Source organism: Ambystoma mexicanum, chromosome 7p (genome assembly GCF_040938575.1).
Source record: "Ambystoma mexicanum isolate Mex_15411 chromosome 7p, UKY_AmexF1_1, whole genome shotgun sequence".
NCBI classification, from domain to species: domain Eukaryota; kingdom Metazoa; phylum Chordata; class Amphibia; order Caudata; family Ambystomatidae; genus Ambystoma; species Ambystoma mexicanum.
Window position 1 is genome coordinate 956,494,896 of NC_090939.1, and position 72,089 is coordinate 956,566,984.

The window sequence follows — 72,089 nt, forward strand, 5'->3', positions numbered from 1 at the left end:
TCAACCCTCAATGCTGGAGGCAATGTGGCCAAATAGGCTCCTTCTTCCACATGTGGTGGTCCTGACCCAAGGCTCAAGCCTTTTGGAAACAATGCCTAGCGACGATAGCAGACATCACTCAGGTGCGACTGCCCTTGGCCCCCGTACCTATCCTCCTTGGAGCACCGATCCCCGGGATCTACCCAAGGTCTGGTCCCAAGGCCAAACTATTATCGCAATGCCTACTTGCAGGCAGGAACGTGATAGCCCGCACCTGGAAAACGACGGAAGGCCCTCTCATGCCTTTCTGGTGGATGAAAGTCTGGGACATCCTGATCGCCGAGAAGGTGACGGCTGCCGGGGCAGGCACTTTACATCACTTTTGCAACATCTGGGGTCCGGTATTGGATTTCGACCAAAGGTTCCCGGCCCTGACTTTCAAGCCCCAACTGGCCAAGAGAACTATTATTCAGGATGGAGATCCCCTGCAGGGATGTGAAGACGGAACTTGAGACTGAAGGGTGGGGCGGGAGGAGCATCAAATGGTATTACTGTATGGACATGTCGCAAGTGATTAAGCTTTGTATTGCCATAACCTGCCTGTTTAAAATAAACACGTTTAAAAAAAAATGGTATGCCAATGGTGATGTCATATCTTGATTTTTTAGATAGCGCCTATGTTCTGCTACTCTGATTTTGAGTTGTCTGATGGTACTTCCTATGTACAGTTTTTGACAAGAGTATGTGATTCCATAGATTATGTATTTCGTGTTACAATTAATGAAGTCTCGAATTGTAAATTCTCTGCTGTTAGGCATTTTCTATGTTTTTTTGACATCCTCCGAGTATGGGCAGACATTTCAGGTCCCACATTTGTAGTTGCCTTGTAATCTTTCATCGTTCTATAATTGTGGAAGTCCTTGTGTGTTGGTTTTCAGTTGAAAATGCGAGGGGCAAAGTATATTCTTAAGGTTTTTTGCTTTCCTGAAGGTTAAGTCTGGTTTTTCCAATGTTGCATGAGAATTTTCCTTAGTTTCTGTGTTTCTCAATTGTAGGTAGTTATGAATCTTGGTATAGCTGCCTCTTGATTGCGCATGGTAGTTTTGTTCTGAAGAAGTTCTTGTCTTGTTCTTAGCTCAGTTTTAAGTCATGCTTTTTTCATCAATTGATCTTTATATCCTCTGATTTTGAATTTCTTTTCTGCCTCTGTTACATGCTTGTCAAATCCAGATTCTTGTGTGCAGTTTCTCTTTATTCGTAGATATTCACCAAATGGGATATTCGTAATTATGTGCAGAGGGTGGTTGCTGTTGGCATGCAGGATACCGTTGCCTGCTGTGGGTTTTACATACAATGTTGATTGGATAGTATTGTCTTCAATACATAGTTCAAGGTCTAGAAATTGTATTCTGTTGCTACTCTCTTGTATTGTTAGTTTGAGGTTATAGTTGTTACTATTGAGGTGATGATGAAATTCTTCTAATTGGTTTTTAGTGCTGTTCCAGATTACTAAAATGTCATCAATATAACGTCCCCAATACACAAAGCAGTTGTGGTTTGTGAATAGGGGTGTTTCCATGCATGCTAAAGTTTGAAATGGCCCATGTAGATGTTTGCATAGCCTGGGGTGAATTTAGCGCCCATGGCTGTCCCTTGTTTTTGTCTAAAAACGTAATTGTCAAATATGAAGATATTATTGTTGAGTGTGAACTTGAGCATTTCCAATATCATAAGATTCTGCTGATTATACAAGACAGATCTGTTTTTCAGAAATGGATTTATGATTTCCAGTCCTTTGTTGTGAAGTATGCTTGTATACAGTGACGTGACATTGAAGGTGACAAGATGGAAATTGTGTTCCCAGTTCACTGCTGTTAATTGTTGAATCACATGTTTGGTGTCCTGTATGAAAGATGCCATGCTTTTGGCTAGTGGCTGTAGATGTTTGTCTATACATTCTGAGAATGGTTCGGTGAGAGAACCTATTCCATTGATTTATGGGTCTTGTCGGTGGCAGCTGTTTATGTATCTTGGGGATAAAGTAAATTGTAAAGTAACATTAAGGATTCAATTTAACTGGACAACCACTCATGTAATCATCCTTGTATGAAGTAATATGAAGGACTAATAATTGAACAATGAATTGCATCCAAAACATTGTGAAGACTATCTGAAAATACTAATACCATCAATGTGATGCAAACAATAAATGACAACTAATGATACATTGTCCATCTGTTTTTCCATACATACTACTTCAGATCTGAAGGCGCAAAATAACAGGTAATTTATTCACGTTTATATCCCAGGCAACCCCTTATTCTGAAACTGCAAACGGGAACTCTTTTGTGAAGTTCTAGGGGAGAGGGGCAGTTATTTGTTCAATACAATCTAAAACATGACTCTAAATTGGTTGGAGGAACTGAAAATGATTTGCATTTTGAATTGACGTGTAACTTGAAAAGCACACACGTAGTAGCTCACAGCAAAGTATTTATATGATTAGTAGGAAATAGAGGAAGAGTAATGCAAAGAAAGATTGCATAATGTACAGTGCTCTGGACCCACAGATGCTGGCTTATTAGGCACTAGGTTGCACAAAATACGCTCATACCTCACAATTTACATACAAACATACATATATACATTGCCCTTCCCCTATTCACCAAACTCAAAAAGCTCATGGCACATTGGGCCTCCTACGACTGTTGTGGTAAGGCAACAACAGCGCTGGTAGTGCTACCGGCGCCGTTGTTGCCATGCCACAACATTATGAGTTTGCTTGCGGGTGCTTCTGGTCAGACCAGGCGTGCAGAGTGGCACCCGTGTGCAGACCAGGATGGTAGCAACGGTACTGTTATGAACGGGGCTCAAATGGGAATGGGGGCGTACTGTCTCTGGCTCCCGCGAAAGGGAATTACAGGGCCCTCCAAGGTCGGAATGGCCCCGTAAGTCCCATTTGTGGGACCCGGAGCTGGACCAGAGTTTGGGGGTAGCCATGCCCTTATTAGTAATGAGGCCAATTACTAGTGACAGTATAGTGAATGGCATATTTATGTATCTGTTATGGCAAATAGAACAGCCCTTTGTAGCCACAGTCTTAAAACTAGTGCTTAAGAATGGTACCTGGCGCTCCCATCTCTTTTAAATTACTTGAATTCCAAAGTGACTACAGCTGGTCAAACACATCAACAGCACTGACTGGGTCGTACACAATTTGCAAGGCAATATTGTCAGATGTCTAACGATGATGAAGCTGGAGCCCACATTTGTTTCAATTTGAGTTAAATGCATGTTGAGTTTTGAGAAATACACTATTTTATAGCCCAAAATAGTAGCGTGGGATGTTATATCAGTGTATTGCACTAATGGGAACCTATAATTTAAACATATTAAAAAAAAATGCAGCATAAATGGGGGCCTCATCGAGCCTGGACATTTGGTTGATAACATCCCTGGTGCTCACGCACTCATGCATTGAGTAACACAAAATGCGCACAAGAGCACATATGTGCGCAATTACATTAGTGTGTGAAATTCAATTATCACTGCTCTGTAGTATCATTTATAGGCAGTGTTTGTGAATTGTTAATTATAGAATTGACTGCTCAAAAATAGCAGATTTTGAAACCTAAAAATATATTTCAAGTGGATTTATGATGTGATTGTAGGTTGGTAAATCTAATATATTGATTGATCTGATTTGTAGCCAGAATATAATACAGCTATGAAGTCGCAAGACATCAATGTAGATTTGGATGTGGCTCTGGATCATGCAATAACCCGATACTTGTTGCAATGGAATGCGCAGGACTTGGAAAACTGGCATTAAGAAATGAAGCATATGATTGAAGGCATAGGCCTGGATATTTGAGTGCCACAAGGCCCACTAGATGAAGCGCTACATAAATTATATCTGACCTCAACAAAAGCTTACGAGAAACTGACCTGTGTGAGTTATTTGTCTTGCTTCTTATATCAACTTCACATAATGGAGAATAGGTTAGCAGAAAGCTCACATGAAGTTCAGCGTTTATAAGTCACCAAGTGGAATCTCCGGAATTGGTACTTGTGCAAGTAGCCAAAACGTGCCTTCATACTAAATTCACAGATCTTAATGATATTCATATTCAATGGCCCTCATTATAAGGTTGCCGGTCTGGTAACAACGGTACCGGTAAGCTTGCCAGTACCGTTGTTACCGGCCCGGCAAACTACAAGGTCTGCTTATGGATGCCACAGGTGCTTTTTCGCCCGTCAGAGCGGACCAGCACCAGCGAGCAGACCATGTTGGATGCACCGGCACCATTCACGAATGGTGCTGGTGCATCCGGTCTCCCCATTCCCATTGAGCCCTATGGGGCTCGAATGGGGAGCATTATTTCCGACGCCTGGGAATGGGCAATTACTGGGTCCGCCGGGGCTGTGATGCACCAGTAATTGCCCATTCCTGGGTGCCGGAAAAGAAATGACTCTGGCGGCATCCGTGATGGTTTTGCCAGCACGGCTACCGCCGAAGTCATATTGAGGCCCAATGTCTACAAGCACATGATGACATGAAGGCCAAAATAACTAACCAATCCATGTATACTAATGGCCTACTAGATGACATTGTGAATATAAAAACCCAACTGAAATAGAGTCAAGATGAAAATGCAAAATTAGTAATGAAGCAGAATGACTCACAGAGATAATTTGATCAGCTGTTTAATGATATGAAAAAAATCATGAAAGACAAATGTGGCCTTCATTACAAGTTTACCGGTCTGGAAATAACGTGCTGGCAATTCTGTTTACCGGCACGTTTCTGGACCAGTATACTACAAGTCTGGTGGTGGGGTGGCTGGATTTACTCACACCATCAAAAGAAGCCAGTATTACCGGTGCCGGTAATATCGCCATTTCCCTCCATTGAGTCCTGGAATGGGGAATTACCACAGTTGCTGGCACTTGGAATATGCCGGTAATTCTGGCATTCCATACGCCGGCTGGGGAATTGCCATTTGACAGTATCCCGCCAGATTTACGGGCGACATACTGGCAAACACATAATGAGGTCCAAAGAGCTCAGTTAGCTTGTGAGAAAGATACTGCAATTCAGCAAATGCATCAGCTGACCTCAAAAACTGACACACGCCTAGATGAAGGGTGACCAGAGTAAGGTGGCTGTGCAAGATTTAATGCAGAGAATAGAGGAAAATGTCACTTTGAGTTGTAAAATTGATACACTAGGGAACAGTCCTGATTACACAAAGTCAGAGATTGAAACCTGAAGAAATAATTAAATAGCTGATAGACTATCAATCAGGAATCAGCTGAAGAAACACAGATTTACAAGAAAGAGAGACTCATTACAGAAGGAATTGCAAAATATGAAATAAACAGAGGCTTCCAACACTAGGGCATTTAATGCTAGCTAGGCTGGTCTGAATGAGTCTAGGGAACTACTACTGTGAACTAAACAGTAATTAATAATAAAAATGGATCAAAATGCTACATTGAGACAAGAAATTAAAGCTGCTCAGGAGAATTTGGTCTCAGTCTAAAACTCACTGGCAGAACAGTTTCATGGAAGAGGAGAGATTGTCCCCAATCCCTGAGGCTACCTCTCCACTGCCATTGTCATGTAAGTGGTTTCGGTGCACCTAGCCATATGTCGGATATAGGTGCTATGAGACACACCATCTATTCTTCCCAAACTCACCCAGATAACCAGGAAGACCTGATCTCCCGGTATGGTACAGAGGAATAGAAAGAAATCCAGTTGAGAGGGGAGTGGCACACCTAGAATATCAGGAGTGGACAGAAAGGAAGTGAGAGCAGACACAAATAGAGAATTAGTGATTCAGGATACAAAAAAGATTTACAGCATACGATTCAACAGAGAGACCATTGGCTGACATTGAAAGACAAAAAATGAAACCTAAAAAGGGCATTTTAAAAGCACCTATCTATGCATGTATCTATGGTTATGCTCCAGAGCCACTGGGTAGATGGGAAAAAACTGAGCCTGAGTGACGATATGAAGACATGCCACAGAATCCAGCTCCTCAGAAAAAGAGTTTAAGGCCTAATACCCAGGGAACGAGAGAAAGTCCCCAGCACCAGGCGAGTTGGAAATCTGAAATTCACAAGAAGGGAAGGGGTAGGAGTAGCATCTCCGATTCTAATGAGGGTAGCTGGATCCAGGTTAAAAGACCTACACAAGAAAGTCACATTCACAATTTATGAAAGACCCAATCAAACAGATTAAGGCTATAAATAGCTTTATGATACCTTACCATAAAAATGCTAAATATACTGTTTGGAAATATCTAGAAATGTACGAACAAATGATGGTATCATTTGGATTGAAAAAGGATCCAAATAACATTAATTTTGCCTAATAAAGTGAAACCAACAGCATTACTTTTGGGAAGAGGTACAACCAAATCACAGGTGAGTAATCCACCCTTACATCTACTTTCTGTTAGAAAGGCGAAACAGTTTCTAAGGAAAGAAAGATGTTACATATACTTTTCAGAATAGTGCAACACACATTCAAGGAAAGTAAGACCTTTTGTAACTGTTCACTCTCAGAGTTACAGTTACCAACCAACTATTTTACAAGTAAGTAACTTTTAAACGCATACTCTCTTTTCTAGGCAAAAGGCCCAATCCCTTAAAAGTCTTTGCCATGTGTGTTCTCAGTGGCAGAAAGGGGGTCACTAGGGTCTAGTGTCCAACAGGCATTGTCAGAATAGGTTCTTAAGTAGCAAAAGTCAAAGTTCATTAGGAAGACTGTTTGAACAGGTATTTTACTTGAGAGTTAGTTGAGGGTGCAGGTGCTTCACAGAAGACAACCTAGGAGGATTCCAGCAGTGGTACTGGGTGAACTACGACGAGAGGCCTCCCAATCACAGAAAACACCCCACAACTACACAGGGATCACAAGAGACTTAAGGTAAGTAAATAGCCAAGCCAGCACAGTACCTCAGCAGAGAAGAAGATTTTGCAGCAGGAGGACATCATGATCCGCAGCCAAAAACCCAGTCGGTGGATTCCTTGTCGTAATGACTGAAAACAGGATCTTGGAAGGGATTTTCCAGCAGGGAACAACGGGGAAGGCTCTAGGCAAGGTTTTCCTCATGGCTGGATGCATCTCTGTGGATTTGGCGCCTTTTACAGGAGCACAGAAGAAGACAGAGGGCCTCATTAAGAGTCTGGCGGTAACTGCGCCAGAAATTCCAGCAGGTTACTGCCTGACTCGTATTACCTTTACGCCTCTGTGATTCCCGGAATCACCGGGGCATTACAACCCCGGTGACCCGGTAATTCTGGAGGCAGAATTCAGTAAATCCCCATTCCCATGGAGTCCTGTAGGACTCCATGGGAATCGGGAAGTGGAAACACCGGCACCATGCTGTAATGGTGCCGGTGTTTCCACGTCCACCTGCAGGCGGGTGGTGTTAAACCCGCCAGGTCAGACCTGGCAGGAGTGATACCTCCCGCCTGCAGAACTCGAGATCAGCCAGTCCGGAAACAACGGTGGCGGCGGGTTTACCGCCACCGTTATTTCCAGACCGGCTGACTCGTAATGAGGCCCAGAGTATCACTGACAGGATTCTCATTGTTACAAAGGTCCAGCACTCTGATGAGAGGACTTTTTGGACTTAATTTGTGTCTCTGGAGATCCAGAAGGATGCCCAAGAGGTTTCAGCGAGATTCAAAATTCGAAAGACAGTGCACCACACAATGGCTTGTGGTCCCTGGGTTTTGGGGTATGGCAGCCCCGTAAGGTCACAGCACAGCGTGGGATGGCTCAAAATGCAGGCCCTATTGAGCCTAGTGGGTCTCACAAGGCTCTGGGTAGGGGTCATTGTTTTTGGAGGAGTCCCCAGGTTGATTGGAGGGAAGGGCTACAGCAGGCTCAGGTTACACAGCAAGTTCTCTGGTTGCTCGAAATCATCTCAGCATCTTTTACTTCATTATCCTCCTGGGTTTTGGTTGCAGTGGTCTACTTGTCTTCAGCTTGGAGTATTTAACAGGAACTACAGCACAACTTCTGCATTCTCTCCCCGCATTTTACAAGGGGCATTCTGCTTGTTCAGTCAGGACAGCCATCCCCCCACTGGGATTTGCCTTCATTCAGGCAAGGAGGAAGACAAAGGGCTGTGGAGTTTTGGACTCCTCCCTCGCTTCCTGCCTTCACTGACAGACTGGAGCCTGGGCGGAGAGTCCAGGGGACTCCTGCCAAAGATAAAAATCATACAAAGGAATTTCCCACCCTGAATGTCAAGACAAGAAACACTAAAATGGCAAAAAAAACAGGACAGGGGCCATTTTGGTAAAATGAGCACCCTTGGGTGCCTTTACTGCAGCTGTAAACACAGCCCGCGGTAAAGGTGCTCCTAATTAGTAAAAGGTATCACTGCCACCAGCCATTAAAGGTAAGCTTGTCCCTGTAACAGAATTGTTACAGTTTTAGTGTGAACGGGAATACATTGTATCTCCCCAGCACTCCACATAAGGTGGAGTGTGCTGGTTTCACCAAATAAAATGTAAAATGAATCCAAAAATCCTTTCTATCCGTGTGAACTGTATTTCTCTCAAGGTTAGCCCGAGAAAGTTGAAAGGGGAGCCCCTAGAGCAACCCAGCACAACAGGCACTTATTGGCAGAAAGTTCTCAAAGAGGATAACTTATGGAGAGTCTAAAAAATGACACCCATAAAAAGAGTAAAACATTCTGTGTGAGTGGAAAAAGGTTCCCACTCACAGAGGTTTAAGGAAAAATAATTCACCAGTAAAGCAAAAAAGTTCTGGGGTTGACACAGGTTAGGAAGATTAACAAATACTATTAAAATCTTACCTAACAAACTTCCATAGTCAAAATCTTTAATCAAGGGAGAATGGGTTAATTCCTGATGTTTGTCTTAAGGGGGGGGGGGATTTGAGGATACACCAATAGCCTCCTTTTTAAATGTGTGCATTTTGTTCGCTCACTTTTTGTCTAAATTAATTCAACCCATTCTTTTTAATGAGGCTTCCCCCATGCCTCCCTTCTACCCCCCCCCCCCGCCACAACACCTCACTGTTCCAACATCTCTACCGCCACATAGACATACATATATTACGGTTTCATACAAAAGTGCATGAAAAAAGTGCACAATTTTAAAAGGATTTTAAATATGTATTACAGCACCAATCCTTGCTTTTGCATTTTGTACGTGACAATTGGTTCTAGGAAATTAAAATAAGTCAACTGTACATTTCAATCAAGAAACATATTTCTGAAAAAGAGGGAATGTTCACCTCAGAGCTGCAGAAGAATTTGAAGGTCACCTACTGAAGATCTGCAATTTATAACATGGCACCTTTTGGCCAACCTTCAGAGACTGTCCAGGGCCATCATGATGTTTCTCTGGGCCTTGCTGCATGAGTGTAAGGTCAACAGTTCAAATATGCAACCCTACGACAGTATCATTCTATTTTTTCCGATTTTTCCTGCTTCCTTCACACCTTTATCCTGGCAAGCTCGGATACCAGACCACAACTGTGATGCATATCTGGATGTGTTCCTTTGAGAGCCATAACATCTTGAAAGAAAAAAACACACTATGGGCCTCATTACGAGGTCGGCGGTAAGGGGTTAACAGCAACGGTAAGGGTGCTGTTGCTGTTAACCCCTTACCGCCACATTACGAGGTCCCTTAGCGGGTCCCACTAAGGGCGCCTGGTTCTACCAGGTGCCCTTACTGGGAGCCGCTAAGGGACCAGGGAGCTAATAACGGGCCTGCTATTAGCAGGCCCGTTATTAGCTCCTTCCCCATTCCCATTGAGCCCTATGGGGGCTCGAATGGGAATGGTTCTCAGAATGGGGACTTACCGGGTCCTCCAAGGTTGGAATGACCTGGTAATTACCCATTCCGAGAACCCGGCCCCGGAATGCGGTAAGGGGTAGCACCATGGCTACCTCCTACCTCGTAATGAGGCCCTATGTATCTCTAACCTCCAATGTGAGTTTCGTCGCTTGACCAATTTTGACAAGTCGCCCTCTGGTTGGTGGCAGCCTTTTTGTTGAATTTCAGGAAGAACAACATGGCTGTACTCTACAACAGCACCAACACACACCTCTCGTTCTAAAATCCATAGCATTATCCTGCAGAAATATAGACAGTATTCCAACATGGTGTGTGCTATATATGTATGCAAAAAGAAAATGAAGGGTGATGGCTGGAAGGGTTTGAATTAAACCACTGGCATTACTTTCAGAAACCCTCTCCACCGTCATTCTTCAGGAAGACATGCCATGATAGAACGGAAAAGATCATATGTATGAGTCAGGCATACTAGCCCAAATGTCTTGGTCACACCCCTTCAGCACGAGACTGCAAGCAACCCCAGACATTTTTCAGCCTCATTTGGCATCACCAGCGACGGATAACCTATGTCTCTAGGCACAGAAATGCCAGGTCTCGGCCTAGACATACCAGGCATACTCTGTGTGACTATTGATCAACTGAAAAGTAATAGCTGTAAGGTTTTGAATGAATCATAACCCCTGGCATTACTCGAAAATACCATCCAGACCACTTGTCAATAGTGGAAAGACCACATGAAAATCAGACTTACTCCCACACCAAAAAGGTAATTTCAACCCAGACTGCCAGGTCACATACCTTCTGCATAAGACCACGAGAAACCTCAGGCAAATTTCGGCCACATAGTGTGTCATTGGTGAGGTGTAGCTTGGATCTGTAGGCACAGCAAGATCAGATCCCATATCTGGGCATACCCATCCCCACTTGGAGGGACTATTGTAAGTGATGATTGGAAGTTTCTGAATGAATCATTACCATTGGTATTGCTCTGAGTAATTAACCAAACAATTGTTGGTCAGCCTGCAGTGCATTACAGAAAGGGCAATACCACTTTCAATTTAGGATTTAAACCATCCCAAAAGAGGAAGTCTTGCCAGAAAGGCTTGTTTGCATCCCTTCTGCATGAGACCTCAAACATCCTCAGATATGTTTTATCCTCATTTGGCATCACCAGTGAGGTCTAAGTTATGTCTCTAGGCACAGCAGGTCCAGACTTAAATCTAGGCATATATGTCCCTTCTTGGGTTACCACTGATAAACTGAAGTGTGATGGCTGGAAAGGCATGAACCAATTATGACCACTAGCTTTGCACTGGGCAACTCTCCAGACAATAATGTTTCAGCATGCCATTCCAATTCAGAAGGGGAAAGATCATATGTAAATCAGCCTTGTTTGTATCTCGAAAGAGGCAAGCCAGCCTGTGTTGCAGGCTCACATCTCTTCTGCATGAGACTGCAAGCAACCCCAGAGGGGTTTTGCCCTAATAGGGCATCATCAGTACGGTATATTATGGGTCTCTACTAATTGGAGTGTGTATTGCAAAACCGAAACGTGGTGGCTGGAACGTTTTGAATGGATCATAGCCAGCAGCATTGCTCTGGTTAACCTTCCAAAGAATAGTTCTTCAGCCTATGATGCCATTGCCCCATGGTAAGATCATATGCAAATCAAGCTTGTCCCCATGTCAATCCGGGCAGTCCAGCCTGAATATAGGTCATATCCCTTCTGCAGGAGACCGCAAGCAAAACCAGACATTATTTGACCTCATTGGGCATCAACATCAATGAGGTGTAGGTTCGATTTCTAGGCATAGATCAGAAGGCACAGGGAGCCAAGAGCAGTGTTGGTCAGTGTGAATAGGATGGCTGAATGGAACCTACATTATGATTTTTTCTGATTGAGACGCCTTGAAAAAGTTGAACATGGCAAAAAATGGGACGCCCAAGAGTTGGTTCTGGGGGTAAACACAAGCTCTTGAATGATTCAAGTGAAATACGGATAGTTGCAAAGCTGCTGTATTATTATTTTAGAATCTAATCCTCCTTATTCTAGTACGTGTATCCAAAGAAAGAGCACATATTACTTCAAAGTTATCCAATGAAAGGTTTGAATGTAAACATCCGTTTTATCCAAAAATAATAATTTATTTTTTTGGAGTTAAATTGCAAGACATGAAAGTATATAATGGTTACAAAACATTATATTCCAAAGAAACAAAAACAAGGCTGTTGTGAAAAATACAAAATAAACAAATTATAGTATATTCCAAAGAAGCAAGAACAAAGTTGTCAAAAATACAAATAAACAAATTTCAATAGAAAAACACACAGAATGTGCTCAAAGCTTTTGAAAGGAGTATCCAACTTATTTTGGTAATTTTACTTGTTTATTTTTCTCTTAGCAGGTCTGCCTACGTATGCAAAGACATCATGATCATTATTGTTTTTTTGTTATAATCGTGTCTTAATCAAATCTATAAACACCCATATACGTTTCGCAAGCAAGCCACCTGCTGGGCCAATGTCAGCAGCCCCCCTCAGGGTGAATTTACCACAAAACCCCAGGGGGGAAGCAAAAGTAAAAAAGTAAAAATAAAAAAATGTTTACATTTTGGACACGGGAGTGCCTTGTGAATTGCAAATTATTAGAACTGACTGTCCTTAGTCCTTTGTCCTAAAGAAACTTAGCCATTCATGTTGTGGGTAATCAAAAAGTGAGACAGGCTGGTAATGACCCTTGTAGGTGCGACGCGTGCAGCGCAGAGGTTGGGGAGATCCGGTCACTTGTCAATTTTTCAATCTGCAAGCAAATACAAATTCTCATTTTAATTCACGTGAAGCCGTGTAGACTTTTTCGGCCAATCATGGTATTATAACAGTTAGGTTGTAATCAGGACCTATATATATATATATATATTTATTCAATGTTGTTTAATCATACCTGGTAGGTTTTAGATTTAAGATGCCCATATTTAATCCAAGTGCATCAGAGTCACATGTTTCAATGTAGTTCAGCCGGAATTCATGGACCGCAGAATTGTTATTGTGCATTGACCTAGTGATGAAACAATACAAGTTATTTTGACAGGGGTATACCCCTATTGGACGTTCGCTTGATGCTCAATGGTATTTACATCAAATACAGATATTTTTATTTTTGTTAGTTTCAGGTGTCCAAACGCTAGGACCTACCTCCTGGCAAACAACAAAAAGGTGTATCAGCGTTCTAAGTTTCTTGTTGGGGCAGGAGTAGTTCCTATCCCATTCTCAATGGTCATTAAATTGTGGGAATTGACTTGCCAAGTTTCCACCCCACAAGAAAGTGTGTATACATGAGGTGATGTATTTGTTGTCTAGCTGTCATATTTTCATTTACTAAAAGAGGATGGAATGAGTTAAGTGTTGTATTATGTAATTACTTTGGTCGTGCTGGTTTAGTGGGTGCCTGTCTCCTCTTCATTAGAGCTCAGCGGTACAGCAGTGAGTACCTAACTCAACTGAGTTTTATTCTAAATGAAAGCTCCCTTCTAATTGGTTCATCTGTACGTGCCCCCTGTTCTCGAATGCGTGCCACCTTTCTATTGGGCCTGGAGGGCCAAGCCTTAGGCAGACGTAACGTGAATTTCCATGGTAACGTGTAGGGGCGTTGACCTATTGAACACTGTGTCTGATGGCTTACTGAATTATGTGCGATTACAAATAGTAAAGTTGATCATTGGCATACAATGCTGCCCGCTAGATCTTTTCCACGTTCAAACATGCGGAATGAATCACAGTGAGCTCATTTGTTGCTGCATCTGGCTGCAACTGAACACTATTTCTGTTGGTTAAAGAGTATGTGCCTCTGCTCTAAAGCGTGTTGAACGTTTTGTGTTGGACCACACCTGCATCGTAACAGTAACCACAGCAAGGTATACAAACGTTCCTTCCTATCCACTAATGTGTAGATCTGTCATGAATACACGGACACTCGTAGGCAAACTAAAATTAAAATTAACAATCATAGTTGCAAAGGATATAGCTATGTTTGTGAGTGTCTACAATGTGTGGAATGCTGATTTTTGTATTCGCTAAGTGGAATTGCCACAAACTAAAAAATACTGCTCATAGTGGCAAATGACATAGCTGCGTTTGTAAGCATCTGCATTGTGTGGGATGCTGACTTTTGTATTTGCTGTGTCGGATTAGTGTGCCGAACTACAGCAAGCGCTAGTCATAGCTCAGAGCACTGGGTGTCCACAGTGTTCAGAGTACAGTTTGCCATTAGAACTTGAATGCACTGCATCCTGAAGTTGCACTGGTACCATTGCCATATGTTCACTTTTGAGGCAATGTGCTGAAAAAAAGTTCAGGTGAATTATGTGGAATCAACCGCACATACTGGGCCTCGTAAAAAAATGAATGGAACCTTATTTGCCATAGCAGCGAGGTGTTGTGCTTGGTTGATGGGACACACTACAGTCAGAACACTGCTCAGTAATGTGGGCATGTGACTGAGAAGTCGGGTGTTAGGTACTCATATAGTCCATGGATATTGTTGCTACAAAGAGGGAAGGAATTCTTCATTGAGTCCCTTAGTATGTGTTTTCATTCTATGAATTCATTGTGCTTCTTTTTGTAGCAGACATCTAGATGTATTCAGTGAATGTCTAACAACATCCAGGATCCACCACAGAATGTCATTGGCTGAATGTTGTACCTCCATACAGTGGTTGACAAGAGGGGCAGTTGTAGTTTTGCACCTGATTCGAGAACAGTGTTCCAAAATTCTGGACTGCACGGGTGGTTTGCTCGACGTAACGTAATCCACAAGGGCATTCTATGCAGTCCACAACTTGTTTAGTTTTGCAATTTGTTAAAGTTGGTGAAGTCCATGTTCGGTCTCCAATGTTGAATTCCTTCATTCTCTTAGTGAACTTACATACAGTACACGCACCGCAGGGATAGTGCCCTATTGTAGACCTCAGATCCCATAGGCTAGTTTTTGGGGGTGGCTTCAGAAAATTGGAGTGTACTAATTTATCCCGTACATTCTATGCCCTTTTGAATGCAAATCTTGGTGAAGGTTCCTCAGGTAGGCTCAGTTTTGCAATTGGCCAATACTTGGAGAAAAGCTTTTTGACTTGAAAGGTCTGAGACCCATGTGTGATGACACATGTCATTATGATATTTTCAGTTGTTTTGTGTTTAGGTGTCAATAGGGAATCCCGATCTGTAAAACGAGCCAGTTTCTTTGATTGGCTGATATGTTTTTTGGGATACCCTCTTTCTCAGAGTCTGGCATCTAAATCATCTGCTTGTTTGTAAAAATCAGCTAGGTCTGTGCAGTTTCTCCTTACACGGAGGTACTGTCCGTATGGTAGGTTATCTCGTAGGTGTCGAGGATGGTCTTGAAATAATAATAAGGTGTTTCTTGAACTTTCTTTTCTGTAAAGGCAACATTTCTGTTTTCCTTCATCATGCTTGATTTTCAAATTCAGAAAGAAAATTCCTTCATTGGAATGCTCCATCGTGAATTGGATATTGTTGTCATTTTGGTTGAGACATGTTTGAAAAAACTGCAACTCTGTTTCCATTCCATCCCAGATAAAAAATAATATCACCTATGAAATGTTTTCAGTTGGAATTTTTTTTTTCATATATTGGTTTCTGTCGCACAGAATGGTTCTTGTCTCAAAGTTAGACATATACAGAATTGCCAGGCTCAGCGCGAAGGCTGCCCCCATCGCGGTACCCTTAGTTTGTAAGTAGAAATCACCATTGCATTCAAAGTAGTTTTTGCAAAGTGCCAGACTCATAAAAGTTCGATAATTAAGTTATGCGGAACCCGTTCTTGCAAGTTGAATTGGGTAAGGTGCTCTCGCATGCATTCAATTTCCTGTTCTTGAGGAATACTAGTATACAATGGGCCTCATTATAACAGTGGTGGTACAGTGATAAAGGCTCCGGAAGTGCTGCAGGTGCCGTTATCACTGTACCGCCACATTACGAGTTCTGCTTGCGGGTGCCGCACTGCACGCCTGGTCAGACCAGGCGTGCAGAGCGGCACCCGTGTTCAGAACTGGATGGTAGCAACTGTACTGTTATTAACGGTACCGCTGCTACCATCCTCCCCATTCCCATTGAGCCCTATTGGGGCTCAAATGGGGATGTACCGGCTCCGGGTCCTGCGAAAGGGGAATTACCGGGCCCGCCAAGGTAGGAATGGCCCGGTAATTCCCCTTTCGCGGGACCCGGAGCCAGACCCGAGTTTAGGGGTAGCCATGCCGGTATAAACGGCATGGCTACCTCCAACCTCGTAGTGAGGCCCAATGACTTTATGTCTATTGTAACTAGTCTCTGTTTGGTTTTGTCAAAAAGTTGATTTTCAAATCTGAATTTGATCTGAATCGTTTGCGTGGTATCTCTCAAATATGTATTTGTACGGAAACTCAGTTTGCCTACGAGTTTCTGTGTATTCATGACAGATCTACACATTAGTGGACAGGAAGGAACGTGTGTATATATTGCCGTGTTACTGTTACGATGCAGGTGTGGTCCAACCCTAAAAGTTCCACACGCCTTAGAGCGGAGGCACGTACTCTTTAACCAACATAAACGGTGTTCAGTTACAGCCAGATGCAGCAACAACTGAGCTCACTGTGATTCATTCCGCAAGTTTGAACATGGAGCAGATCTAGCGAGTGGCATTGTATGCCAACAATCAACTTTACCATTTGTAATGGCATGTACTTCAGTAAGCCATCAGACACACTGTTCAACAAACGAGTGAACACCCATACACGTTGCCATGTTAATTCACATAACGTCTGGCTAAGGTTTGGCCCTCCAGGGCCAATAAGAATATGGCACGCATTCGAGAACAGGGGGCACGTACACATGAACCAATTAGAAGTGAGCTTTCATTTAGAGTAAAACTCAGTCGAGTTAGGCACTCGCTAACTTTTCAAGCTGTCTACTGTAACGCTGAGCTCTAACGAAGAAGAGGCAGGCACGCAGTGAACCGGCACGACCAAGGTAATTTTTAGTAGCGCAACTTAACCATAACATCCCTTTTAACAAAGATTTTTCATTGAATTTCATAGGTTTTTAGTAGCGCAACTTAACCATAACGTCCCTTTAACAAAGTTGTTTTACTGAATTTCATATGTTTTTAGTAGCACAACTTAACCATAATATCCCTGACTTTATATACATGTAAGATAGAACATACTGAACCCCTAGCTAGTGATTTCGATGTCCGCGGACTACAGCCATGTCCGCGGACATATCGAAAATCTGAGCGTGGTGAATGTAAATTTAAATAGTGTGCCCCATTTCCCCTTTGAGGTTGGCTCTGAAAAGAGACTTTTTTTGGGTTTTTTTTGCAGATGCATGACAGACACCTGTTATTTTGTATTTTCTTTTTCTTCTTTACTCCTAAAATCTTCACATAACCTTCTCCAAAGCAACCCTTACATTCCAAAACAGAATGGCATTTCCCATAAAAGATAAGGAAATGCCATCTTCTTTAAAATAAACAGCATTACTGGAATCAATATTCTCATTATTACAGAAGAACATACCAGCTCTAAGCATGAAGGCACACATGCCTCGGTTGATGACACATCTAGCATTGTTTTGCTGAGGACAAAAAACTGAACTATTGTCCCATATTTCCCTAGGTACTAATCCAGAAAAAAATACTTTGGGATTTGGAAGGATGTTCATTACTGCTTGAACCAAGTGTTCCAAATCTGCCAACAAAGTAGGGGCACTGCCATAGCCCAAATGGAAAGCACCATAGTGCAAAACTACCACATGGGGACTGTTGATCCTGCCCATATCTTCACAAACTTGTACAATTCCCTGTACATTGCAATCAGGCACAGTGCTCCACACCACCACCACTCCTTTAACATCGAAATTCTTTGCAACATGCCTGCATTGAGCATACTGTTGTAAACCATGCACAAATATATCTCCGAGCACCAACACCCTGACTTTCTCCACTTTTGCCATCTTCACTACACACAGTCTCTTTGAACACAAATCCACAACCTCAACATCTGGTTGGCTGATCCCTACAGTCTTCTTTCCATGCTGGATTTGCTGGAAAACCCCAGATGTAGCACGCCCTGTCCGCGGACCGCATAACTCTTAGACAGCCCTTCTACCATTTCCACTTCATTCTCTGTGCCATTCCCTCACTGGATACAGCTAAGCAGGCACACAATATGGAGAACGTCCTCAGAACCCCCCATTTTGTTTATTTTCGAACATTTCAGGACACCGCAAGTGTTCTTAGAACACATTCAACTTGCCAGCGAACAATATGGACAACGTCCTCGGAACACCCCCATTTTCTTTATGTACGAACATTTCAGGACACCGCGAGTGTTCTTAGAACACTTTCAGCTTGACAACGAACAATACAGACAACGTCTTCAGGACACCCCCTGCGAACATTCCAGGACCCCACAAGTCTTCTTAGAACACTTTCAACTTGACACCGAAACCATTCTGTTTATTTATGAATATTTCAGAACAGCCGTGTTGTCCGCAGAAAAATCGAACACAACAAAAGTGTCTAGCACATAAAAAAACGGAACATTGAACCTATCTCATACTCCACCACCCTCCCCAAACACTCTTACACACCAGCACACTCCACTAAATACAATTTTTAATCCAAGTTTCACCGCGCTGTCCGCGGTCGTCTGCGAATGCAAGATGGCGGGCACCACAGAAAATCTGACGCGCTTCACGCTCCACGCCGTCCAATCAGCGAACACGTCAGATGTCCACGGACATCGCGCAAGCCACTCGGCCAATCAGGGCACTGTCCGTGGAGCGAACCGGGAAGTCCGTCCGCGAAGCGAACCGAGATATCACTAATTCTTTTGCCTTACATTTTGGTCATTATAAAAAAAAACTTCTGGACGGATTTACACCAAATTTGCAAAAGCACTCTTTCGGGACCAAGTCCCCGCTCCTGCCGCAAATTTGGTGTAAATCCGTCCAGCGGTTTGGGATGTAGGCATGTGCAAAGTTTTTTCCCATTATGTCTTTGGGAAAAAACAAAAGTTTTGGGACCCCCCTATAACTTTGCCCCCCCTGGACCAAACCTCTCCAAACTTTGTAAAAAAAATTCAGAGTGGGCCATATACTTTTTTTGCAAAGTTTGGTGAGGATTCGTCCAGAGGGAGCGAAGTTATAAGCCACCCAAAAAATGCTCTTCCTATGGAAACACCAATTTAACCATAACTACATGGACGCTACCGCGTCCATGTAATATATATATATATCTATATATATTTAGAAAAAACCCATTACCCGATCCAGATTGGAAACGGGATGTGTTAAGCGGAATGCACTCCCAAGAAAACTCGAATATAGAAAGCCTAAATGACTCTCTATACTAAGGCAAAGAAAACCCAATTAGTCCAGACTGACATGCCTTTATTTTAAAGTCAGCATGGATAGGAAAAAGTTCAAAACACAACGCGTTTCACGGCACACAGACCGCTTGATCACGTAGAACGGTGTAAACATAGACAAGGTGACTATATATGGACTCATGTAACTCTATCCCCAGTATACAATGTAGAGTGTCTCCAAGACAATTGACTGCTGTCTCAATACTAACATAGCAGACATCTTAACCCTTACAAAACACTGCACAATGCCCATAGTAAATGCATATCAAACTCATTCCCAGCGCTTTACATGTTTTCGTAGTGATTTCTGTTTGCGTAAAATAATTGCAAAACCAAATGCTCACAGGTGCGTGATGAGAAAATGAAATGCTAAATTCAAAACATTTCTCAACATTCTTAAGTTACAACCATTTGTCCAGCATTAATAGTTAGTACGGGCATTAGAGCTCTCAGAGCTAATGTATAGAAATGCTGCTCTAGGGCAATATAATTCAGGATGCCACTTGCGCCAAACAGCTCGTAATATCAACAAAATCATTGCAGCATGTAAAGTATAGGAACCATAGCATAATATCCCCAAAATAGATGCTGGCTATAAAGTTGCTTACCATTATCAATGGATAATAAACAAATGGGTAACCAATGAAAGAATCTCTATTGCTGAAGATCACGTGACTAACTGGCATTAGTAAATAAATAAAATGCCTGATGCTTAGCTGGATAAAAGTATATTCCAGCATAGACCAGTCTGTTGCTAATAAAGTGCATAGTACATATTGCAAACTTATTCAAATGTACCACATTTAGGAAAATAAAAAAATAAAAAATGCGAATACCTGAACTTGCAAATTGGCAATAGCCAACCCCTATGGTCAGACTGCAGTAAGCAGTTTAGCAGCTGATGATACATCCTAAATGGAGGTATTTAAAGTGCTTAGTGCATTCAATACCCAAATATTATATCCGTGCAAATATGCATGGATGTGCAAATATGCAATAACCAACCTCAATGGTCAGACTGCAATTAGCAATTTAGCAGCTACTGATGTATCCTACACGGAGATGTTTAAAGTGTTGGGTGCATTCATTACCTAAATATTGAATCCGTGCAAATATGCAAGACAACCTAGTCTTAGATGTAATACTAGAATAAGATGTAATAAAGTGCATAGTGCATAATAAAGTGCATAGTGCATGTAAACATCTAGTTAGCATCTAATAACTGATCTATACATAAAAGCAAAAAAGATATTTCGACACATCTAATGCCTGTTATTTCCATTCTACCCAATACTGTTTAAAAAATATTAACCCAAGGTAACCTATTCAGCAAAACCACATGGTCCCACAAAATCAATCGTAAGCATGTGCAGAAAGAAGGGCCTATAAATGGAATAGAATCTAAAAGAAAAAATATATAGTCTGGAAGAAACAGCGGAAAGAGAAAAGAAAATCTCAAAGAAAGGTATATACCTAAATTTGTATGAGCCCAAATACACTTGTTCAAAGAACAGAAAAATTAAATAGATGTTTAAAATAGGACATACGTGCGTATGTCCTAATTTAAAAAAAGGGCCACCTAAGCTTCATATTTTCCTCTGTGATGTAAAGAAGATGACAAAAAATATATATATGTTTTGGGCAATGGACCTCCTAAAATGTAAGAGAGAAGGTGCCCAATTACATAAACAGTGCGATCACTTATGAACCCTCCAGTTACGAAGAACCTAAACGGCCCAGAACTAGGAAACACATAACCCAACTCGAAGAGAACAAGCTGAATGTGCAAACTGCAATGATAGCCTAACATCATAATTTACAAAAATCTTCAACCCACATTTTTTACCCAACATTTAAACATAAGTTGGAGTATATAACTGAATTATAACTTGTTCATAATCATACAATAATAAACAAACTGAAAACAGGTCATGCAAAAAATTCTACAATGGATTCCCTGCAAAAGAATCACCTGCAAAAAGTCACCTGCAAAAAATCTATCAAAGAGTGAAACAAGAGAAAATTAATCTGCTAATCTAGTAGTTCTTACAGTAGCATGAGACAAATGCATCAACAAAATGGTGTTATATAAAATAAAGGAAACATGCATAAAGGTCATAATTAAGTTCCTAAAAAAGTATAAAGTTCTTCATCCAAATTATGGCCTCTTGGTTTTTTAGTTTCTAGGTCCAAAATGCATTTAGTTTCCAATTGTCTCAATGCCAATTCTCTGTTGCCACCTCTCGGGTGTTTGGCTATGGTATGAATGCCAAAAAATGTAAAACCATCCATTTTGCTATTATGTACTTCTTGAAAGTGCATTGCCATGGGGTAAGTAACATCCATATTCTTGATCGCCCTGATATGCTGTAGCATTCGTAGCTTGAGTCTGCCTATAGTGCTGCCTACGTACCACTTGTCACAAGGACACCTGAGCACATAAACCACATACTCAGTGTCACAAGTGATACGTGTCATAATAGAAACACTCTTGGCCAAAATCGGATGTTCATAATTGGAGACATCTGTTGCATACTTACAGGCCTTACATTTCCTACACTTGCGGAAGCCTGTAGTTGGTGTATTTAGCCAAGTGGAGCCTATAGATGGAGTAGAAGGGCTCATAAAGCTTGAGACAAGGTTGTCCTTAAGTGAGACAGAGCGTCGAAATGTAATGTTCATCTTGTCGCCCAAGATCGTTCCTAAATGTTCATCCAGTTGTAGGATATGCCAGTGTTTCCGCATAATCCGTCGTATTTGCTGGGAATTGGTACCATAAGTGAGTATGAGTCGTGTCTCACTAGTTTGATCATTTAATGGTAACTGCACTGTAGTAGTTAACAGTGAGGAGCGGTCTAAGTCCCTAGCTTTGTGAAAGGCTCTTTCGAGTATGCGTTTGGGATACCCCCGTTGTTTAAATTTTAGAGCCATGTATGCACACTCTGCATCAAACGTCTCTAGTTTGGAACAATTCCTTCTTATGCGAATAAATTCACCATATGGTATGGACCATTTGAGGGAGGTAGGATGATTACTTTTCGCATGCAGTGGTATATTTGAACTTGTCGGTTTGCGATAAAGTTCTGTAGTAAGTTCTTCCTGAGCCACCTTGACAAGAATATCGAGATATACGATAGCAGTCTTGTGGTGGCTTTCCGTAAACTGGAGATTTAATTCATTGATGTTCAACCTCTGGACAAATTCTAACCACTCTAAACTAGTACCATCCCAAATGATGAATAGATCATCTATGTACCGCAACCAGAGAATTATCTTAGCTGTGTATTCATTATTCTCTGTACCCCAAACAACAAACTTCTCCCACCATCCCATAAACAAATTGGCATAGGACGGAGCAAATGTGGTCCCCATAGCAGTTCCCTGAAGTTGCACATAATATTCTTTGTTGAATAAGAAACAATTGTTTGTCAAACAGAGATGAGTCATATCCAATATCATACGGCTGTGTGACAGGAAGTTCATAGACCTTGTATGAAGAAAATGTTCACATGCTCGTAAACCATCTACATGTTTGATAGAGGTGTATAGGGATACTACATCTAAAGTGGTGAGTAGATATGTGGGTTCCCAAGTAATTCCATCTATTTTGTTCAAAAAATCCTTGGTGTCTCTCAAATACGATGGTAATGTAGTGACAAAAGACACCAAAGTCTCGTCCACAAATTTAGAGATATTCTCATATAAAGCCCCACAGAGTGTCACAATGGGACGTCCTGGGGGTTTGCTCATGCTCTTGTGTACTTTGGGCAAGAAATAAATTGTGGGCATAACAGGGAATCTTGGTTGTAAGAATTTACACATATCATCCTCAAGTAGCCCATTCTCCCTATATACGTTTAGCAAATCAAAAAGTTTCGTGGTCATACCTGGTGTAGGGTCTGTGTCCAATTTTGCATAACAAGAACGATCATGCAGTTGTCTAGAAGCCTCCTTGATGTAATCGGCACGGTTCATCACTACAATATTTGTGCCCTTATCCGAGGGTTTAATAATACAGTCAGACAGGGTACTGAGATCTTTCAAGACATTTTGTTCATGATGGGTGAGATTTCCTTTGTGGTTCCATTTGGTCTGCCTAATCCTTTTCAGATCATTTATTACTAGATCCTGGAATGCCTCAATGTGTCCTCCTGGATTAAACATTGGATTAAATCTGGATTTGCACCTTAATAGACTGGTCCCTGGCCAATCTGTATGTATATTCATGGAATCCCAGTCTATATCACTGACGTCCTCAGATAATGTGCACTCCGATCCCAGACTGATAAGGTTACCAAATGTTGCCATATCCTCGATGGTAACAGGAGTATATCCTCCTGGTGTTTCTTGAGCTGGTTGTTTGGACGGATTCATTGCAAAAAACTTTTTTAGCCGTACTTTGCGCATGTATTTATCAAAATCTATGCGCGTCTCGGCATAGTTATAATAACTTGTAGGGCAAAAATTGAGTCCCAGTCGTAATACTTTTAGATGGTCTATGGAGAGTGTATACGAGGAGAGATTAATTATAGACAAATCTTGTTGTTCCATGTTGGTTTTTATAAGTTCTTGGTTCCAGAGCGGGTCTTCCGTGCTGCCTGATCCTTGTCTCCGGATTCCGAATCTGTTACCTCTCCTTGTTTTCTTCCTCCTCTTTGGGACATTGATTTTCCCCGGCCTCTGCCTCTTGGTTTTTTGTTGCTGTTCCGCACGTCCATCCCCAACAGCTGCATCTCTTCTAAAAAATTCAGTTTACGTGTAGGTTGTTCACTTTCACTTTCCGTGGTGTCCACTTCAGAGGATGAGCAGGCGGCCTGTGGCTCTGGCACTGTAGATTGTGGGTCTGTGGGTAATTTGAGTCTCAGGGTGTCAAAGCGTTTAGCAAAGGTGAGTACCCTTCCTTTTTCATAATCATCTTTATCTCGTATAAATTTACGTTGTTTACGCAACTTGATGTCATCTTCAAACGCTTTAAAACCCTTTTCCATGTTGGTTCTCATGGCTTTACCCTCTACACTTGGGTTAATAGATTTCAACTGATCCTCCACTTCCTCGATTCTTGACAGGATCTTCTTTCTGTCCATTCCCGCATATTTAATAAGAATCTTCAGGAAAGTAACGGAGCATAAGCCACTTGCCTCTCCCCACTCTTGCAGCATTTCGGGATCTTGCTCTTCAAAGGTAGGTGTGGTGAGGATGCGTAGACCTCTGGGAACTCGTCCTACATCTACATAATTTTGTAATGAAAACTCCTCCCACCACTTTGAGATTTCCCGTCGCTGTAGTTTCTCCAATTCTCTCAGTAGTTTAACCTCGATGTTGGGCGGTGCCTCCGCTAGTGGTCCCTTCGTTTTCCCCGCACTGGAAGTTACTTGTTTCTCACAAAACAGGGAAGCTGCCTGTTCCTTTCTAGCAATTTCCTTATCCATCTGTGACATCATTATCAATAGTTTATGAGGGTAGTCTGGCTATGGTGTATGTCTCGCCCAAAGAAAAGTTTCTATTCTTGCTGCTGCAGTCCGTAGAACTCGCCGATGCAGGCAGATGCCTAGAACGGATTTCCCAAATGCCGTGTAGCTCCAAAAAATAAAGAAAGCGTTGGTAGCAGGAATGGGCACGTACACTGTGCAATGTCTCACCTTGCACCAATCTGTTGCTGCACAGCACCGTGTGGTCTTGAGAAATCCGGAGCGCTCTGCACAGTGACACAATTGAAAAAAGAATGTACACCGTGCCGCGCTTCCAATACAAGGCGGGTGCAAAATCCAACGCCGTTTTTCCTGCGGCGTGAAAGATACTTAGAAAAAACCCATTACCCGATCCAGATTGGAAACGGGATGTGTTAAGCGGAATGCACTCCCAAGAAAACTCGAATATAGAAAGCCTAAATGACTCTCTATACTAAGGCAAAGAAAACCCAATTAGTCCAGACTGACATGCCTTTATTTTAAAGTCAGCATGGATAGGAAAAAGTTCAAAACACAACGCGTTTCACGGCACACAGACCGCTTGATCACGTAGAACGGTGTAAACATAGACAAGGTGACTATATATGGACTCATGTAACTCTATCCCCAGTATACAATGTAGAGTGTCTCCAAGACAATTGACTGCTGTCTCAATACTAACATAGCAGACATCTTAACCCTTACAAAACACTGCACAATGCCCATAGTAAATGCATATCAAACTCATTCCCAGCGCTTTACATGTTTTCGTAGTGATTTCTGTTTGCGTAAAATAATTGCAAAACCAAATGCTCACAGGTGCGTGATGAGAAAATGAAATGCTAAATTCAAAACATTTCTCAACATTCTTAAGTTACAACCATTTGTCCAGCATTAATAGTTAGTACGGGCATTAGAGCTCTCAGAGCTAATGTATAGAAATGCTGCTCTAGGGCAATATAATTCAGGATGCCACTTGCGCCAAACAGCTCGTAACATCAACAAAATCATTGCAGCATGTAAAGTATAGGAACCATAGCATAATATCCCCAAAATAGATGCTGGCTATAAAGTTGCTTACCATTATCAATGGATAATAAACAAATGGGTAACCAATGAAAGAATCTCTATTGCTGAAGATCACGTGACTAACTGGCATTAGTAAATAAATAAAATGCCTGATGCTTAGCTGGATAAAAGTATATTCCAGCATAGACCAGTCTGTTGCTAATAAAGTGCATAGTACATATTGCAAACTTATTCAAATGTACCACATTTAGGAAAATAAAAAAATAAAAAATGCGAATACCTGAACTTGCAAATTGGCAATAGCCAACCCCTATGGTCAGACTGCAGTAAGCAGTTTAGCAGCTGATGATACATCCTAAATGGAGGTATTTAAAGTGCTTAGTGCATTCAATACCCAAATATTATATCCGTGCAAATATGCATGTATGTGCAAATATGCAATAACCAACCTCAATGGTCAGACTGCAATTAGCAATTTAGCAGCTACTGATGTATCCTACACGGAGATGTTTAAAGTGTTGGGTGCATTCATTACCTAAATATTGAATCCGTGCAAATATGCAAGACAACCTAGTCTTAGATGTAATACTAGAATAAGATGTAATAAAGTGCATAGTGCATAATAAAGTGCATAGTGCATGTAAACATCTAGTTAGCATCTAATAACTGATCTATACATAAAAGCAAAAAAGATATTTCGACACATCTAATGCCTGTTATTTCCATTCTACCCAATACTGTTTAAAAAATATTAACCCAAGGTAACCTATTCAGCAAAACCACATGGTCCCACAAAATCAATCGTAAGCATGTGCAGAAAGAAGGGCCTATAAATGGAATAGAATCTAAAAGAAAAAATATATAGTCTGGAAGAAACAGGGGAAAGAGAAAAGAAAATCTCAAAGAAAGGTATATACCTAAATTTGTATGAGCCCAAATACACTTGTTCAAAGAACAGAAAAATTAAATAGATGTTTAAAATAGGACATACGTGCGTATGTCCTAATTTAAAAAAAGGGCCACCTAAGCTTCATATTTTCCTCTGTGATGTAAAGAAGATGACAAAAAATATATATATGTTTTGGGCAATGGACCTCCTAAAATGTAAGAGAGAAGGTGCCCAATTACATAAACAGTGCGATCACTTATGAACCCTCCAGTTACGAAGAACCTAAACGGCCCAGAACTAGGAAACACATAACCCAACTCGAAGAGAACAAGCTGAATGTGCAAACTGCAATGATAGCCTAACATCATAATTTACAAAAATCTTCAACCCACATTTTTTACCCAACATTTAAACATAAGTTGGAGTATATAACTGAATTATAACTTGTTCATAATCATACAATAATAAACAAACTGAAAACAGGTCATGCAAAAAATTCTACAATGGATTCCCTGCAAAAGAATCACCTGCAAAAAGTCACCTGCAAAAAATCTATCAAAGAGTGAAACAAGAGAAAATTAATCTGCTAATCTAGTAGTTCTTACAGTAGCATGAGACAAATGCATCAACAAAATGGTGTTATATAAAATAAAGGAAACATGCATAAAGGTCATAATTAAGTTCCTAAAAAAGTATAAAGTTCTTCATCCAAATTATGGCCTCTTGGTTTTTTAGTTTCTAGGTCCAAAATGCATTTAGTTTCCAATTGTCTCAATGCCAATTCTCTGTTGCCACCTCTCGGGTGTTTGGCTATGGTATGAATGCCAAAAAATGTAAAACCATCCAATTTGCTATTATGTACTTCTTGAAAGTGCATTGCCATGGGGTAAGTAACATCCATATTCTTGATCGCCCTGATATGCTGTAGCATTCGTAGCTTGAGTCTGCCTATAGTGCTGCCTACGTACCACTTGTCACAAGGACACCTGAGCACATAAACCACATACTCAGTGTCACAAGTGATACGTGTCATAATAGAAACACTCTTGGCCAAAATCGGATGTTCATAATTGGAGACATCTGTTGCATACTTACAGGCCTTACATTTCCTACACTTGCGGAAGCCTGTAGTTGGTGTATTTAGCCAAGTGGAGCCTATAGATGGAGTAGAAGGGCTCATAAAGCTAGAGACAAGGTTGTCCTTAAGTGAGACAGAGCGTCGAAATGTAATGTTCATCTTGTCGCCCAAGATCGTTCCTAAATGTTCATCCAGTTGTAGGATATGCCAGTGTTTCCGCATAATCCGTCGTATTTGCTGGGAATTGGTACCATAAGTGAGTATGAGTCGTGTCTCACTAGTTTGATCATTTAATGGTAACTGCACTGTAGTAGTTAACAGTGAGGAGCGGTCTAAGTCCCTAGCTTTGTGAAAGGCTCTTTCGAGTATGCGTTTGGGATACCCCCGTTGTTTAAATTTTAGAGCCATGTATGCACACTCTGCATCAAACGTCTCTAGTTTGGAACAATTCCTTCTTATGCGAATAAATTCACCATATGGTATGGACCATTTGAGGGAGGTAGGATGATTACTTTTCGCATGCAGTGGTATATTTGAACTTGTCGGTTTGCGATAAAGTTCTGTAGTAAGTTCTTCCTGAGCCACCTTGACAAGAATATCGAGATATACGATAGCAGTCTTGTGGTGGCTTTCCGTAAACTGGAGATTTAATTCATTGATATCTAATTTCCCAAAAAGGAAGAAAGCAACCACTAAGAGATCCTGATTACAACCTAACTGTTATAATACCATGATTGGCAGAAAATGTCAACACGGCTTGACATGAATTAAAATAACCAGGTTACTCACTGTAGTGACCACCTTACTCCTAGTCCATAGTCCCCTTTCCTCCATACTTATGGGACATCTCTCCGTCCTGTGGGACGGGACCGGAGCACTTTGTAAAAAGCATCGAAAACTTTTTTTCAAAAATCTGTCCTTCCTCTCTTTCTTACGCGGGGCCCGGCACGCTGCCTTAACCCCGCCCACCTTGGCTCCGCCCCGCGCATCGCCCATCAGTCCTTTTCTATCGCCAGGTCAGAGACCCATTAGCAATAACAGAGGAACCTTATTAGAGGGGACGGCGGGCGGGCGTATGGAGGAAAGGGGACTATTGACTAGGAGTAAGGTGGTCACTACGGTGAGTAACCTGGTTATACTCCTACGTCCCGTCCCCTTTCCTCCATACTTATGGGAGATTCCCAAGAACTCCTAACAGGAACTACGGGTGGATGGAAATACCCCTTACTGAAAAAGGTTCTTCAGCACAGCCTGACCAAACTGAGCATCAGCTCTTGAGCTCATGTCAAGACAATGCTTACAAAAAGTAGATGGGGAGGCCCAAGTAGCTGCCCTAGCGATGAACTCCCAAGGGGCATATTTCTGAAAAGCAACCGTGGCTGCCTTGCCCAGCACCAGGTGTGCATGAATACCCTTAGGAGGTTTCAGCCCTTGGACGGTGAAAGACTCCGTAATGCAGGCGGCGATCCACCGAGAAATAGTCGCCTTAGAGGCCTGCTTACCCTGAGGGTTACCAAAGGTCACAAATAGTTGAGAAGAACTCCTAAACTCAGAATTACTGTCCAGATAGAACCTAAGAGCCCTTCTGACATCGATACAATGCAGGACCCTTTCTGCCTCTGAGGTAGGGGTCAGAAAAAAGACTGGCAGGGAGATCGACTGATTCAGATGGAATTCAGTTACCACCTTCGGCAGGAAAGCAGGATTCGTCCATAGGACTACCTTATCTTTGTGAAAGACCAAGAAGGGGTGCTCCACCGACAAGGCCTGGAGCTCACTCACCCGCCTTGCTGATGTAACAGCGACCAGAAAGGAAACTTTCTAGGATAGGTACTTGAGGTCCACCGTGGCCATGGGTTCAAAAGGCGTATGGCACAAGGCCGTCAGGACTACATTTAGATCCCACGGCGGGTGCGGACTACGAACTGGAGGGTAGAGGCATGTCAAGCCTGCCAAATGCCTCTTAACCACTGGATTACACAGAGTGTAAGAACATTGGTCCGTAGAAAGATAAGCGGAGACCGCTGAAAGTTAAGTCCTGCATGACAGAACGTGAACACCCGACTCTGCTAGGAAGGATACGAAGGACAGCACTGTGTCAATTGTAGCCTCCCTTGGGTCCAACTGCTTTTCCAAACACCAATGACAGAACCTGAGCCATTTACTTCTGAATTGGGATCTAGTCGAGGGTTTCCTGGCCGCCTGGATAATACGCATGTTAACCACAGACAAGTTAAGATGTTCTAAAAACTTGAACTCAGGCACCATGCCGCCAAGCTGAGCGATTGTGGGGAGGGGTGCCACATCTGCTGTTGCCCCTGATGAAGAAGATCGGGGTCACTGGTAACCTGATCGGCGGACACATCGACAGGTGTTGAAGTTCCGAGAACCAAAACCTGGCCGGCCACCACAGGGCTATGAGTAGAAGGGAACAGTTCACTGAGTTCTTCAGCTTCCAAATAGCTCAATGGACTAGAGGCAGAGGCGGGAAGGCCTAAGCTCTCATGTTGTGCCATGGAATCTCGAGAGCATCCGCCAGAGAGGAGGCTCCCAGCCCTCCTCTGGAGGCATACTGAGGAAGCTTCTTGTTTACAGCCGTAGCGAAAGAGGTCCACCTCCGGTGTGCCCCAACTTAAGAAAATCCATGAGAGGACCTCCGCCTTCAACTCCCATTCGTAGCTGACCACTGTCCGCCGGCTGAGGGCATCCGCTGTGACATTCAGCTGGCCCGGGATGTGCACTGCAAGCAGCCAAACACCATGAAGCACCGCCCAATCCCAAATCTGGATGGACAGGTCCATGAGGGGGGGGAGACTTGGTTCCCCCCTGCTTGTTGATGTAATTCATCGACACCACATTGTCCGTACGTATGCGAACCACCTTGTTGGCTATGATCGGTCTGAACGCCCTGAGCGCTAGGAAGATCGCCAGCAGCTCTAAATGATTTATGTGGAGGAGCTTGTCCTGAGGCGACCAGAGATCCGAGACCTGAAGAAGATCTAATGTCGCACCCCACCCCAAGAGGGAGGAGACCGTCCTGATCGTCACCGTAGGGGCTGGGTCCTGAAACCCCACACCCACCGACAGGTTGCTGAGAGATGACCACCATTCCAGGTCTTCTCTCATGGAAGCTGAAATCATTATCAGCTTGGAATCTGGGTCCACAGCCTGACGCCAAGAACTCCGAAGAGCCATTTGGGTCTGTCTCATCTTGAAACGAGCAAGAGGAAGAGCCAACACGCACGAGGCCATGAGGCCCAGAAGCCTCTGCAACCACCAGGCCGACATGCTCTCCGACTGCACAAACTTCTGACACGTGGCTAACAGATCCGCCATCCTGTCCCCGGTCAGGTACACTCTGCAGTCGATCGTGTTCCAGCGAAAACCCAGGAAAATCAAGTCCTGTGATACCGTCATGGAAGATTTCTGCCAGTTCAACGACAGCCCAAGATGGAACAGGAGCTGAAGGAGAGACTGAAGATTGCCCGCTGCTTCCAACGGACAAGGGCTGCATAAGAGCCAGTCATCCAAATACGGATACACATGGATACCCTGCAGACGGAGATAGGCCGCAATCACGGACATCATCTTCGTGAAGACACGCGGCGCCGAGCTGAGGCCAAAAGGAAGCACTTGAAACTGGAAGTGCTCCTCTCCCAAGAGAAATGGAGATATCTCCTGTGTGGATTCCAAATCAGAATATGCATGTACGCATGCTGAAGATCCACCACGCTGAGCCAATCGCCCATCTGCAAGGAGGACCGTATCTGGCTGGGCGTGATCATCTTGAATTTCTCTTGGGGTAGGAAAAGATTGAACTGGGAAAGGTCTAGGATGTTGCGCAGGCCAGTCTGGTTGGGTTTGGGCACCGTTAACAGCCGGGAGTAGAAACCCTCTGCTCGTTCCCCGAGGGGAACGGGTTCCACAGCTCTGAGGTCCAGAAGCTTCTGAACCTCGGTTTTGAGGGAGGGCGAGCCCGACAGCTGAAAAGGAGGGTTGAAGGGTGGGGTAGGGGGTAGGGGTATGTGGAAGCCCACCTGAGTGACTGACAAGACCCATCTGTCTTCGATGATGGTCTGCTACACCTTCTAATGAGACGCTATACGTCCTCCCACCGGGGTCTCATGCGAGCGCGGAGAACCCTCATTTAGCAGGTTTTTCGGTGGTGTTGCCACCTGAACCTGAGGAGGAGGCTGAGAGCGGGAGAAAAACCAAGTCCGTTGTTGCCTACGGTGCTTATTCCCCGAAGGGGTATCCACTCTGTGAGACTTCCGGTCGAGGAAGCCCCTAAAGCCAGAAGAGGGTTGGCTTTGGGACAACAGTCTGTGTGTTTTGAAAGGGGTCTTAACTAGGACTGACAAGGACTTTGCTGTCTGACTGCTATCCTTCGTCTTGGTGAGCTCTACATCTGTTGTAGAATGAAAGAGCTCCTTACCATCGAACGGACGGTCCAACACCTTGTCCTGCACTTCTTTTGAGAATTTAGTGGCATGCAGCCACGCCTGCCATGAGATATCAACCCCAGCATAAGGCCCCGAGCCGAGGTGTCTACGTGATGAGCCGCAGCCTTCAGGAGATCCTGGGCCAAGACCCTGGCGTCCGATAAACCCCCCTTAAAGTCTTCCAACTCCTTGACCGGGATGAACTACTCAAACTCCGACAGACCTTTCCACATCTACATATTAGCCCCCGCTAACTCCAGTTCGGCATTGGCCTGCCTGAGCTGCAAGGCCGAGTTGGCAAAGATTTTCCTCCTGAGGGAGTTAAGGAGCTTGTCCTCCTTTCCCAGAACCTGAGTAGCCGTCGTGGTAGAGGATGCTGCAGGCCTGGACTGCAAAGTGGCCGCAGCCACCACTGTGGAGGAGGGGGGCGGACAAGACGGCAGGGCCACCTCTTCCGAATTATATAGCCTGTATCTTGCGTCAATTTTCTTATTGACGAAAAGTCCAGAGTGTGGCTTTTACCAGACCCTGTGGCCCTCGGCCAGAACGTCCTTCTGCAAGAACAGGCCGGTATGCTCCAAAGGCGACAGGGTGAACTCCCCAGAAAGCACGCCCTCTTGTGGAGCGGGTGTCTCGGGCACAGGAACATCTAAGAAGCACATTATGTCCAGTACCCGGTCATAAAAAGATCTAATAGAGCGGAGCGGGTCCTCGTTGTCCTGATCACCTTGCACGTCATCCGACAGGTCAGGATCCTGCTGAGCTGTGTCAGGCACTGCCTTGTCCACAGGGGACAATGGGGGCAAGGGCGGAAGAGTCGGGGAAGGCACCGTAGGCAAGGGAGGGGTCGGTGGAACCACCGGAGGAACAGGTGGAGCCAGAGGCGCGGGCAGACATATCTCCCTAAAAAGCCCTTTGAAATACTCCCTCATGGAGTCAGTACGCATGAGCGTTTGAAATTTACTGAAAAAGGCGTCCTCCGGGGACTGTTTTGGAACCTGAGGAGGCCTCTCATGAGGTGGACAAATCCAGGGACATAACGGGGAAGGGTGCCACACTGGCCGCTCCACCGACATATCCACATAAATGAAAGGTGCCAACCCCGCAGGCAACGAAACATTGTGCGGAAGAGGCATCCGGGCATTCCAATCGTAAACTGGCCGATAAGGATGCGTACAAGGAACTCTATGTTCACCCAAGGAACCAAGCCCTGCACCTGAGGCCGATGGCGTAGTTGTAGGGGTAGCACCCAAAATGGCCTCTGCGGTCGTGGCGGGAACAGGTGCTATTTTGTCATCGCCTGAGGGGAACTGCGGCACGTGAGGAAGTGAGGCAGGGGTCCCCGTCGATGGATCAGGGGTCTTAACTTTAGCCTTAACATAAGGAACCTCGGCAGAGCCGGTACTATGAGGCCTGGAATGTTTCTGCGACATATCAACCGCCAAATTAGCCTTCTCAGGAAGGACCTCGGCACTGCCTGTAAAAGAAGAACTTTCCTTCTTTGCCGCCTCAACAGATCTGGTATCGCCGCAAGAGCGGGAACGGTGAGAAACAGCCTTCACCGGTAAGGCCTTGTCAGGCCTCTCAGAAATTTTGGTAGCTTTAGCCTCTGAAAGAGGGACCTCGGACCCATGTCCGGTGACAGCCTTATCGGCGCGGGCCTCGAACATCCGTTCGGTGACAGCAAGCCCCACCAAGGCCTCGGGGTGGATCCCTGTCTTATTTTTGAGGGAAGCCGACAGAGAGGCTTCAGAGCGAACGCCGGTATCCCACGATTCAGTAGAACTGCGTCTACAAACAGCCCCCACAGGAGGGGCCTCAGAGCATGCTCCGGTATCCACAGGCCCCTTACAGAGACCCTCGGAGAAAACTCTGGTACAATTATTAGGCCCAACAGGCACCTCAGGGTGAACCCCGGTGACAGAGCGATCAACGCTCCTCCCGGCCCGAGAGGAACCCGGAAAGGTATCCCCCACCCGGTAAGTAAAGAACTTACCGGGCGTTTTTTCTTCTTGTCGATGAAAAACTGAAAATGTGAAGGAGGAGTTAGTCGGAACACCTCCTCCCACCGCTTCAACCGACGTTGAAGTGCCCGAACCGAAAGGGAGTCGCAGTAAAAACAGGAGTCCCAACGGTGATCCGGACCCAAACACTCTAAACAAAGAGGATGGGGATCCGCCCTCGCGAAGCGACAGTGACACGATGAACAATCTGGAAAGTCTAGTTTGAACAACATAGACAGACTAGTACACGATCGCTAGCGAGAGCCAGAGAGGAAAAAGGGAAGAAAATCTTCCGAGGATGCAAGTGCGTCCAGTCCCGAACGAGCAGAGAAAAGGACTGATGGGCGATGCGCGGGGCAGAGCCAAGGTGGGCGGGGTTACGGCTGGGTGCCGGGCCCTGCGCAAGAAAGAGAGGAAGGACACATTTTTGAAAAAAATGTTTGGATGCTTTTTACAAAGTGCTCCGGTCCCGTCCCACAGGACGGAGAGATGTCCCATAAGTATGGAGGAAAGGGGATGGGGCGTAGGAGTATGAGCATTTGTATTTGCTCGCAGATTGAAAAATTGACCACTGCCCGATCTCCCCAACCTCTGCGCTGCACGCCTCGGACCAATGTTCTTACTCTCTGTGTAATCCAGTGGTTAAGATGCATTTGGCAGGCTTGACACGCCTCTACCCTCCAGTTCGTAGTCCGCACCCGCCGTGGGATCTAAATGTAGTCCTGACGGCCTTGTCCCATAAGCCTTTCGAACCCATGGCCACGGTGGACCTCAAGTACCTATCCTGGAAAGTGTCCTTTTTGGTCGCTGTTATGTCAGCAAGGCGGGTGAGTGAGCTCCAGGCCTTGTCGGTGGAGCACCCCTTCTTGGTCTTTCACAAGGATAAGGTAGTCCTACAGACGAATCCTGCTTTCCTGCCGAAGGTGGTAACTGAATTCCATCTGAATCAGTCGATCTCCCTGCTGGTCTTTTTTCCGAACCCTACCTCAGAGGCAGAAAGGGTTCTGCATTGGCTCGATGTCAGAAGGGCTCTTAAATTCTATCTGGACAGAACTTCCGAGCTTAGGAGTTCTTCTCAACTATTTGTGACTTTTGGTAACCCTCAGGGTAAGCAGGCCTCTACGGCGACTATTTCTCAGTGGATCGCTGCCTGCATTACGGAGTCTTTCACCGTCCCACGGCTGAAACCTCCTAAGGGTATTCATGCACACCTGGTGCGGGGCAAGGCAGCCACGGTTGCTTTTCAGAAATATGTCCCCTGGGAGTCCATCGCTAGGGCAGCTACTTGGGCCTCCCCATCTGCTTTTAGTAAGCATTATTGTCTTGACATGAGGTCAAGAGCTGATGCTCAGTTTGGTCAGGCTGTGCTGAAGAACCTTTTTCAGTAAGGGGTATTTCCATCCACCCGTAGCTCCTGTTAGGAGTTCTTGGGAATCTCCCATAAGTATGGAGGAAAGGGGACGGGATATAGGAGTATGAGCATTTGTATTTGCTCGCAGATTGAAAAATGTACCACTGCCCAGATCTCCCCAACCTCTGCGCTGCACGCCTCGCACCTACAAGGGTCACTACCGGCTTGTCGCACTTTTGATTACCTACAAAATTAATGGGTACGTTTCTTTAGTACAAAGGACTAAGGACAGTCAGTTCTAATAATTTGTAATTCACAAGGCACTCCTGTGTCTGAATGTAAACATTTTAAAATGTTTACTTTTTTACTTTTGCTTCCCCCTAGGGTTTTGTGGTAAATTCGCCCTCAGGAAGGCTGGTGACATTAGGACCAACAGGTGGCTTGCTTGCCAAAATGTATATGGGTGTTTATACATTTGCTTAAGACACCCCTATAACAAAAAAAACAATAATGATCATGATGTCTTTGCATACGTAGGCAGACCTGCTAAGAGAAAAGTAAACAAGTAAAATTACCAAAATAAGTTGGATACTCATTTCAAAACTTTGAGCACATTCTGGGTGTTTTTCTATTGAAATTTGTTTATTTGTATTTTTGACAACTTTGTTCTTGCTTCTTTGGAATATACTGTAATTTGTTTGTTTGTATTTTTGACAACAACTTTGTTTTTGTTTCTTTGGAATATACTGTTGTGTATCCATTATACACTTTCCTGTCTTGCAATTTAACTCCAAAAAAATAAATTCTTATTTTTGGATAAAACTGATGTTTACATTCAGACCTTTAATGGGATAACTTTGAAGTAATATCTGCTTGTTTTTTGTATACACGTACTAGAATAAGGAGGATTATCTTATAAAACAATAATACAGCATCTTTGGAACTATCCGTATTTCATGTCTATGACCCCCACCATAGCTGCACCACAATGGGGCCTCCTATTATTTTTTAGTAGCTTGAATCATTCAAGTACGGTAAGATCTGTCGAAACCTCTGCTCAAAAGTATGAAGTGATTGTGTGGATATAGCTTACCTAATGGATGGACACCAAGTGTCTGAGGAAGACTCCAGCCAGGCCTCTTGACAGACAGTTTTGCCTTCCAAGTAGATGAACGATCCGCAGGCATCTTACTGAGGTTTTGTTTCCCTGTGGGGTGTTGAGAATGACTCTGATATCTTAGCTATGTTCTACGGTTACATACAAGCATTTTGATACAATTAGAAGTATGATAGAAAGTTTCTGTTAGATTCATAGGTCATCCTGTACAGACAGGACGTTTTAGCTAAATGAAGGTACAGCCTGACAGAAAGGAGTCAGATCGCAGTAGATACCCTGAGGATGGTTAATTGTATTGTGTTGACAAAGGTTTCAGAATGCTATCCTGTTTCATGGCAGCTGGGGAGTTACCTGATAGAGCTTGTGAGTGCTGTGATCTGGTCAGTTTCTAGATGCACTTGCAGATTAGGAATGCACCTCTCAATGACAATGTATGTGCACGGAGCTAGGAAAATGCAGGGTGCCCTGACCACTATCCTTCCATATGCAGAACCTACATGCGTATCTATGTGCTTTTGCTTGTGGAGGAGGACACAGTTTGCTAGAGCTCAGAAAGTGTTTCATAACCACGAGTTTTTGCACAGGCAGGCAATGGCCCAGTCAAAAGGGTTGAGGGGAGCTTCTGTTCAGGAAAGCTGAGGCTGGTTCCAATCATTAAAGGCTGGATGTACCCAGGGGCCAGTGATCCTTTCTGCTTAGTTGGAACATGGAATTCCTTAGCAGGACTCCTCTGGGTAAGAAAGAAGGTGCATAGGCTTTCTTACCACTTATACTGGTCCTGCATGGAAGTAAAGGTGGAGCGTTACTGCTGAATCTCTCTGACTTGCTCTCTGTTATGTCTAGTGTGTCGATGAAAGGGCCGCTGATATAACTACCGGTGGTGGAAAAACCTTTTTGTGCAGGTAGGGAGGGATATTGTTGGTACTCTCAACATCTCCCACCCCCCAACTATCTCAGGGAGCAGGTGCATACTGGCAGGATACAACGTTAAAGCTGCTTAAGTAAGCAGCTTCAACGTTCTATCCTGCAAGGTTGAAGCTGCTTACTTTCGTGTATATGAAAGTGTTCATATACACCCGTGTTCTCGGCAGCAGTTTTGTAAAATAACAAATATGGGCCTCATCACGAGTTGGGCGGAAACGCCGGCGCTAATAGCGCTGGCGCTATCTGCCCTACCGCCAAACCCCACCGGCGCTTTTAGTGCCGGTTCGCGGGTTTGGCGGATTTGGAATTCCCCATTGAGCCCATTCGGGAATGCCCCATTCCCCATTGGGCTCAATGGGGAAATTTCGCGCTCATACCGCCGGCGGATTTCTCGCCGGTGGTATGAGCGCGAATTTTCGGCGGATTTCTCCCCAGCTCAGAGCTGGGGAGAAATCCGCCGAAGCCCCGATTTGGCAGACCCTTAAATCCGGTGGTAATAGCGCTACCATCGGATTTAAGGGTTACTGCCAAACTCATGATGAGGCCCTATGTCTTTATTTTACAAAAATGCTGCAGAGATTTCAGGATTGCCCCTGTTAAGCCAGAAACAGGTGCAATGCTGAAGGTGCGCTGTCATGCACCAACTACGAGGATGCCCAGCCCCACTTGAGAACAGTGGTGGAGCCTGGGCGTCCTGATTTTTTTGCAGTGAATCGTGCTCTTTAGCACGTCCCTTGAGCCAAGTTAAGAATCCGGCACTGATTGTTTTTCAACCTACATGTTTTCCATGCTTCCCACCCACAGACCAATGAGTTGGTGAAGAACTTCAGTATCACACTTCTGTATATCCAGGGCGTTTTAAGCACCATATTCTTGTTTTATTTCAGTTTCCATCCAGCACCATTTCAAATCTTTAACCAACGTAAACAATGCTTTATGTACAAAATAATATACAGTCTTAATTTCAAATATTTAATCAACGTAAACAATGATTTATGTACAAAATAATATACAGTATGTTCTTAATTCATTATTTAGTCCCTCCCTAGTTTTATGTTTTGCAACCATATACTTACCTTCGTTTAACCAGTATGGTGTTGGTCAAAGACATCTACACAGTTGTTTCTATATTTTCACTATTTTCTAAAATGTTTATTTTTAAGATCTTCAAAAGGGGCCGATTGTTTAATAAAATCCATTAATATTTGGCACAGCACTTTCAAATGAAGAAACTCCTTAAATCCTTTCTCTGTTTTCAGTTGATTTTAAATTAGATAGAAATGGCATTTTTGTGTAGACTGCCCTGTCCCAGCGCCTCCCTAAAGGAGTTTGTGCTACACTCCAATGAAATGCATTACATCTAGATAGCCTTTGTGCTGCCTTTGAAGTGCTTCAGCATTCTATAATTGCGATCATTATTTTTTTTTATAGATCGCTGATGTTTCCATTATTCTCACCCTCGGGGGTCCTATCGTTTTCCCAATACAGATCAGTCTGCATGGACACCTCAAAAGATGTACCAAAAAGATGTCTCTGAATTTGATAGATTGTTGCTCTGTAAATGGTTCACGCCCAGGTTCGAATGTATTGCATGTAATCATATACCTGCATATGTCACAATCTCCACACAAACCTAATTATTTAGTAACGCGTAGTTACATGCGCATGTTTCTGTTGGTGTGTAGCAATAAGGTCAGCTTTATCAGTGTAGAGTATACTGTACGAAGACAGTATTTACACAGGAAACAACCTTTCGCGCTAAACTAATTCATGCATTATATCAACAGAACAACACAACACTGTAAAATAAAATGAACATAACGAAAACGCACTTCTTATTTCACGGATTACGAAATCAGTAAATGCATGCAGCCATTCTAAATGAAGCCAGATAGCGATAATGACGTGTCAAGGGGCATGTACAACTGCGGAAAGCAAGTGATAGCCATTGCTAAATTGAGCACCAAAACTATTCTGGATCAATGTTAGACACATCACAATATCACTGTTGCATACTTGCCCATAGTAGCATAGCTCCATTGATCACTGTTTGAGCACCCGTCTGGTCATGACTGATAGTAGCAAAGATCCATTTAGACTGCATTCGATTCTACCACACCTCAGCCCATAACATGCATATTATCTGAAACTTGCCTTATTTTGTCCGCATTAGTAAATTGCATCTAGACTACATCTGTACTACTTTATGCATACTGTCTGAAACTCGCCTTACTTTGTCCATATTAGTATTAGCGCATTTAGATTGCCTAAAATTTGTAATACTTTGTCTATACTAGTAAATTGCATCTAGATTGCCGAAACCTGTTGGCCTATTGGCTATAATAGCAAAGTTGCATTTAGTTTGCCTAAGAACCTTCTATATCTTTGATCACATTAGTAAATTGTATCTTATCTTGACTACCTGATTACCCTTGCAAATTGTATCTAGATTGCCTGAAATTTGTTTGCTTATTGGTTACAATAGTAAAATTGCATTTAGTTTGCCTAAAAACCTGCTAAATTTAACTACATTAGCAACTGTATCTAGATTGCCTGATTATCTTAGTATATTGTATACAGATTGCCTGAAAACCTGCCTGATCTTTGTCTACAATAGCAAATCGCCAAAACCTTGTTATATTTCCATCGTGGTGGATTTGCATAATGTTAAGACTAGGCAGTATCCTTTGCATAATAGCCATGTCTACACTCTTTGTTACTAGCAACCAGGATGGCCACAGGAGAACCCCCCCATGTGAGTCAGCACTTATCTTACCAAATATGTCAGATTCAATTAACAACGTAGACCACTTCAGACCGAATTACCATGCTGTACCAGGACCAGTAGCCTATGCCTCCCAGCCCAGCTCAACTAATGATAGAAACAACAAATTACGCGCTAGACTCAACAAACTGCATGAGTTGCCCAGAAGATTTCTCCCCTTCAATAAACGTGTAATGAAACATCAACATAATAGGGAACACAATGCCACCAATCTCCCTCCTGCCCCATCAGCCACATCAAACTCCCAAACCCTTAAAACTAAGCATAAGCCTAGTACTAGAAGCATACCTAATTCTGCACAAAACAGGGGAAACGGAAGCTCACTCTTACAAAGGAGCGCTCCTTAATGTTAGATCACTAGTTGCTCACACCCTTGATATAGCTGACCTAATTAGTGAAGCTAACCTGGACTTCATTGCTGTAACCGAGACCTGGCTACACAATGTGGCAGGGCCGTCACTTATGTTAGCCATCCCTGACGGATATACTATATCTATGCAAGACCGAGAGGGCTCCCGCGGGGGTGGCATTGCCGTCATATCCAAAACAAACTTATCGCTAAGATTAGCCCCTTCCCAAACACTGCAATCTTGTGAAGCCCTTTCCGCTAAACTCCATATAAATAATACCCAATCACTAACCATTCACCTTATCTACAGCCCACCGGGCCCACTCGGGACCTTTGAGGAGGATCTGCACAGCCTATTAACTAATAATGTTAAAACTACTTCACAATTGACCAGGCAGACGTGCACGCCTTGACCATCACTAATACTCTCAACTCACTAGGACTATCCCAAAAAGTTAACAACCCTACCCATTTGAAAGGTAGAATACTAGATTGGGTTGCCGATTCTAACTGTACAGCCACCATCTCTTCCATCTCGCCATTACCATGGACTGACCATTCTCTGGTATCCTTTAATCTCCTAACCACCCGACCATCTACCACAACCATACCTATGGCACCATCCTGCCCAACCAGAAATAAAAAGAATATGACAGTGGACAACATCATTCCTGCTATTCTCCCAAACCTAAATGCACTGCCGGACAACCTAGAACCCAGTGCTTTAGTTCATGAATACAATAAAATCATGCTAGACACAATGGCCAAAATTGCCCCACTTAAAATGCGAACTAGTAAACCTAAGGCCTATCTAAATAAATGGTTCACACCTCAACGTAAGGCCTTACGCCTAACAAAAAGAAAATGTGAATCAACCTGGAAACAATACCCAACTGATGAGAATAAGGCCAACCTAACCTCTATCTCTCGCCACTATAAAAATGAAGTCTGCCTGGCAAAGCGAAACTCCTACAACGATCGCATTGCCAACTCTAACTCAAGTATGAAGGAACTTTTCTCCATACTAAAAGAACTTGAGTCACTGATTGCCACACCAGACATTTGCATTAAAGATCAGACCTGGTGTGCAGATATCCAATACGCATTAGCAAATAAAATAAAAACTCCCCAAAACAAAATCCAACTAAAAAAATAGTCGCTAAACCTGCCCAATCAGCCCCAGACACCACCTAGTGTTATTCCTAACAGCCAAACCAACAAATTCTCCTTCACTAAAACCTCTACCATAGAGGTAGAGAAAATTATCCTCTCCCTTAAACCATCTAATTGTAAAGGTGATATCTGCCCAGCACAGTTAATAAAAGATGCTGCCAGAGAGTTATCACCTTTCATCTCCAAACTTATCAATGCCTTCTTCTCTACAGGCAACATCTCTGCCAATTTAAAGCAATCCTGGGTGCTCCCGCTTCTCAAGAACCAGTCACTAGACCCTCTTATCCCTACTAATTACCGTCCGCTTACCACTGTACCATTTCTATTGAAGATATTGGACAAAGTGGCGTACACACAAATTCAAAAACACTTTGAACTACATAAACTACTGAGAGCCAGACAATCCGGCTTCCGTCCATTACATGGAACCGAAACAGCCCTCATTGACTTAAAGACCCAAATAGATGAACTGAGAGATCAAGGAAAGACGGCACTCCTCCTTTTACTTGACCTCTCAGCTGCATTTGATCTCGTGGACCACAAGGTCCTCTGCAGACATTTGGATTCTGCTGCTCACTTCTCCACCCAGGCTATCAGATGGATACAATCCTTTCTGACTGAGAGAACTATGAGAGTCTTCTCCCCTTCTGCAGCAGCAGACCCCACACCTATCACATGTGGAGTCCCCGACGGCTCATGTGTCTCCCCAACCCTATACAACATATTCACCAAGCCTCTCTTCGATGGTTTGGACCATCTAGGTATAACCTACGCTAACTATGCAGATGATATGCAGATTCTCCTCCCACTTTCTGGGGATCATAATAAGGACAGGGAATTGGTGAATAGAGTGTATTTTATCATTCAGGCATGGATGGCATCCCATGGCCCCTGCCTGAATGACGACAAGACAGAGTTAATCATTCTGGGCTCACAGGCCAATATCAACAAATTAGGCCTTGACTACTCAGCATTCAGCATTGATGGCAATGTCATTAAAGTCTCTAGGAAAGTAAAAACGCTTGGTTTTTACCTTGATTCTACCATGTCATTCACTAAACAGGTCAACTCCTTAGCATCAACTACAGCCTATACCTGCAAATTAATAAGAGCAGGTAAACCCTTCTTATCCAACGACAGCTGTATGATCCTGGCGAGAGCCTTAATACTCTCACGACTAGACTACTGCAATGCCCTCTACAGTGGTGCCAACAAATCCATCACCCAAAGGCTTCAAACCCTACAACATAATGCCCTCAGAGCGGCACTTGGCATAAATAAAAGGGAACATATCTCCTCCATCAGACACCAGTACAAATGGCTCTCGACTGCTAACAAAATCCATCTGAAAATGATCTCCCTGACCCACAAAGCTCTCAATTTGATGGATAAAATAAAGATAAAAATATCTAGTAGACCGACAAGAACTGTCAACTCAAATTGTCTGATCCTAGATTTAAACTCGCCAAAATGGGCGCCATCAGTTTCCCTGTCAGAGCTGCCAAACTATGGAATGCTTTGCCACACAACTTGAGAGCTGACCAACCATTCTTACATTTCAGAAGGAATTTCATCAAACACATCAACTCTAATAACTTGTAGTCACCCTGCTCAGACACCACCGTAACTTTAGCCTAAGGGATTGTATATATGTATTATTTGAAGTCTATCAACTAATGTATATAACCTGAACACAGTGTTAGGCAGAATCCTGTGCAGGTTCCTTGGGGAACACTGCAAAAAGATTAAGACTACAGGAGTAAGCAGTAAACCCAATTGGTAGCAGTCTGCACCACCCAGATTTACCTGGTAGCTGTGGCTGAGCAGTCAGACCTCTCTCAGGAAGAGTAGGGCAGAATATAGAGTATACGCAATAGGGCTAAAAACACAGTAGAGCAAACAAACACTGACCAGAGCTTTGTATCAAAAGTATATAATTATTTATTTAAAACACACTTTAGGCAATATACTAACACTCTAAATCAAAGCAAGTTAAACACAGTCAGGTAAAGTATACACACCTCCCTTGATAACTATTAGACAAGTCAGAGTTAAAACACCATGATTTGTTAAAACAGATGTGAGCACGTAACCTAGATGGCACTCCAATAGTTAAATTAAAGGGAGAGAAAAAGGCAGAGCATAGAAATAAAACAGGTCCCAACACTTTTAGGAGTTCTCAACAAGGGATTAAAGGCAGGATACATTGCAGAGACAAAGCTCATAGGCCAGGCCCACTTTAAATGGAGCAAAGTGAAATGTGCCCAGGATCACACAGTTTAAAATGCACTAAAAGTCTTTGTAGAATGTTCAGAAGAGGTTGGGGTGATTCAAGAAGTTAAAGTTAGAAGGTCTGGGGCCAACCCAGTTGGAAAGCCAAGGATTTAAGGGTCACCTTGGGCAAACCGAAGAAGGGGAGTACAGGCAGAACACAGTACCTTAAAGAGAGAGGAAGCTCTAGTGGTGTCAGTTGTTCTTGGCAGTGGTTGCAGTTTGTTGTTTCGATCAGGGGAAGAGAGGATCTTGTCGAGGAGGAAACTTGGAGTCGTGGCACTGCACAGGATGAAACCAGCCGCGGAGTTTGTCGGTAAAAGGTGCGTTCCTTTTATTTGTGGTCAAAGTGGTGAAGCTTGGCTATCCGGCCGCTGGGGTGCTTGGCACAGGCGATTCAACCAAGAGATGTCTTTGGAAGGCGAAAGGGGTGAACTGGTTGATCATACCAGCTCAAAGGAAGAAGACTCGTCCAGCAGAAGGTCTTCTCTTGTCGGTGGGAAAGTGGTGAGTTCGTTGCAGCAGGGCTTCACTGGTGGTGTCGTCGTTGCAGATGGCTCAGCTTCTTCCCTCTTCGGATTCTTAGGTCCTGTGGCGACTTCTGAAGTTCCAGTCCCAAAGGCCGTGCTTTTATGCAGAAAAACACCCATTCAACAGCCTAGCTGTCACTCACACATGTTAAGTGGGGAGCCGGGCGGCTCACCACCGGGCCAATCAGAATAGAGTGTGACTTGGGTTGCTAAGGCAATGCAGTCCAGGGTGCCGATTCCCCTCCCCACACATCCTGTGGAACCCAGACAGAGTGGCACCATTTGGGGGGGGGGGCTTCTGTGGAGAAGGCCGCCAAAAAGTGGAACAAAGGACTCGACCTTGGTTAGAGTTACAGAGACGGACATGAACGCCATTTTAGAAAAGAGTTCTGGCAAAAAGACCCAACCGTTGATTTCATATTAAATAAATAAACCGGCGGTATCTTTAACATTGCACCAAAAAGTAGTGTGTTTAAAATCAATGGGAAAATCCCATAGGAAATATTCTGGTGCAATATTTTGCGTGGTAACCACTGCCACCAGCCAGAAACTCGACAAGGGGGACTGGACAGTGCCCCCTTGAAAACAGACCCTGGGGCAATCGAATTAACCCCTTCCAGTACTTCCACAATATGATGGTTTGTACTGGTTCTGTTCACAATTTGGGACTAGTAAAGTCAATGGTGACTTTGCATGCCCTGGGAAACAGTAGTCAGTCCCAGGGTATGGAGTCTATGTTTGGGGGTCACTATGACACCCCTGTGTTACTGCACTGAGGGTGCTGTGTAACACATACACAAAAACAGATGATACCCCATGGAGAAAAAAAAACCATAGCCCATAAGCACATACAAAGTCAAAGATATACCTCAAATCATGCCTAAGAGTGGGAGGAAAAGAGTCTCACTCTTAGCAGGAGAAAAAAACAAACCCCAAAAATCCAGCAAAGCTGCGGGGGTATCACTAGGTTTGGGAAATTAGCCTTATAAGAGAATTCTCCCTAACACACAGTATGCTAACCTCGCATCTTGTATACTGCCAGTAATTACCTGCCTACATTTGCACTAACGTAAGTATGCATACTGTTCATTTCGGTACTTCTATAAACTTGAGGTATCTCTGTAAATGTTGTAACATTGTAATTTCTAGATTCTTGTAACATTGTAAGCTTTGCACATTCTTCTCTGCTGCGCCCAGTTACCTTCGGGTCTGGCGCGCATTATAAATCAATAAACAAACAAACAAACTGTTCTCGTATAATTTTTAGGTTTAGGTTTTACTGTTGCGAATCTCACTTGGCGCTAAGTAGGTTAAGTAGGTATATACAGGGAATTTAGGTAAGCACGTAAAATTAGTAGCGTTGCACAAGCATTGGCTTTGCCAAACCGTCTGACTTGCTTCAAGCCCATTTGTTGCATAGGATATAAATGGCTGTAAATGTGAGGAACAAATAGATTCATAATTGGTATATGTGGTAGGAGTGTTGTATAAAATCGAGTATCAGTGTTGCAGTTTGAGAATGGCATCACATGGCCAGGTAGTCTCTGTATGCAGAGAGGTATTCTGCTCATGTGTCACACTTTGCTTAAGAATGCCACTCACATCATATAGCATTTATTTCCAATTCCTAACTATATAATCTGACCACATGACAAGTAAATCAATTTGGTGGATAAATACTGAATACATACTGCAAATATATCTCAAGTATTGGAATTATGTATAATCCTATTTCAAAACCTTGTATTCAAGGTAGTTCCATGGTGTGCAGAAGTCGCCACAGGACCTAAAGAATCCGAAGAGGGGAGAAGCTGAGCCATCTACAACGACGACACAACCGGTGGAGCCCTGCTGTACGAACTCACCACTTCCCCGACGACAGAGGAGATCTTCTTCCAGGAGAGTCTTCTTCCCCTTGAGCTGGTGGGACCAACCAGTTCGCCTTTTTCGCCTTCCTGGATCGTCTCGTGGTCGAATCGCCTGTGCCAAGTACCCTGGCGGCCGGATAGCCACGCTTCACCACTACCGCAAATAAAAAGGTTCTACCTTTTTACCGGGAAACTCTCTGCTGGTTTCTTCCCTGGCAGTGCAACGACCTCCAGCTTTCCTCCACTTCGAGATCATCTCTTCCCCTGGATGAAGCCCTGACTTGCACCCGCTGCCAGGAACAACTGCCCCCGCTGGAGCTTTCTCACCCTTTCAGGTACTGTGTCCCGCCTGGTCTCCCTTTCAACAGACTGTCCAAGGTGTCCCGTAAATCCTTGACTCTCTATCCTGGGGTGACCTCGGACCTGCTAACATTACCTTTCTGACTTGATCCAACCTCTTTTGACTTTTCTGCAAAGACTTTGAGTGCATTTCCACTGTGTGATCTTGGGCACATTCCGCCATGCTCTCTCCAAGAGTGGACCTGGCCTATGAACTTTTTGCTCTACAGTAGACCCTGCCTTTCTTGACTTGCTGTGGTTTCTTAAAAGTGTTGGTACTGTGTGTTTTTCCTATTCTGCCCTTTCTCTCCCTTTTTAAACAAATTATTGGAGTGCCATCTACGGTTACGCGCTCACCTCTGTTTTGCTAAGTAAGTGGTGTCTTAACCTAGACTTGTCGAATAATTAACTAGGGAGGTATATATACTTATAGTGACTGTGTTTGAACTTACTTGACATATTAGTGCCAGTGTATTTTTACAAGTGTGTTTTTAAATAAATATTTATATACTTTTATACCAAAGCTCTGGTCAGTGTTTGCTTGTGCTACTGTATTGTTAGCCCTATTGTGTATACTCTATATACTTTCTACTCTAACTCTAGAGATATAAAGAGATCACAAAATAATGGTCACATATACTAAATACAAACAGACATCACTATCAGGGACTCATATAAGACAAAAGAAAGGCAACACGAGAGAAACATCCCCCCAAAGGAGATACTTGAAAAAAACCCTTTGAGTCTTATAAAAGTTTTTAATCATATAAATATTAAAAAGACAAAATCAATTCCTACATCCAGGTCTCAAAAAAGTACAAAAAAACTGAAAAGACATAAAATACACAAAAGAATACATAAATGCGTCAACCAATGACCCTATTTTGGAACAGAATTCATGAGCTATATTGCCCAACTTTGGACATTAGCTAAGGAATAGGTTGTCGACATGTTTCGGCCCACACATAAATTGAACATTTCCTCAAATGTCCATTCAGAAATGAGTACAAAGGCCATCTTCAGGACATATGATTTCTTCACACTTGGTCTTTTGTATGATGTGGATGGAGCATCATGGATCTACAAATACAAACAGGGGAATGCCATTACTTCATATATAACAATTCATACGTTACGTCGTAGTTTTTTAAAAGTGAGACAATTTTACAACAGAGGTACTCCATAGCTCTAAGCTAATAAGTTGATATCAAATAATAAACCTCATTCGTTATGCCAGACATTGCATAAACTACTTTTTTCATGTTAACCTTTTTACAGAAAATTTAGTTAGTGGGTCAGCAGAAGAAACACACTCACAAACACCCTACATAACATTATGTGACACATTATTTCGATCTCTTACTTGTTTCCTCCAAAGAGAGTGTAATTCATCCAGATATTACATAGATATTCAAAGACCACCGTTGTAGGCTGAACACCAACTTCACTGGCAAGGATCACCTTATCCTATAATGTGATAAAGAGGCATGTCTACATCACTGATTTGATGTTATCTAATTAGACTATCTCCTAATTAATAGCCGGTTACCATGGCTCTTGTCTAACAGAAGGAACAGAGCAGTACGTCTTTAACTGTCTTATGAGTATTATTTTATGATATGTTATATTTTTGTAAAGAACCTTAATTAATTCACAAGGGAAAGTGCTTCCGACCTCATAGATACCTAACTATTAGGTTAAAAAACAATTTGTCGTGCACAGAGTTTACATGGCTATGCAGAATCCGGTGTTTAAGCCAAAATATTTCATGGCAATAACTGCCCTGGATGTTGTGCTATCTTTTATTTAATTTAAAATCACTTTTCTTTATATACATTTTTATTAATTTTGACGGACACCCTTTTCGAAAAATGAATTATACCTTATTATAAATAGATTACTCACAAGCAAAATTGTCGGGAGATTAAGGTGCTTCGTTATGAAGAAAAAGGTTCCCACGCATGAGATGTTAGTGGGTGGATATGTCAGTTCCCACAAGAGAGTGTCCGCAGTCTACAAGGCTGTCAATATCAAGAAAAACAGCTGCAAACACCAAAACAAACGACAAACTATGTTAATCGACTATCAAAACCCACGGAACCCTCCACCGTAGTGCACGAGAAACGAGCTTACCTCTGCATTCGCCGTTTTCATAGACGAGCCGCTCGTCAGAATCGCTTCATTCACAAGCGAGAAAACCGGACTACCCGGATGCCTGATTAAATACGCGAGTGCGTAAAAAGACGTTTGTGGGGAGCCAATAGCCTTTGAGAGAATACGTCATGAGTCAGGACGTGTAAGTCATGTGAGAAATGTTTACCAACTTTATCAAAGCGCTACGCCCGTCTCTGTAACTGAGACCCAGACAAATGGGCTTTTGGAATACTGAATATATCCTCCGATGTCATCTGGGCAAAGAAAACCGTGGCTCAATCCAACAGATACACGACAACAATCACGAACACATCAAAAAGACGTGCCGCTGCAATACATCCACCACAGTCATGAAAATAGATGTATATTTATACACGACATGTGTAAGGAATAGGTTATCTCAAAACTCTGACTTATACCAACTGAACATGATTACAATCTCGGTATCAAGCAGTACTAGGGGTGTTATCTTCCACAGTATGACAATTTCAGACATACACCAGATGAGAAAATAATGTGATGCAAGTATTAGGAGCAGATATCAGGCTACAAATTAGTTAATCAAACTATTCCACTCCACAGAAACATTTAAACCCTGATTCACCGTGTTAAAATTGTAAATCAGTCTCTGTTCAGCTGTTGTAAGAGCCAAATCACGGTTGCCACCTCTAGGTAGGGCCGGTATCAACTGAATAACAAACCAAACTAAATCGGTGTAACTATGTTTAGCTAATATATAGTGGGCCACCAAAGGTTTTTTATCTGTTTTGTTTTTTAAACATGATCTATGTTCACATATTCTGTGTCTAACAGCTCTACTAGTTTTGCCAATATAGAGTAAATTGCAAGGGCACTTAATGCCATAAATCAGCCAATCTGAGCCGCAGTTCGAAAAAGATTTTAAATTCCAAACCTTCCCATTCAGTGTCAAGGTTTTACAATTGGTAGTGAGAGAACAGACCGAACAATGGCCACACTTATAATGGCCAAGGACTGGAAGTAAATTCCAAAGGGTCTGTTGTGTCAAAGGACTAGGTAAAGTTGGATATGTATGAACCAACATATCCCTAAAGTTCTTCTGACGTTTGAATGCAAATCTCGGTTGCATCGGACGAAAATCGTCAGTGGTTAAAATGTGCCATTGTTTTTTGATGGTTCTACGTAAGGCATTACTAATAGGACTAAACGTACTTACACATGTAATCCTTTCTTCCAAGATTTTCTGTTCTGGATGTAAGCAACTATGTCTATTGGCATGTTTGGCTCTCTTGTAGGCACGATTGATACATTTCTTAGGGTAACCTCGAGTAACCAACCGTTGTTTTAAATCTTTTCCCTCTTTGACAAAATCACCAACTTCAGAACAGTTTCTTCTTAGTCTGAGAAACTGTCCAACTGGTAGGTTTTCTCGTAGACTTAAAGGATGGAAACTATTAAATCTCAATAAGGTGTTTTTATCAGTAGGCTTGCGGAATAACTTTGTTTTTAAACCAGACTCCGTTTTATAAATAGAAAGATCCAAAAACGGTATAGAGTGTAGATCATACATCATAGTAAAGGTAATATGTTGATGATGATTATTTAGCCATACTAGAAAAGATTGCAACAACGTTGCGTCACCTCTCCAAATAAGAAAAACGTCGTCAATGTAGCGCAGCCATTTAATGATGTTGTTTTTAAACGGATTGTGTTCATCAAAAATGGAGGTCGATTCAAAATGATCCATAAAGAGATTCGCAAGGTCAGGGGCAAAAGTAGCCCCCATACTTGTACCGTGTATTTGTTTATAGAATGTTCCATCATACAGAAAAAAGTTTTCTGTAAGGGCGATTTTAATACATTCCAAAACAAATGGAGTCGGCACTTTCATAAGAGTATCCGTCCGCTTGTTCAGATATAATTCCATAATGGTCAAGCATTCTCCCTGAGGAATACTCGTATAGAGAGAGGTAACATCTAACGTTACCAAAATGTCCATAGTTTCTAACTGTATGGAATCAATCAAATTAATCATGCTGGTAGTAGTCTTGACTAATTTAGAAACACAAGTCCTGAAAAATGGCCTTAGTTTTGTTCCAACTACTAAAGCCAAAGATTTTGATACACAGATGGAGTTACATAAATTTTTCCGTCTAATTCGTCTGAAATATTTTTTTAAAGATGGTCATTCTTCCACTAAAGAACCAAGTACAACTGGTTTAAAAACACCCTCGAATTTTACTCCTTTAAACTCTATGGTGAGTCCTGCTATTTTGGCTTTTGAAAATAAGGTTTTGGAAAAAACCAAACACCTACTCAGGGATAACAATCATCATAAAGATAATCTAACCAGGGCAGAGAGAGCGGCCCTGAACACTTTGAAAAACAATAAAGCTTTTTTGATTAAACCGGCCGACAAGGGCGGAGGCATTGTTTTGTGGGATACTACACTATATAAAGCCGAAGCCGCTAATCAGTTAGAAAACCCTATTTTTTACCGCAGACTGACTCGAGATCCAACAGAAGTCCTTCGAGGGGACATAAAAAGTCTGATGGACCATGCTCTACTTCAAGAGTGGATTGACCAAGATGAATATCAATTTTTGATAAAAAAGTCACCTACTATTCCAGCTTTTTATTTACTACCTAAGGTGCATAAGAATCCCATTAATCCTCCTGGTAGACCGATAGTTTCAGCCATTAATTCGATTTTGGAACCTTTGTCTATGTATGCAGACTGGTTTCTCCGTCCTTTTGTGAGATCTATGAAATCTTTTGTTAAAGATACTACCAGCATGATTAATTTGATTGATTCCATACAGTTAGAAACTATGGACATTTTGGTAACGTTAGATGTTACCTCTCTCTATACGAGTATTCCTCAGGGAGAATGCTTGACCATTATGGAATTATATCTGAACAAGCGGACGGATACTCTTATGAAAGTGCCGACTCCATTTGTTTTGGAATGTATTAAAATCGCCCTTACAGAAAACTTTTTTCTGTATGATGGAACATTCTATAAACAAATACACGGTACAAGTATGGGGGCTACTTTTGCCCCTGACCTTGCGAATCTCTTTATGGATCATTTTGAATCGACCTCCATTTTTGATGAACACAATCCGTTTAAAAACAACATCATTAAATGGCTGCGCTACATTGACGACGTTTTTCTTATTTGGAGAGGTGACGCAACGTTGTTGCAATCTTTTCTAGTATGGCTAAATAATCATCATCAACATATTACCTTTACTATGATGTATGATCTACACTCTATACCGTTTTTGGATCTTTCTATTTATAAAACGGAGTCTGGTTTAAAAACAAAGTTATTCCGCAAGCCTACTGATAAAAACACCTTATTGAGATTTAATAGTTTCCATCCTTTAAGTCTACGAGAAAACCTACCGGTTGGACAGTTTCTCAGACTAAGAAGAAACTGTTCTGAAGTTGGTGATTTTGTCAAAGAGGGAAAAGATTTAAAACAACGGTTGGTTACTCGAGGTTACCCTAAGAAATGTATCAATCGTGCCTACAAGCGAGCCAAACATGCCAATAGACATAGTTGCTTACATCCAGAACAGAAAATCTTGGAAGAAAGGATTACATGTGTAAGTACGTTTAGTCCTATTAGTAATGCCTTACGTAGAACCATCAAAAAACAATGGCACATTTTAACCACTGACGATTTTCGTCCGATGCAACCGAGATTTGCATTCAAACGTCAGAAGAACTTTAGGGATATGTTGGTTCATACATATCCAACTTTACCTAGTCCTTTGACACAACAGACCCTTTGGAATTTACCTCCAGTCCTTGGCCATTATAAGTGTGGCCATTGTTCGGTCTGTTCTCTCACTACCAATTGTAAAACCTTGACACTGAATGGGAAGGTTTGGAATTTAAAATCTTTTTCGAACTGCGGCTCAGATTGGCTGATTTATGGCATTAAGTGCCCTTGCAATTTACTCTATATTGGCAAAACTAGTAGAGCTGTTAGACACAGAATATGTGAACATAGATCATGTTTAAAAAACAAAACAGATAAAAAACCTTTGGTGGCCCACTATATATTAGCTAAACATAGTTACACCGATTTAGTTTGGTTTGTTATTCAGTTGATACCGGCCCTACCTAGAGGTGGCAACCGTGATTTGGCTCTTACAACAGCTGAACAGAGACTGATTTACAATTTTAACACGGTGAATCAGGGTTTAAATGTTTCTGTGGAGTGGAATAGTTTGATTAACTAATTTGTAGCCTGATATCTGCTCCTAATACTTGCATCACATTATTTTCTCATCTGGTGTATGTCTGAAATTGTCATACTGTGGAAGATAACACCCCTAGTACTGCTTGATACCGAGATTGTAATCATGTTCAGTTGGTATAAGTCAGAGTCTTGAGATAACCTATTCCTTACACATGTCGTGTATAAATATACATCTATTTTCATGACTGTGGTGGATGTATTGCAGCGGCACGTCTTTTTGATGTGTTCGTGATTGTTGTCGTGTATCTGTTGGATTGAGCCATGGTTTTCTTTGCCCAGATGACATCGGAGGATATATTCAGTATTCCAAAAGCCCATTTGTCTGTATCTCAGTTACAGAGACGGGCGTAGCGCTTTGATAAAGTTGGTAAACATTTCTCACATGACTTACACGTCCTGACTCATGACGTATTCTCTCAAAGGCTATTGGCTCCCCACAAACGTCTTTTTACGCACTCGCGTATTTAATCAGGCATCCGGGTAGTCCGGTTTTCTCGCTTGTGAATGAAGCGATTCTGACGAGCGGCTCGTCTATGAAAACGGCGAATGCAGAGGTAAGCTCGTTTCTCGTGCACTACGGTGGAGGGTTCCGTGGGTTTTGATAGTCGATTAACATAGTTTGTCGTTTGTTTTGGTGTTTGCAGCTGTTTTTCTTGATATTGACAGCCTTGTAGACTGCAGACACTCTCTTGTGGGAACTGACATATCCACCCACTAACATCTCATGCGTGGGAACCTTTTTCTTCATAACAAAGCACCTTAATCTCCCGACAATTTTGCTTGTGAGTAATCTATTTATAATAAGGTATAATTCATTTTTCGAAAAGGGTGTCCGTCAAAATTAATAAAAAAAAAAAAATGTATATAAAGAAAAGTGATTTTAAATGAAATAAAAGATAGCACAACATCCAGGGCAGTTATTGCCATGAAATATTTTGGCTTAAACACCGGATTCTGCATAGCCATGTAAACTCTGTGCACGACAAATTGTTTTTTAACCTAATAGTTAGGTATCTATGAGGTCGGAAGCACTTTCCCTTGTGAATTAATTAAGGTTCTTTACAAAAATATAACATATCATAAAATAATACTCATAAGACAGTTAAAGACGTACTGCTCTGTTCCTTCTGTTAGACAAGAGCCATGGTAACCGGCTATTAATTAGGAGATAGTCTAATTAGATAACATCAAATCAGTGATGTAGACATGCCTCTTTATCACATTATAGGATAAGGTGATCCTTGCCAGTGAAGTTGGTGTTCAGCCTACAACGGTGGTCTTTGAATATCTATGTAATATCTGGATGAATTACACTCTCTTTGGAGGAAACAAGTAAGAGATCGAAATAATGTGTCACATAATGTTATGTAGGGTGTTTGTGAGTGTGTTTCTTCTGCTGACCCACTAACTAAATTTTCTGTAAAAAGGTTAACATGAAAAAAGTAGTTTATGCAATGTCTGGCATAACGAATGAGGTTTATTATTTGATATCAACTTATTAGCTTAGAGCTATGGAGTACCTCTGTTGTAAAATTGTCTCACTTTTAAAAAACTACGACGTAACGTATGAATTGTTATATATGAAGTAATGGCATTCCCCTGTTTGTATTTGTAGATCCATGATGCTCCATCCACATCATACAAAAGACCAAGTGTGAAGAAATCATATGTCCTGAAGATGGCCTTTGTACTCATTTCTGAATGGACATTTGAGGAAATGTTCAATTTATGTGTGGGCCGAAACATGTCGACAACCTATTCCTTAGCTAATGTCCAAAGTTGGGCAATATAGCTCATGAATTCTGTTCCAAAATAGGGTCATTGGTTGACGCATTTATGTATTCTTTTGTGTATTTTATGTCTTTTCAGTTTTTTTGTACTTTTTTGAGACCTGGATGTAGGAATTGATTTTGTCTTTTTAATATTTATATGATTAAAAACTTTTATAAGACTCAAAGGGTTTTTTTCAAGTATCTCCTTTGGGGGGATGTTTCTCTCGTGTTGCCTTTCTTTTGTCTTATATGAGTCCCTGATAGTGATGTCTGTTTGTATTTAGTATATGTGACCATTATTTTGTGATCTCTTTATATCTCTAGAGTTAGAGTAGTAAGGGGTAATTAATTCTCGGTGCCTTCGGGCACGCTTGTCCTTCCCTATTTCTGGGTCCCGTTTGAGAATTTCTCCCCCGTAAACAAAAAATTTGGGACTGTGCCTTTTTCCTTTTTTTGATCACTACTCTATATACTGCCTAACTCTTCTTGAGAGAAGTCTGACTGCTCAGCCACAGCTACCAGGTAAATCTGGGTGGTGCAGACTGCTACCAATTGGGTTTACTGCTTTCTCCTGTAGTCTTAAACTTTTTGCAGTGGTCCCTAAGGGAACTGCACAGGTTTCTGCCTAACACTGGTGTACAGCGGTGGGATTTGTATTGAGTATAGATTTTAGTGTGCTTTTAGATACCTTAGTGCAACTAACCACAAACCTTAGCCCTAAAAAGTTTATTTTCTACCCTGTCAACTATGGAAAGTTATAGTCAAGAGTCCCTTGCTACAAAACCTTCTGATTGCTTAAGAGTTGTCTGTAAGCATAAGAATCTCCTGACCAAAGGCAAGAAAATGGAGCTAATAGAAAGATTGTTAGCAAACCAAAGTCTGGCTGATGGTTCAGAGGAATCCCCTCTCCCAGAAAATGTAGATAATAGTGATGACATTGATATTGATCAAAGTATTGATAATCTTGAGGCAGAGTCAGAAAAGGAGGGTGCGGCTGTTGTAATTGCCCCCCCCCCCTAGGCCTCTGTCTGCTCTACCAGCTGTACCTACTGGACCTTTACTGGGTCCCACATTTAGTCCTCATTGTCTTGAACCAGAGAAAATGAAGCTTGAATTCGAGTTTAAGAGACTTAATGCTCAATCAGAACAAAGACACCAAGAACTGAATCAAGAACTAAGGTTCAGAGAAATGGAGCTCAAGCATGAGCTAGAGATGAAGAAATTGTCTGTTGAAAATGCTTCTCTCTCCGGATCCTCTAGGAGTACCAGTCCCAAAAGACCCCGGATGCCTAAAGAGATTGTGGGTATGTATGAGCCTAAGTTGGATGTGTTGGATTGGTTGGCTATGTTTGAGTGTAATCATGGGCTCCAGGACATCTCAGGGAATGAGTTACATCCCTGGTTGTTCTCTTGGCTCCCCCCTGTTGCATCTGATGTGGTAATGGAGTTGGGGGAGGTGGATAAGAAGGATTATGAATGTGTAAAGCTAGCTTTAATAGCTAGATTTGGGAAGACCCCTTCCCAGTACCTTAAGAGGTTTAGGACCCTCAAAAAGCATGATGGTGCCCTTTGGGCTAGCTGGGTGACCGAAAGTTTGAAGAACTTAGAGGGATGGATTAAGGGTTACAGGGTGAACACTTATGAGGGAATGAAGAATCTTGTGACGTTGGAGTCAATTTATGATGCCTGCTCTCCTGAGTTCAGACAGCACTTGGCTGATTCAAAGGAATCAGATTCCAGAAAACTAGCTAAGGCTGCTGACTTGTGGGTTGCCAACAGGGCTACCCACAAGGACTCTGGGGCAACTCAGAAAAAGGATGAGGGGAAACAGCCAAAAAAGGACTCCAAAGAGAATTCTAATAATTCCAATACCAAAGAGGGCCCCAAACAAAACAATAAGGGTAAGCCACAAGGGAAACCGAATCAGGCTAGTGTACCTTCTGGTGCCAAACCAGAAGGAGGTCAGAACAGGCCACCATTCCAAAAAGCATTTGGTAAATGCTATGTTTGTAGCTCAACTGACCATGTGAAAGGGGATCCCAGATGTAAGGGTAAACCTTCAGGGGTCCACACTGTCTCCTTAGCCTTCGCTCCAGAGGAGGAAGTACAGATGGCCAGTGGAAACTTTCTACTACTAGCTGATGATCCCATTGGAGTCTCAGCCAGTGTTTCTTTAGTGTCTCTGGGGTTGTGGGAACAACAGAATTTAGATGTGTATAATTATATCCCAGATAATACTAAAGAGTATTATAAGGACAGTGTCCAGGTGAATGGTCAGGAGACTCCTGCCATTAGGGACACTGGGAAAAAACAATGAAGAAATCCAATGTGGATAGCCACGTCCCCTGCACACTTTCTAGACGGCCAAGATAGGCCTTTTGAAGATTTTTTGTAAATTTTTTGAAATACAATATTGATAACTTTCAATCGATTCTGTAGAAAATGTCCATAAATGATTCAGTTGAAACTTTATGTTTTATAAAAAACTATTTTTGCTTTTTATTTGTCTTTTGGTGAGCCCAACGTGTTTCGAGTATAAAAAACTCTTCATCAGGGGCGGCATTTTTCAACAAATTAAAGTCTACAAAAGAAAATACATATATACTTCAATTAGTTTGAATTTAAAGCAGTTTTTACACAATTTTGAAAAACATCATATCAAACTCTTAGATCAATTTTAACAGATACATTGTTTTCAAGGCAGTCAGCCTAGTCTATAGGGCAACATCCCATTTTTCAGTCCTCATTTTAAATCCATCTCCCACAGAGCTAAACGCTATAGGATTTCGTCAAAAACCAACAATTAAGGTTGATATGCAAATGACCTAAGTCTAGTATGGGCGTATAGTTTCTTATTAAATTTCGAATGTGGGGTAATGTGCCTTATGTATCCATAGTTGTGGTACACAGAATTGGAGAACGTGGTATAATATCTTAAGCAACTGTGAGTATAAGGAGGAAGTGGTGAGAGAAACAGGCTAAGAAAGGTGGGTCAAATATTAGCATTCAGAATAGAAGAAAAGTGAAAAATGGGCAACCATCTTACCCAGGAACATATATTAGGCTCATGGAATGATCCAAGATTAGCAGAGCTGATCCAGGTGTCGAGCGGACACTATGTAGTGCGTCTCATGGAAAGAAGACTTTGGTGAAGCCTTGATGGGTATGGATATCTAAATGGGATAATGGTATAACCAAGCGGTTATTAAATTAGCTGAGCGGAATAATAAGTGCAAACGAGAGGGTCCAGCATCTAACTCAAAAGGCATTTACAAGTTCAGCATCCATCTGCGTCCAGGAGTAGTCCGAGTACGATCGGGAGCCGCACCAGAGTGAAGTATTCACTCGGCGTCCCTGTTTATATACTGAAAAGAGGCTGTGAGGTCATCGCGCGCATGTGTGGGCTACATCACGAAAAACGTGACATCACCCGCGCACGGGCGCCAAGACGTAATCATACCAAGTAAATACGTTTTAGGGGACCGGGTTAGATTTGAGTCATAAAAGAATTATGAGTGATAAGTATGGTCATGAAGTTGAACAGTATTTGTAAAGACTAGGTGATGTAAATCACGATCAGAAGGTATGTAAAAAAGAAAGAGTTAGGCACATAACGAACAATTAAAAACAATGTTATTAGTCCCATAAATTATTGGGTGTGCTTTCTGGTGTTCGTCTAAATGGCAAAAAAAAATTGTCTGGCAAGGGAATTATCAGAATACAGACAGTTTAGATAAATCTAGAAAATGTCATTTACATTTCAATTTAAAAACAGAATATCTACACAAATCTCGAGATGCCTAGGTACCAAGGCTGTGTCTTTCTCCCCCGCACCTCGAATTATTTACTATAGATTACCATTCTGTTTAAACCTAACTAAATTACATTCAAATTGGTGTGCAAGTTTACTTACCTGTGTTGGTTTTCATTAGGAACACTGGGGCCAGCATAACTGTGGTGGATGAATCATTTTTCAAGGTAGAGGATGTTGCTAAGGCACCCAAATGCCTCACCAAGTTAGCTGGAGGGCCTGTGCAGATGCTTCCCCAATTACCAGTTCTCATCCAGTGCAATGATATGACTGTGAAGATACCTGTCAGTGTACAATGTGAGGTACCAGGAAGGGTTCTGTTGGGAAATTACCGGAAAACTCTTGGAGTAGTGTCACACACCCCCAGACCTCCTAGTAAAAGGTTACAGGAGCTAACCAGACCTGCAAGAGAGAAAACCATGAGAGGTTCTTCTCTGGAGATGATGAAGAAAGATATCACTCCTTCTCCACTGGAACAACTTACTGCAGTCTCTAAATCAACAGAAGCAAAGGGGCAACCCAAGACTTCTAAACTGAAGCCAACAGCAAGCACTCCAGTGCTTCCAACAAGGACTTCCCCTAGGTTGTCCAAAGTTATACCTGTAACTCCACCTCCAGCTGAGGCTGAGAGGGAGTTACAACCGTGTATGGTTGCACTAGACTCTGAAGAAGAGCTAGTAGAAGGCCAAGAACTTATTGAACATCTGGATCCTGTTGACCATCCTGAGCTGCAGGCTTTACTGGCAGAAGGTGGACCCAACAGGGCAGACTTCAGTAAAGGACAAAGAGAATGTCCAACTCTGGAAGGTCTTCGCCATCAGGCAGCTTCTCAGGCAGATGGGCAAGAGCCTGGGAAGTATAGGTTACACTGGGAAGATGGCCTCTTCTACAGTGAACCGACTGAGTCTGCACCTGGAGACTACAAGTGGCTTGTAGTACCTCAAGAAAACAGACAACAGTTCTTGCAACTAGCCCATGAGATTCCTTTGGCTGGTCACTTGAGTTTCAAGAAGACCAAGGAAAGGCTCTCACTCTACTTTTATTGGCCAAAGATGGGGGCTGAGGTAGATAAGTCTTGCAGGAGCTGCCACACCTGCCAAACTTCTGGTAAGGGTGCTTCCAAGAATGTGGCACCTTTACTGCCTCTCCCAGTAGTGGGAGTCCCATTTGAGAGGGTAGGGATTGACATTGTTGGTCCCCTTGATCCTCCAACCTCCTCAGGCAACAGGTTTATCCTTGTTGTAGTAGACCATGCTACTAGATACCATGAGGCAATTCTTATGAGGACTGTTACAGCTCAGGCTGTGGCTAAGGCCCTCCTTGGTATTTTTACCAGGCTTGGGTTTCCTAAGGAAGTAATCTCTGACAGGGGGACACATTTTATGTCCCACTACATGAAAGCCATGTGGAAAACCTGTGGAGTTACTTACAAGTTCTGAACCACATACCACCCTCAGACAAATGGATTGGTAGAAAGGTTCAACAGAATGATGAAGAGGATGATAGGTGCTTTAGAAGAACCCCTTAAAAGAAAGTGGGAGCTTCTACTGCCATGCCTTCTCTTTGCTTATAGGGGAGTCCCTCAGGAGGGAGTAGGTTATTTTCCCTTTTCACTTCTTTATGGCCATCCAGTCAGAGGTCAATTGGCCCTGATTAAGGAGGGGTTGGAGAGTGCTCCTTCCCCCAAGCCAGTCAGAGTGACTGACTATGTGATAGGTCTCCAGAGGAGAATGTCACACATGATGGCAGAAGCTAGTGATAACCTGAAAGCTGGAGAAGCTGTGGTCAAGCATTGGCATGATCAAAAAGCTAACATGGTTGAGTTCACTCAAGACCAGCTAGTTCTTGTTATGATTCCAACAAGGTAGAGGGCCTTGCAAGATAAAGGGATGGGACCCTTCAAGGTTGTGGGTACACTTGGAGAGGTGAACTATCTGGTGGACCTGGGCAATCCCAAGGAGGCTCCCAGAGTCTTCAACACCAACAGACTAAAGGCGTATGTCTCCAGGCCTGAAGTAGGAGCCTTGCTTCTAGCTTCGACAGAAGAGGAAGAAGAGAGTGAAGCTCTCCCTGATCTCCTCAGAGGCTTACCCTTGGATGAAAAGATTGAAGGAGTAAATCTCTCTTCAAATCTGACACCTGAGCAACAAGAGGAGTGCAAATCTATGTCAAATCAGTTTGCCTCCCTGTTCTCACTTTCACCAGGCTTGACCCCTTGGGGCCAGCATGATATACTCACTGGTGATTGTCTGCCAGTCAAAAGCAGAGGGTACATAATGTCAGAAAATGTAAGATCCCACATCAAAGGGGAGGTCAGCAAGATGCTTGACCTCGGGGTAATAGAGCCCTCTACTAGTCCATGGTTTAGCCCAGTTGTGTTAGTACCAAAGGCAGGATCCAAAGAATTGAGATTCTGTGTGGATTATAGAGCTCTTAATGCAGTCACCAAGACTGATGCCCACCCTTTGCCTAGAACAGATGAGTTGGTGGATAGACTTGGTGCAGCCAAGTTCCTCAGCACATTTGATCTAACGTCAGACTATTGGCAAATAGCCCTGACAGACCATGCCAAGGAGAAAACTGCATTTTCTACCCCAGTTGGCTTATACCAATTTAAGGTTATGCCTTTTGGACTGAAAAATGCACCTGCTACATTCCAAAGGATGGTAAATCCGGTTCTTGCTGGGATGGAGGACTTCTGCATGGCATACTTGGATGACATTGCAGTGTTCAGCCACTCCTGGGAAGAGCATGTTAACCACCTAGGACATGTTTTGCAGGCTCTTGGGAAGGCCAACCTGACCATAAAGGCAAGCAAATGCCAGATTGGGCAGAGTAAGGTGGTCTACCTTGGGCATGAGGTAGGAGGTGGAGAAATAAGGCCTTTTCTCAGTAAGATTGAAGCTGTGCAAAATTGAACAACACCTACTACTCAAACCCAAGTGAGAGCCTTCCTAGGCCTCACTGTGTATTATAGGAATTTCATTGAGAACTATTGGACCATAGCTTCTCCACTGAATGTGATCTCCTCTCCAAAATTCCCTAAGAAGGTCAGATGGAATGAGGAGTGCAATCAGGCCTTTGAAAACCTGAAGAAATCTCTTTGCCAAGCACCAGTACTGAGAGCTCCTGACTACCACCAAACTTTCATTGTACAGACAGATGCTTCAAATGTGGGTATAGGTGCAGTCCTTAGCCAACTGGATGGGAAAAGTAGGGAGCACCCCATGTGCTTCATCAGTAGAAAGCTGAAGGATCCTGAGAAAAGGTGGGAAACAATTGATAGAGAATGTTTTGCCATTGTGTGGGCTCTGAAGAAGTTTAGGCCATACTTGTATGGTTCTACTTTTGTCATTCAGACTGACCACCAACCCTTGAGATGGTTGATGCAAATGAATGGGGAAAACCCAAAACTATTGAGATGGGCAATCTGCCTTCAAGGGTCTGATTTCACCATTGAGCACAGGTCAGGGTGTCACCACCAAAATGCTGATGGTCTCTCTAGGATGTATGTCATCGACTAGAGGTATGAGATTCATCCAGGAGTGGATTAAATCCTCCTGTTTCTTAGTCTGGGGGGGGCGAGTGTTAGGGAGAATTCTCTGTTAAGGTTTATTTCCCAAACCTAGTGAGTCCCCCAGCAGCTTTGCTGGATTTTTGGGGTTTATTTTTTTCTCCCACTCTTAGACATGATTTTAGGATGTCCTTTGACTATGTAATGTGTTTTATGGGCTATGGGGTCTTTTACTCCATAGGGCTTCATGTGTTTTTGGTATGTGTGTCACACAGCACCCTCAGTGCAGTAACACAGGGGTGTCATAGTGACCCCCAAACATAGACTCCATACCCTGGGACTGACTACTGTCTCCCAGGGCATGTAAAGTCACCATTGGCTTTACTAGTCTCAAATCGTGAACAGAACCAGTACAAACCATCATATTGTGGAAGTACTGGTAGGGGTAATTCGATTGCCCCTGGGTCTGTTTTCCAAGGGGGCACTGTCCAGTCCCCCCTTGTCGCGTTTCTGGCTGGTGGCAGTGGATACCACGCAAAATATTCACCGGCATATTTCCTATGGGATTTTCCCATTCATTTTAAACGCACCAGTTTTTGGTGCAATGTTAAAGATACTGCCGGGTTATTTAATTAATATTTATTCCCCAGTTGGGTCTTTTTGCCAGGACTCGGTTTTAAAATGGCGTTTGTGTTCGCCTCTGAAACTCTAACCCAAGTCGAGCCCTTTGTTCCACTTTTTGGCAGGCTTCTCCACAGAAGCCCTCCAAATGGTGCCACTCTGTCTGGGGTCAACAGGATGTGTGGGAGGGGGATTAGGCACCCTGGACTGAGTTGCCTTGGCAACTCAAGTCACACTCCTGTGTGATTGGCCCAGTGGTGAGCCGCCTGGCTCCCCACTTAGCATGTTTGAGTGACAGCTAGGCTGATGAATGGGGGTTTTGCTGCATAAAAGCAGGGCTTTGGGGACTGGAACTTCAGAAGTCGCCACATGACCTAAAGAATCCGAAGAGGGGAGAAGTTGAGCCATCTACAACAACAACACCACCGTTGGAGCCCTGCTGTACAAACTCACCACTTCCCCGACGACAGAGGAGATCTTCTTCCAGGAGAGTCTTCTTCCCCTTGAGCTGGTGGGACCAACCAGTTCGCCTTTTTCACCTTCCTGGATCGTCTCGTGGTCGAATCGCCCGTGCCAAGCACCCCGGCGGCCGGATAGCCACGCTTCACCACTACAGCGAATAAAAGGTTCTACCTTTTAACCGGGAATCTCCGCAGCTGGTTTCTTCCCTGGCAGTGCAATGACCTCCAGCTTTCCTCCACGACGAGATCATCTCTTCCCCTGGTCGAAGCCCCGACTTGCACCCGCTGCCAGGAACAACTGCCCCCGCTGAAGCTTTCTCACCCTTTCAGGTACTGTGTCCCGCCTGGTCTCCCTTGCAACAGACTGTCCAAGGTGTCCCGTAAATCCTTGACTCTCAACCTCGGACCTGCTAACATTACCTTTCTGACTTGATCCAACCTCTGTTTGACTTTTCTGCAAAGACTTTGAGCGCATTTCCACTGTGTGATCTTGGGCACATTCCGCCTTGCTCTCTTCAAGAGTGGGCCTGGCCTATGAACTTTTTGCTCTACAGTAGACCCTGCCTTTCTTGACTTGCTGTGGTTTCTTAAAAGTGTTGGTACTGTGTGTTTTTCTTATTCTGCCTTTTCTCTCCCTTTTTCAACAAATTATTGGAGTGCCCTCTACGGTTACGTGCTCACCTCTGTTTTGCTAAGTAAGTGGTGTCTTAACCTAGTCTTGTCGAATAATTAACTAGGGAGGTGTATATACTTATAGTGACTGTGTTTGAACTTGCTTGACATATTAGTGCCAGTGTATTTTTACAAGTGTGTTTTTAAATAAATAATTATATACTTTTATACCAAAGCTCTGGTCAGTGTTTGCTTGTGCTACTGTATTTTTAGCCCTATTGTGTATACTCTATATACTGCCTAACTCTTCTTGAGAGAAGTCTGACTGCTCAGCCACAGCTACCAGGTAAATCTGGGTGGTGCAGACTGCTACCAATTGGGTTTACTGCTTACTCCTGTAGTCTTAAACTTTTTGCAGTGTTCCCTAAGAGAACTGCACAGGTTTCTGCCTAACATAGGGTCTGTGCTGAAAGTGTTAGACTTGTGGCACCCCTGTTCTTATTTTTCTTCTTTTTTTTAAGGGGCTTGAACAAGAAAGCCAGCCACTCCAGAAGTAAAGAGCCACATGGTGCTGGCCACAGCCCAGGAGCTTGCATTACAAAAAAAAGCTCTTTTTTTAGAGGTCGTTAGAGGTCGCAATTGCGACCTCTGGCGACCCCTAAATGATGTCCCTGCTACCGAGGCCGGAACGTAGTCTTTCGACCTGCCAGGGATACTGCTGTATTTTCGTGAATACGAAGCTGGAACGTATTCTTTCTTCACTTTTCACCTTTAGAGCCAGAGCCAAAGCTTAAGGAGACACACCAGCGAGGGACGTGCGGTATCTGCTGTGTGTTTTAGTGTTTCAGTGGCGCAGTTGAACATGACTTGCCCAATACCGATTTCCTTATGGAGGACCGGCGTGGCTGTATCAGAATTCATCTTTCTAGGCGCTCGAGTCTGCGGAGACGAGCTCAGAAAGTGAAAACTGCTTGCTGTTCTTAAGTGACTTTTTCTGACTTTTTAAACTGTTCTTCTCTCAGCCATGTAAAGACACTTGAGAAGTATACCTCACTCTCAAGACTTACTCCATGTGTGCTTTCTAAATGAGGCTCGCTGGAAAGGAGCAGGTATGATCTGAGAAATTAGGCAATTTCTAATGTGTTTTTCCCAACGTTCGGAAACCTGTGCCCAGACCTGCAAACAAAGCTGCCCGACCGGATGTGTGCTCTGTTCCGCCCCTCCCCCACCCCCGCCCCCACTACGTGCAATACAGATTTGGAGCTGATCATGGCTGAGAATGAAGGGGGAGAGGAGAGTGACCGTTTGGCCATTGACACAGTAATCCGGCTTCAACAGTTTGCCTATTATGGAAAAAAAGACCTGAACGGCGGGTCGCTACCAGGGGTTTTATCAAGATAAACATTGCATAAACTACTGACTGTTAATGGAGGACGCGCACACACGGAGATGGTATCAGTGCTTTCTTTATTTTCCAACTGTAAAAACTAACTGGCGCCCAGCGCGCCTTTCCCACAACCCCCTTCTCCCTTCCTCCTCCCGCCGTATCATCGCTCCGCCCCCACAACGGTGGGGGCAAGCACTCCTTAACCCCTGAGTGCTCGGCAACATCACCCCCGAACAATATATCCAAACATCGAAAATTAGCATTCTTCAACAAGTCTCATAGGTTTCCTTACAGTTCTCCGTGGCCTCTCCTCTTGGTCACCTGCCTCTTGCGGTTCCAAGGTCCTCTTTTCTCTGCTTGTCCCTCCTGGGTCTCCTCCTGGTGGAAACCACAGGTCGTCCCGTGGCTCTCGCGGCTCTGGAGAGGCCGATCGATATAGCGGCTCTGTTCCTTCTCGTCTGGAGTAGTGTCTGAATTGCTGACAGTTCCTGGTGACAGCTCTGCTTTGATCCTCGGCTGTCACCATAGTGCCTTTCACTGCGGTTACTCTCATGGGACTTGGAGCAAACCGCGGATCTGTCTTTCTGGGCGTTGGTTGCTGGACGAGTACTTCGTCTCAATGTGGAAGTCTTGCATCACTGCATGACGGCGGGCGCCTGTCTCTCGTCTCGCTCTCTCCTTAGCCTCTGCATCCCGTCGGAGCACGTCCATGTCAAGCGGCTCCTCATCAGATGGGTTGTGCGGTATGCGGGTTCGTACTTTGTAGCGAAATATGAGTTCGGCAGGTGTCTTATTGGTGGCTTCGTGAGGGGTGTTTCTGTAGTCCCGTAGGAGTCGGCACAGCGCCAGGTGTGGGTCGACCGCTTCCACTCTTGCTCTCTGTCTCGTTCTTTTGATTGATGCCATGAATCATTCAGCCATTCCATTCGCTTGAGGGTGGTGAGGAGTTATTTTCGTATGTGCAAACCCTAGATGTTCTGCCAGTGTTCCAAATTCATGGCCACTGAATGGGGGCCCATTGTCGGATTTTACTATCTTGGGGATCCCCCACTCGCTGAATACTTCTTCTATCGCCGCCGCTACTTGGGGGAATGCTGTGGTGTTGACCGTTTTGACTATTGGGAAACGTGAGTGTTCGTCTATTATGAGCAAGAGGTAGTCACCCTCTTCGGTGGGTCCGTAGAAGTCCATGGCTACCCGTTCCCACGGTCGTTCGGGTATCTGTGTGTGTTGGAGCGGGGGTGGATGTTCCGCAGGGGCTGTGCACTGACAGGCGTGGCAGTTTTTTACCCATTCTTCCACTGCCGCGTCCAGGAACGGGAACCAGACATGGCGCCTCAGCTGCCTCTTAGTGTTTTCTGCTCCTCTATGGCCCTCATGGGCCGTGCTTACCACTTCATTCCTGAGCGTGGCGGGGATGACTATTTTGCACCCTCTGAGGAGGATGTCATTGTCCTTGACGGCCAATTCGCTGTGTACCCTGGCCAGTCTTTCAATTTCTTGTTTGCACGCTCCTGGGTGTGCCAGCGTCGCTCTATGGTGGTCTCTCCATTTGCTGGACAATGTGAGACTGATTGCGAGTGCCATGGTGGGGTCGGCAGCGGATACGGCAGCCACTCTGTCCAGGGACAACGCCGGAGGTAGCGAGTTCGACGCTATGTACTGTACATAGGCGATGTCTCCCTCACGGGTCAGTGGGGCCCCCACTGGGTGACGTGACAGGTAGTCAGCGGGGTTAAGGTCACCCCTAGGGCGATGCACGATGTCATAGTCATATTCCTGGAGGCGGATTCCCCACCGCTCAATTCTTGGAGGCATCTTGGTGTGCGGGTTGCCAAACAATGAGAGCAAAGCTTGGTGGTCGGTTATTAGAGCATCTTCCTAATGATGAAGTCATGGAAATGTTCACACGCCCAGACGGCAGCTAAGCTCTCTTTTTCCGCCTGGGAGTAGGCCAGTTCCGGGGTGGACAGGGCCATGCTCGCGTATGCGACAACGTGTCTCGGGTGGACATCCGCCCCGCTGGTTTGGGCTAGGATGGCACCAAGGCCCACCGGGCTCGCGTCCACCACAATTTCAGTGTGCCAAGCGGGATTGAAGTATGCCAAGCGGTGTGCTTCCATCAAAGCTTGCTTGATGTCGGAGAAAGCCTGGAGGCATGCGGGGGTCCACTCAAAAACTGTGTCTTTCTGGAGGAGTTTCCGTAGGGGGTCGGTGAGGGACGCGTAGTGCGGTATGTACCGCGCACAGTAGCCAGCCATGCCGAGGAATGAGCGGACGTCAGCGACTTGTCGCGGTTCTTCCAGGTTGGTGATGGTGTCGACCTTATCAGGATCCGGCAGCATTCCCTCGCTGGAGAAAATGTGTCCGAAAAATTTCAGCTTGGTCTTGCTGAAACGGCATTTTGCAATGTTGAGGGTGAGGCCCGCTTCTTGGAGTGCTGCACATGTAGCGAGCAGAGCCTTGTCGTGAGCCTCCTGTGAGGATCCGAAAACGAGGATGTCGTCACTGTAATTCAGTGTGCCTTTGATGGGTCTGATCACCTGCCGGATGGCCTCTTGGAATATTTCTGCGGCTGATGAGATGCCGAAATTTAGGCGTCTATATCTGTATAGGCCATCATGGGTCGCGAATGTCGTGATGGGTCTGGATTCCGGATGTAGCTCCAGCTGATGGTATCCTTGGTTGAGGTCGAGTTTGGAGAACATCTGGGCGTTGTTCAGTTGCACGATCATGTCCTTGATGCAAGGGCCCGGGTGCCTCTCGCGCTGAATGGCCGTGTTTGCCACCCTCATGTCCACACACAAACGGATCTTTCCTCCCTCCTTTGGTACAATCACGAGTGGGGAAACCCATGGTGTCGGACCTGTGGCTGGTTCAATAATACCATCAGACAATAGTTGTTGGAGTGCATCTGATACTGCCGTTTGCAGGTGGAAACCCACTCTCCGGGGGTGTTGCGGTACCGGCCTCACCGAGGTGTCAATGTGTAGTCGGATGGGAGGGGCTTTGAGTTTGCCCAGCCCCCTGCAGAGGTTGGGGAAGTCTCTTGTGATGTCAGCCTGCGTCAACAGGTTTTGCATCTGGTGGCATGCGACGGTGCTGACTGCATCTCTCGTGTTCATACTCTCAGAGGTTGCTGTGATGGAGTCTCCTGCCTTCACATGTATTTCAATTAGGCCCAAGCGGGACGCCGTGTGATAACTGAGCAGGCATCGGCTTCTAGCAAGTGACCGGATGATGTGTATTGTAGTGTCTACTTTCCGGCCATTCAGGAGAAGGCGTTGTGTGAAACATCCTACTGTCGGTAGGGGGGTGGTGGCGCCCCACTGAAATATTCTTGAGCGGGACTGTTGGAGTTCCGGTGGGTTCGGTAGCATGGCATAGTCCTGTTCGCCCATGATGTTAACAGTAGCGCCCGAGTCAATCATGAACTGGAACTGTCTATTTCCCATTTTGATGGGGATTTTAGGGGCTTCTCTGGCTTCTTCGGTGTCGAGTATGAGACTGACAAACTCATCTTGGTCATATGAGTCATACGGTATGTCATATGCAGCTCCCTGCATCTCCTGGTAGAACGTTTCAGGCCCATATTCTTCTGGTGGGTGATCATATTCATCGGTGACATATCTTGTCCGATCCGTCTGCTCTGGTTGTGGTGGGTATCCCGGCATGTGATATTCGTCAATGGCTCTGACGTACCGTCTCTGTCCTTGGCTCTGTTGGTAGGATCGGGGTTGAAAATGTCTAGGAGGTGGCGGACGGATGAGAGTCCTCACTGGCGTTTGGGGTCTCACGGGAGGAAACGGTATGCCTTCCCTGCACACTGAGTGGAAATGACCTTCTCTTCCGCAGTTTGTGCATCGTTGCGACAGAGCGGGACAAGATCCTGCGTGCGGAAAGGACATTCCGCAGCGATAGCATTGTCTCTGAAAGCGGGGTGTTTGGATGTTTTGAGTTCTGTATGGTTGAGGCACCCTGTCGCCTGGACGAGATGGTTGTATTGTTGCGATGAGTTCCGCAGCGTCATGTTTGGGGTTGCTTGGGCTGGCCATGGATGTGGCCTGGGCATCGACCCTCTCATGTATGCGAGCGAGCTCGCTCACTTCCTAGATGGAGAGGGGTTTCTTTAAGAGCTGTTTCTTGAGGGCAGGGGACAGGCAACCTTCAATTACTCTTAATCTTATGGCTTCTTCCAGAGAAAATGCGTCAAATTGACAATTTGTACCTTTTACTCTCAGACGGGTTATGAATTCATCGACTGTTTCCTTTGGCATTTGAGTGCACTTGTTGAAAAGGTAGCGTTCATAGTCGCGATTAACTTCGATGATGAGAAGTTTATTGAGGGCCTTTATTAAATCCTTGAAAGTGTTCTGTTCAGCTGCAGGAATAGTTTTGACCACAGTCTTTATCTCGCCCCCCACCAGATTGAGGAAGATGTCTCTGATGTTGGGGGAATTTCCATCCCCAGATCCCCTGACGTAATGCTGGAAATCTTCCATCCAATCAGTCCATCTGGGGCCTTTCGTTGCTTGTGGGGTCATGGTGAAAGGGGGCGGTAGTCGCAGTTGAATCGGCTGCACCACGTGAGCCGGCGTAGGCGACCCTGGGTTGGACCCTGATGCTGAGGCTAGCGTGCTCATGGTGCCGGACAAAATATGTATTGAAATGCCTTATACGGGTAGGCCAGACTCACCGGCCTCCGGCGTGTGGGGTGTCGCAGGAGATGTCCGACCACTTCCCTGCGCTGTTATGCTGTGCCAGGGGCGTGTGTTGGGCCCACAGGCTCCTTTGGGCCACCAACGACATTCTTGACCTTTTTTTTTTTTAGGGATGTGGAGCAGAAAAAAAAGGATGTCCTGATATGGGAGGAGGAGAACTTGAGGAGCCTTCAGGGCGTGATGATGGAGGTACTGCGAGGAGGATGAGGGCTTCCGCCCATGTGGGACGCCAGGATGTAAGAGGAGGAGGCCCGGGGCCTTCAGAGCGCGAAAATTGGTGGACTGCCAATGCGGACGTCTTGTGCGTGCTCTGAGGAGGCCTAGGGCAATCAGGGCACGAAAATTGGCGGACAGCCAACAGCGGACGTGCGCGCTCGCGGCGCGGTGAAGTGGCGGAAGCCAAAGGAGGAGCGGCGGACTGCCGCGGAGGACTCGCGGGAAGCCAAAGGAGGAGCGGCGGATTGCCGCGGAGGACTCGCGGGAAGCCACAGGAGGAGCGGCGGATTGCCGCGAAGGACTCCGTGGGCGCTCAGGGAGAAAACCTTGTCGCCAGTGTTAATGGAGGACGCGCACACACGGAGATGGTATCAGTGCTTCCTTTATTTTCCAACTGTAAAAACTAACTGGCGCCCAGCGCGCCTTTCCCACAACCCCCTTCTCCCTTCCTCCTCCCGCCGTATCATCGCTCCGCCCCCACAACGGTGGGGGAAAGCACTCCTTAACCCCTGAGTGCTCGGCAACACTGACAGACCCTTCTTTATCTCCTACTTTACCCGCTTTCAAATACGTCTGCTTTAATGCTTTCTCAAATGTCTCCACACCAATCTTCAATTCAAAATGTAGTGAACAATCTAAGTCAGCCCCGCCGGTCCCTGCGGCTAACCAAATATGGGCCAGGATTTTCCATTTTGGCAGGGAGCAATGCCTTTCAGGACGTAACTATATGTGACCAATGAAGTGACCTCCCCCACTCTGCACACCTGGGTAATACAGTACTTTGAGGTGTACCTGAGCCCTCTGTGCAATTGGAGAACTGGCCATTAGACAAGGATCCATAATCAACTCTTTCATTGTTCTCTTGACCAAAAGCAGGGATATTTTAAAATAAATAATTGACCTTGAACTAGCTACCAGTTTCGGTAACGATTCATTGTTAAATTTTAACATAGATGATAACTGTATTGTGGCTGCCCTGAAACAGACAACTCTATCTGAGGGAGGTAGGACCAGACAGCATAATCCTTCTCTCCTGTCTTTGAGAAGCCCCAGGTGCGGGGATCAGGAGCGGGAAACATCGGAAAGTAGTGGGTGTTGCTTACAACTCGTTTCTGGGTCCTTTCTCCCTTTTCCATGACAGCCATTTTTTTGTTTAGCTTTTTTTACCTGTCAGTCAATGGCTGCCATGGAAATGGAGAAGGGACTACAAGCAGTCCCTTCTCCTCTTCCATGGTGGCCATTTTCATTGTTTACTATGGCCACCACAGAAAAAGAAATTGGACTACGTTTCCTGTCTGTGGTGGCCATTTTTAAAAACATTTTTACTTTTTATTTTTTTCTGGCTGCGAAACGTAACACGTCTCACAGCCGGAAAAAAACCACCATTAGTACCCCGGTCAAACACTGCGGTACTAATGGCAATATGCCCCTCGACTGCGGTCCATTACCGCATATGGTAATGCCCCTGGGGCCTCCGAGGCCCTTGCTACACTTGGGCTACTATGGGCTGCGGGGGCATTACCATATACGGTAATGGCCTGCAGTCTCAGGGCTTATTGCCTAAATAATGAGATGTTGCTAGTATATTTTGTAATTTTGATTTTTATATTGTCTGTATGTTTGCATTTATTAAAGGTTTTTAACCATATAACAGTAAATAATAATAATAATCTCAACATACACTTTTGTACTTTATTGTGCCCTGACACTT